This window comes from Bactrocera neohumeralis, unplaced genomic scaffold (genome assembly GCF_024586455.1).
Source record: "Bactrocera neohumeralis isolate Rockhampton unplaced genomic scaffold, APGP_CSIRO_Bneo_wtdbg2-racon-allhic-juicebox.fasta_v2 cluster09, whole genome shotgun sequence".
In the NCBI taxonomy this organism is placed as follows: domain Eukaryota; kingdom Metazoa; phylum Arthropoda; class Insecta; order Diptera; family Tephritidae; genus Bactrocera; species Bactrocera neohumeralis.
The window spans coordinates 15,943,193-16,015,281 of record NW_026089622.1 but is presented as its reverse complement, the minus strand read 5'-3'; the positions used below and the strand labels follow the sequence as shown (position 1 = coordinate 16,015,281).

At 38.1% G+C, this 72,089-nt stretch overlaps 1 pseudogene; it reads right to left on the bottom strand.

Moving 5' to 3' along the window:
- Positions 1-46,509: 46,509 nt before the first annotated feature.
- LOC126764632 (adenosylhomocysteinase-like) lies at positions 46,510-47,407 on the bottom strand (annotated as a pseudogene).
- Positions 47,408-72,089: the final 24,682 nt, after the last annotated feature.

Here is a 72,089-nt window from a genome sequence, read left to right as displayed (position 1 = left end):
ATAAAACACACTGATTTCCACACACCTTATAAAGGTTTATTAATTGTAATTAATATATAAAAAAATGTATGTATATTTTGTTTGGGTTTTCTGCGAAACCCACGGTGGTACACGGTTGGCGAACTCGCTGCGTCACGTCACTCCCGTCACTTGGGGGTTTATTAAAACCCAATTGCGGTGATTATTGCGGTAGCACAAGTGCAAAGATAAAAACGATGATAAAACTGAATTTCGCGGACGACTGTCTTTCTTTACGCATGAAACGGTAAGAGGCCAATCCCGGTCGGATCAATCCCTTTTGATGGTTTGGGTGGTGAATATTAGCTGACATTACGAGTCGTCTCGTTAATAATCGTATGGTTGTTGTGTTGTAGTAATGATCGGTGTTTGATGCGTGTGTGTGTATTGGGGTATGCTGTGAGCTGGTGTGTGATGAGGTGTTGTGCCGTGACGTGATGTGTGGTGATGTGATGTTGCAGAATGCTCATAGCTCATGTGAACATTGGTTAACACGGTTAGTATTCCATATACAAATGTTCAATACATTAATTTTTTACTTAAAAAGTTTGGAACATTTGGTTTTGTGATTTGATTATCTTTTGAATCATATTTTGCATTGTAGACATAAATTGTGTCATACATTGTCATAAGGTTGAAAATCATAGTTTGAACGCTTCCATTTGGTTGGTTTTGGGGCAATTGCATTTGTGCAGTGTTGCCTTTCACCACGTTTGCATAGCTCCCTTGTACAGCATTGTCTTTAAGATTTACCGGTTTTGAAATATGGACGGGGATTTCAAAAATTCACAAAAGCAAAAAAGAAAAAAAAGAGCAGAGCAGAGTAGAGCACATACTTTTACATTGTTGTAAGGCTATGCTGTGGCTCCCGACAAAGTGAGAGCGGTTGCAAGAGTAAAATGAAATGCTACGGGAGTAGCGTAGTATTTCAAACGCTGATTTAAAGAGAATTCCATAGGGAGGCTAGTTTTAAAAATGAACATATAATCAAAATGGAGTAGATATTTAGATTTAATAAAAAGCCTTTACCATACATTGATTAAATTTAAGATATGTTACAAGACTCACTAAAGGACCAAGGTCCGCTAAAGAACAGTTATAAACCCCTTGACTTATTATTGTAATGTTAAAAATTACTTACAGAGAAGATAACATGGATTTGTTCCAGTGTAGAAAGGATACTTAAATAAGCTTAAAATCAGTTTTTAAATAAAAAGAACATTAATATATCAGAAGCTTGAATTTTGCAGAAAACATGATTTTTACACAATTTTTTGAAACGGTCTGGAGGAGATCCTTACGACCTCTCCATATATAAAGATTCTTCTTCTTCTTTATTGGTGTAAACACCGCTTACGCGATTATAGCCAAGTTAACAACAGCACGCCAGTCGTTTATACTTGGATATTCCAAGTGAAGCCAGCTCCTTCTCCACTTGGTCTTTCTAACGGAGTGGAGGTCTTCCTCTTCCTCTACTTCCCCCGGCGGGTACTGCGTCGAATAATTTCAGAGATGGAGTGTTTTCGTTCATTCAGGCAATATGACCTAGCTAGCGTAGCCGCTGTCTTTTAATTCGCTGAACTATATCAATGTCATCGTATATCTCATACAGCTCATCGTTCCATCGAATGCGATATTCGCCGTGGCAAATGAGGAAAGGATCGTAAATCTTTCGCAGAGCTTTTCTCTCGTAAACTCGAAATGTCGACTCATCAGTGGTTGTCATCGTCCAAGCTTCTGCTCCATAAAGAACAGGAATAATAAGTGGCTTATAGAGTTTGGTTATTGTTCTTCGAGAGAGGACTTTACTTCTCACTTGCCTACTCAGTCCGAAGTAGCACCTGTTGGCAAGAGTAGTCCTGCTTTGGATTTCCATGCTGACATTGTTGTTGATGATTATGCTGGTTCCCAAATATACGAAACTATCTACAACTTCAAAGCTATGACTGTCCACAGTGACGTGAAAGCCAAGTTGTGAGTGCAACGCCTGTTTGTTTGATGACAGGAGATATTTCTTCTTACCCTCGTTCACTGCCAGACCCATTTGCTTTGCTACCTTGTCCAGTCTGGGGAAAGTAGAACTAACGCCGCGGGTGTTGAGGCCGATGATATCAATATCATCGGCATACGCCAGCAGCTGCACACTCTTATAAAAGATTGTACCTGCTCAATTAAGTTCTAATGCTCGAATTATCTTCTCCAGCAGCAGATTGAAGAAGTCGCTAAACAGGGAGTCACCTTGTCTGAAACCTCGTTTGGTATCGAACGGCTCGGAGAGGTCCTTCCCGATCCTGACGGAGCTTTTGGTGTTGCTCAACGTCAGTTTACACAGCCGTATCAGTTTTGCGGGGATACCAAATTCAGACATCGGCATAAAGATAGATCCTTTTAGTGCTGTCGAAAGCAGCTTTGAAATCGACAAAGAGGTATTGTATGTCGATTCTCTTTTCACGGGTCTTTTCCAAAACTTGGCGCATGGTGAATATCTGGTCGGTTGTTGATTTGCCAGGTCTAAAGCTACACTGATAAGGTCAAATCAGTTTGATGGCGCTGGGTTTTAATCTCTCACACAATACGCTCGATAGAACCTTATACGCGATGTTGAGGAGGCTAATCCCACGGTAGTTGGCGCAGAGTGTGGGGTCTCCCATTTTGTGGATTGGGCAGAGCACACTTAAATTCCAAACGTTGGGCATGCTTTCGTCCGACCATATTTTACAAAGAAGCTGATGAATGCTCCTTATCAATTCTTCCCCGCCGTGTTTGAATAGTTCGACCGGCAATCCATCGGCCCTCGCCGCTTTGTTATTCCGCAGGCGGGTAATTGCTCCATCATCATCGATTGGGGAATCGGTTTTGCCTTCTCCTGGCGTTTTACGTTCACTGCCATTCAGCAGGCTGGTGAAGTTTCCTCCATAATTTAAGTATGTTCGGGCACTAGGTCACCTTTGGGGGTTCTACAAGGGTATGCTCCGGTCTTGAAACCATCAGTTAGCCGCCACATATTTTTGTAGAATTTTCGAGCATTACCCCTGTCGGCCAGCTTATCAAGCTCTTTAAACTCACGAATTTCGACTTCTTTCATTTTATGTCTGCAAATGCGTCTCGCTTCCCTCTTAAACTCTCAGTATCTATCCCATCCCGCACGTGTTGTGGTCGATCGTAACGTTGCGAAGTAGGCAGTCTGTTTTCTTCCTGTTGCGACACAGAACTCCTCGTCGTACCAGCTGTTCTTTTGCATTTTCCGAAACCAATGGTTTCGGTTGCAGCTGTACGTAAGGAATTTGAGTCCCACGTCGAGCCTTCCTTGTGTTTGTTGACGTGCGTTTTTTGCTGCACAGAGGCGGGTGCGAATCTTGGCTGCAACAAGGTAGTGGTCCGAGTCGATGTTAGGACCTCGGAGCGCACGCACATCTAAAACATTTGAGAGGTGTCTTCCGTCTATCCCAACATGATCGATCTGGTTGGTGGTTTTTCGATCCGGAGACAGCCAAATGGCTTGATGAATTTTTTTATGCTGGAGTCTGGTACTACAGATAATCATATTTCTGGCCCCGGAAAGTCGATCAGCCTCGATCCATTTCAGGATGTTTCGTCGTGGAGGCTGAATTTACCGACCGTTGTGCCAAAGATACCTTCTTTGTTCACTCTGGTGTTAACGTTGCCAGCACGATTTTGATATCGTGGCGAAGGCAGCTCTTATAGGTGCGATCTAAGGGCTCATAGAAGGCATCGTTGATCACATCGTCTTTCTCTTCCGTCTGCGCGTGGGCGCAAATCAGCGATATGTTGAAGAACCTCGCTTTGATGCGGATTGTGGCTAGACGTTCATCCACCGGGGTGAATGACAGTACTCAGCGACGGAGTCTCTCTCCCACCACGAATCCCACATCAAATTTGCGCTCCTTTATATGGCCACTATTGTAACTGCCTCATGGACCTACTCGCCTCAGTCCTTTTCCCGTCAATCGTGTTTCTTGGTCGGCGGTGATGTCAGCCTTATTTTCACGAGGACGTCAACTAGCTGGGCAGCGGCTAATTAAGGAATCGGACATTCCAGGTGCATGCCCTAGTTAATTTTTACATTAAGTAAATATATATATATATATATAAATATAATATATTTTTGAGCTACACCGAAATGTGTAGTCTTTATTAATACTCTTAAGGCTAACTTATTACATGGTTCTTACTTCTATTTATACTAACTAGTATGTTTACTTATTACTAGTTGATATTCAAACTCAAGGTTGTTTGCATTCTGTTTACTGAAACAAAAGATTCTTTGATGTTTGTTACTATTATAAGGAATAAGTTCCTTTACTCCCTCAAATCGTAGTCCTCATTTCGTTTGCCATGCGTCATCAAAAGGAAGGTCGCTCATCAGAGACTGTTTATTGGTAGTATTTTTTACGTGGCGGGTCCCAAACCTAGCGCACAACCCTCTGGAGGGGATGTTTCACCTTCTCACTTTAGCTCGCCTTCAAACGGATGTTCTTAGGCTACCCAGAGAATACTTGATCAAATACCGGAAGTCGTGAGCTGCTTGAGCCAAAAGAATCGTTTCTGCCCACTCCCAAGTGATTGGCGATCAGAAAACTTTCCTCTTTTGCGTGAACTTCTACACATGCCTCCATCCTCCGCACAAAAGATTCGCTCAAATAAAATGTACGAAGAAAGCCTTAAGGATTTTTCATTTAAATATACCAAAATACCGAAAATAGGAATCTCAGTATCGTCAATTTGTGAACTTTTGTAAGTTTTAATATAAAAAATTGATTGAATGGGATCAATACTTCCTCTTTCCCATATTCCTAATGTAATATTTCGGTCAAATAAAATTGAATTTATACATCGTATATGTCATTTGAGTTAGTTAACTTGATTATTTAGGGTATAAAATACAATTGTACCATTTATGATAGTAATAATTTCACAATTTCGTCAATTAATTAATTTTAACTTTTTCATCTTAATGAAACTTTGTGTTGTTTGGTCGAATCGTGCTGGCGGTATTGTAGATGAACTGGTAATCGGACCATTGCGATACACACAAATGAGAAAATCTAAAACGTACTAATCTGCAAATTTAGATATTCAACTGGAATTGGTGGGCTGAAAAGTTGCAAAAAAGGACGACTTGGATAATGAGCGTGATATCGCTCACATTTAAGGGAAATATGATGAAATCACTACGACACTTTAATTTGTTTAATATAAAGTAATGTATGTCAACACCAGCAGGGGTTTCCCAGGCTTAGCCTTGTAAGTTGCGAGAGTTTAAAATGTTCGGTTACACCCAGAGTTAGCTCTGCCTTAAGGGGGTATTCTCATGTAATCACTTCGAAAAATCGATTTTTTTTATATTTGGACTGTAAAACATATTGACAACATGCTGTGAAAAATTCAGACCGAAATTCATAGTATTTGATAAGTTACAGCTCATAGTCGCCGACGTGTCGTAAGCGACTGTCTACCAGGCGCCTTGACAAGTCTGCAGCTGCTACGTTTCTAGACGCATTTTTCTCGAATCATCATTTTCTGAAACTGTCATGGTCTTAAAAAAGTATTCAACCGATTGCTTTAAAATTTACATATGTTTTTCCACTCATTTATAGTTATCGTCCCTACCAGAATTATTTTCGAAAATATTTTCATATTTTTTTTAAACGATTTTTAACAAAAAAAACATGATTTTCGTGACTTTTTTTGAAGTTCGACATTTTTTTTTAATGAAATTGATTATATTTGGTAGGGGCGATTTTTTTATTTCAGACAACATGAACAGTCGCTACAACCAAAAAAAAAATTAAAAATTTGAAAAACGAAAAAAAAAATTTGTTTTACATTTCAAAATACAAATTAAAATATATTAAGAAATTAAAATGATTGAATTTTGTTGTCGCATAAAAAAAATTTTCCTAAAAAGTGTTAAAATGTATGCATTCACATGAGAGTACCCCCTTAATTTTTAACATTTCTTTTGTTTGTATTGTTTAGTTTAATTAAATTATTAAAAGCGGAACTTTTTAATTATTTATGTGTGATACTTATGCTTATGTACAAATGAAAGCTCATGTAAAGTTCAATGTATTTTGATTTTGACTAAATACAAGGCGTATTGCTGGATATGTGTCAATGTGAATTTGGATTATACATAGATACTTACATATGTACAGCTAGCTTTGCTCCGCGGTGTTACCCGTTGTTTATTAAGGAAAATAAATTGTGTATTAACTCTAAAATGATGACTATTTTAACTAATTTAACTAATTTGAGCATCAAAAAAATCAATTAACAAAATTTGACGATTGACAGAACGGGAGAGTTGAATATGCTTGCGTAATTGTTTTTTGTCTCGGGTCAGAGAAAGCTAGAAATCATTTTACTGCAGCTCATTCTGACAAAGAATATTCCAGGACTTATTGCTTTCTACGTAAATAAAAATTTACGCGAGCAACCCGGGTACAACTGCCTCAGGTGAATGCCGGTTACTCTTAGAGTTTGATATTGAATTTTATTTATTGTGATAGAGATCGCTACTACTAAAGAAAATTGTAGGCGTTTGAACTGGAAAGGCAAGTTAGAAGGTTTTTTTTTTATATTTTAGGTATCAATACGTCTCTCCTTTGGTCCCTTCTGTAAGAAGGCCTGAATAGCCTTTGTACAATCTGGAAACGTCCAGATTACGCATAAGTCTGACAGGCATATCAACTTTGAATTTCAACTTCACACGGTACGCCAAACAAGTCTAGGTTATTTAAGAACTTAACAGGGTATATAGTTGCGTCGTCATCACTGTGACTATTGAGATGTAGATCCTCACCTCACCTGGAACTTGCTCTAATATTATTCTTTTTTTATTTTTTCAACGAATTTGTTGTTGGGCGCCATTGTAGTTCATTCCCACAACTACTCTTCATAAGCCAGAAGTCAAGATTCCTGATCAATGAAAAGCTGAGCCCTCTTGTATTCAGCTGTAACCGCTCTACGTTTGTTGACAACGTCGAAGCCTGGAGGCATTCCCCGAATGTCTGTAGGCCCTTTTTGATGGTTGATTTCATCGTTAAAGTAAAGGCTGACATCACCGCCGTCCACGAACTGAAATCGATGGGACAAGGATTGAGACGAGTATGTCTTTGTGGCATTAAATACGAGCTTCCCCTTGACAGTTCCGTCGTTTGGATTTCTTCGGTAAATTTTCTTCGGATATCAGACACATTTGAGGACAAAAACACATGGTTGCAGACACGGTCTCCCGCGTCAACTGGAATTCTGTATCAATCATCAGGCACTACAGAAAGCTTAGCAACGGCGCAGCAAGACGACACAGAATTGCAGCAATTACTTAGCAATCCGTCAACATCATTACTTTCTTCTCCTTCTTTATTGGCTTAGACACCGCTTAACCGATCATAACCGAGTTTACAACAGCGCGCCAGTCGTTCTTCCTTTTCGCTGCCAATTGGAGATTCCAGATGAAGCCAGGTCCTTTCCTATCTGCCGTTTCCATCGGAGTGGGGGACTTCCGTTTCCTCTGCACCCTCCGGCGCATACTGGTTCCCAAATATACAAAACTATCTACAACTTCAAAGTTATGACTATCAACAGTGACGGAGGAACCAAGTCGGGAGTGCGACGACTGTTTGTTTGATGACAGGAGATATTTCGTCTTGCCCTCGGTCATTACTAAACTAATTTGCTTTGCCTTCTTATCCAGTCTTGAGAAAGTAGAACTAACGGCGCGGAAGTTGACGCCAATCACATCAATTTCATTGGCGTACACCAGTCGTTGTACATGGATGGTATTTTCTCTGTTTAGCTCTACAGCTCGAATTATTTTCTCCAAAAGTACATAGATTAAAAAAGTCGCAGGTCGGCTTTGTAAGATGCTTCCCGATCCTGACGGAACTTTTGGCTTATCTCACGGTAGTTGGGGCATATAGAGGGGTCTCCCTTTTGGTGGATTGGGCAAAGTAAACTTAAATTCAATCGTCGAGCATGTTTTCGTCCGACCGTATTTGAATAGCTCGGCCGACAATACATCGGCCCCGCCGCTTTGTTGTTCCTCAGACATGTAATTGCTATTCGAACGTCTTCATGGTCGGGCAATGGAACGTCCGTTCCATCGACACCGATTGGGAATCGGGTTTACCATCTCCTGTGTTAGGCTATCACTCCCGTTCACCAGGCAGGAGAAGCATTCCTTCTGTAATTGTAGTATGTTCTGGGCATCATTCACTAGACCCCCTCAGGGGGTTTTAAAAAAGTATGCTCCGTTTGTCATTCGCCGCATCTGAACGTAGAAATTTTGAACCTTACACCCGTTGGTTAGTGTGTCAATCTCTTTGTACTTACGCATTTCGGCCTCTTTCTTCGTTTGTCTGCAAATGCGTCCCGCTTCCCTCTGTAACTCTCGGTATCTATGGCATCCCGCATGAGGGCGCAAATACGCGATACGTTGAGGGACTTCGATTTGATGCGGATTGTGACTGCGCATCATACACCGGGGAATGCAAGTACTCGACGACGGTGTCTCCCCCCCACAACCAACTTGCGCTGCTTTATATGGCCGCTGTAGTAAATGTCACAAGGATCTACTCGTCTCAATTCTTGTTCCGTCTATCGCACTTCTTGGACGGCGGTGATGTCAGCCTTTATTTTTACGAGGACATCGACCAGCTGGGCAGCGACGCCTTCCTCTAGAATATTGCCCTAAATTTTAAAGTTGATCTGAGTAATAATTTCGGAGATACAGGCTTAAGAACTTGTGCGCTCGAGGCTAGCTGTGCTAAGTGCCCCGTCTTTAAACGTGTTTTTCTCGAAAATTTGATTTTGAAATTGGTGGACACGATTTCTTGAAAAGTTATCGACCGATTTAGTTTGTTTTAAAATAGCATTATCTAGTTATTGAACGAAGAATTTTTCCTTGTTTTATTCTTCTTCTTAATTGGCGTAGACACCGCTTACGCGATTATAGCTGAGTTAACAACAGCGCGCTAGTCGTTTCTTCTTTTCGCTACGTGGCGCCAATTGGATATTCCAAGCGTAGCCAGGTCCTTCTCCACCTGGTCCTTTCAACGAAGTAGAGGTCACCCTTTTCCATTGCATTCCCCGGCTGGTTCAGCGTCGAATACTTTCAGAGCTGGCGTGTTTTCGTCCATTCGGACAACATGACCTAGTCAGCATAGCCGCTGTCTTTTAATTCGCTGAACTATGTCAATGTCGTCATATATCTCATACAGCTCATCGTTTCATCGAATGCGATATTTGCCGTGGCCAACGCGCAAAGGGCCGTAAATCTTTCGCAGAACTTTTCTCTCGAAAACTCGCAATGTCAACTCATCAGTTGTTGTCATCGTCCAAGCCTCTGCACCATTAATCAGAATGGGAATTATGAGAGACTTATAGAGTTTGGTTTTTGTTCGTCGACAGAGGTCTTTACTTCTCAATTGCCTACTCAGTCCGAAGTAGCACCTGTTGGCCAGAGTTATCCTGCGTTGGATTTCCAGGATGACATTGTTGGTAGTGTTTACACTGGTTCCCAAATATACGAAACTATTTACAACTTCAAAGTTATGACTGTCAACAGTGACGTGAGTGCGAAGTCGCGAGTGCGACGACTGTTTGTTTGAAGACAGGAGATATTTCGTCTTGCCCTCGTTCACTGCCAGACCCATATGCTTTGCTTCCTTGTCCAGTCTGGAGAAAGCAGAACTAACGCCGCGGGTGTTGAAGCCGATGATATCAATAACATCGGCATACGCCAGCAGCTGTACACTCTTATAAAAGATTGTACCTGCTCTATTAAGTTCTGCAGCTCGAACTATTTTCTCCAGCAGCAGATTGAAGAAGTCGCACGGTATCGAACGTCTCGGAGAGGTCCTTCCCGATCCTCACGGAGCTTTTGGTGTTGCTTAACGTCAGTTTGTACAGCCGTAATAGTTTTGCGGGAATACCAAATTCAGACATCGGCATAAAGATAGATCCTTTTCGTGCTGTCGAAAGCAGCTTTGAAATCGACGAAGAGGAGATGTGTGTCGATTCTCCTTTCACGGGTCTTTTCCAAGGTTTGGCGCATGGTGAATATCTGGTCGGTGGTTGATTTGTCAGGTCCAATCAGTTTTTTGACGGTGGGCTTAAATCTTTCACACAATACGCTCGATAGAACTTTATACGCGATGTTGAGGAGGCTTATCCCAAGGTAGTTGGCGCAGATTGTGGTTTCTCCCATTTTGTGGATTGGGCAGAGCACACTTAAATTCCAATCGTTGGGCATGCTTTCGTCCGACCATATTTTACAAAGCAGAAGAATTGTTTGAATAGCTCGGCCGGTAATCCATCGGCCCCGCCGCTTTGTTGTTCTTCAGGCGGGCAATTGCTATTCGAACTTCTTCATGGTGGTGCAATGGAACATCTGCTACAACGTCATCGATTGGGGAATCGGGTTCGCCTTCTCCTGGCGTTGTACGTTCACTGCCATTCAGCAGGCTGGAGAAGTTCCCTTCGTAATTTAAGTATGCTCTAGGCATCGGTCACTAGATCACCTTTGGGGGTTCTACAAGAAAATGCTCCGGTACTGAAACCTTCAGTTAGAATTTTCGAGCATTACCCCTGTCGGCCAGCTTATAAAGCTCTTCAAACTCACGCATTTCCACCTCTTTCTTTTTCTGTCTGCAAATGGGTCTCGCTTCCCTCTTCAACTCTCGGTATCTATCCCATCCCGCACATGTTGTGGTCGATCGTAACGTTCCTCGTCGTACCAGCTGTTCTTTTGCATTTTCCGAAAATCAATGGTTTCGGTTGCAGCTGTACGTAAGGAATTTGAGTCCCACGTCGAGCCTTCCTTGTGTTTGTTGACGTGCGTTTTTTGCTGCACAGAGGCGGGTGCGAATCTTGGCTGCAACAAGATAGTGGTCCGAGTCGATGTTAGGACCTCGGAGCGCACGCACATCTAAAACACTGGAGACGTGTCTTCCGTCTATCACAACATAATCGATCTGGTTGGAGGCTTTAAGATCCGGAGATAGTCAGGCAGCTTGATGTATTTTCTTATGCTGGAATCTTGTACCACAGAAAACCATATTTTGGGCTCCGGCGAGGTCGATCAGCCTCAACCCATTTGGGGATGTTTCGTCGCGGAGGCTGAATTTACCGACCGTAGTGCCAAATATACACCCTTTGCCCACCCTGGCGTTAGAGTCGCCAAGCATGAAAATGACATTTTGGCGGGTGCAGCTCTCATAGATGGCATCTTTGGTCACATCGTCCTTCTCTTCCGTCGGGGCGTGGGCGCAGATCAGCGATATGTTGTATAACCTCACTTTGATGCGGATTGTGGCCAGATGTTCTTTCACCGGAGTGAATGATAGTACTCGGCGACGAAGTCTCTCTCCCCCCACGAATCCCACATCAAACTTGCGCTTCTTTATATGGCCACTGTAGTAAATGCCACAAGGACCTACTTGCCTCAGTCCTTGTCCCGTTTATCGCATTTCGTGGACGGCAGTGATTTTAGCCTTCATTTTCACGAAGACATTAACCAGCTGGGCAGCGGCACCTTCCCAATTAAGAGACCGGATGTTCCAGATGCATACCCCCAAATCGAAGTCCTTATTTCGTTCGGCGTGGTCGTCATCAAAAAGGTGGTCTCTCATCCGAAGCAGTTGGTAATCTTTCATTGGGGATGTTGTTTACGTGGCGGGACCCAAACTCAGTGCACAACCCTGTCTTTCGCCTTCTCACTTTAGCCTTCAAACGGATGTTCTTAGGCAATCCAGAGGATACTTGGTCAAAGACCGGAAGTCGTGAGCTGCTTGAGCCATATGTAAAAGAATCGTTTCTGACTACTCCCAATTTAATGGCGATTAGAGAACTTACCTCACGTGGAACTTCTACACGCGACTCCATCCTCCCAACAATACAATAGTGGCAGAAATATCAGGGATAAACCCATTAGCTTATTTTAAAGACTAAAAAAGAAAATTGTCAACCTATGGTTTAATCACATGTCACTAAGTAACTCTTATGTTTGATAACTTGGGTTTTAATTTGGAATTTTAATGAAGGAAAATAAAATATATTCCCCAAAGTAAATAGTAACCCTTTTGAGTGGAATGATGGTAAAATAATTTAAGAAAGAGAAGAGTAAATGAATAGTTTAGGTATCCATGAGCGGGAAGTTAATTTTTTCAATCACAACATGATCGATGATTTTTTATTAATTAAAAAAAAATACAAAAAATATGTATACATTTTTAATATTATATATAACACTGGTCCAACCAATATTATAACCGGGGTTATTTCAAAAACTAACAAGTTAAAGTTTGATTTATAATGAATTATATGTATATTAATAATTTTTTGTCTAATAATACTTCGTTTCCACACATTTATTTTATATTAAATACAGAAAAAATAACGTTATGTCAATATTAAATTTTGTTAAATTTTTTTGATTCCCACAATAGCATCTCTAGTTGCCACTGACTTATGGTTTTTGTGATTTTTGCATTTAAAGTTAAAAAAATCTACTACCATAAGTCAGCGGCAACTAAATGAGAAAAAATAGTAAGAATTTCTTCATAATTTTAAGATTCTTATTAATTTATTCTTCAAAGTTTATGTCGTTCTCTTTCAAGCAATCGCCCTTGACCTAAACATACTTGTGCCACAGTTCTTCAATGGAACGATTACGACTCCTTTGGCGCCGAAATTTGAGGGTATATGTATGCTGATAGAGAAGGTCTTCAGGATTAAAAAGTGTAACGTTAAAAATGACGAAAAACGATGCAGTATGCGACGGTGTTTTATCACGGTTCAATAACCAAGAGTTGTCGGCCGATAATTCAGGCCTCTTTTTACGAATAGCTTCGTGCAAACGCCGCACAACGCTCAAATAGTATTTCTTGTTGACAGTTTGGTCGGTCGGAAGGAGTTCGGAGTTCACCGCATCACGATAATCGAAGAAAACTTTAAAATAAAACTTTACAAGTAAGGAAAGACGAAGTTCGGGTGAAACCGAACATTTTATACTCATACAACTTGCAAGAATCAAAGCGAGGGAAAATTTTAAGGTGTAAAACCAATCATATCGGAGGATGGGGTCATGTGTAGAAGTTCACGCAAGTGAGGAAAGTTCTCTGATCGCCATTCACTTGGGAGTGGCCAGAAACGATTCTTTTACATATGACTCAAGCAGCTCACGACTTCCGGTCTTTGACCAAGTATCCTCTGGGTAGCCTAAGAACATCCGTTCGAAGGTGAGCTAAAGTGAGAAGGCGAAACATCCCCTACATAGGGTTGTGCGCTGGGTTTGGGACCCGCCACGTAAAAAGCCTATCCCAATGAAAAGCGACAAACAGCCTCGGATGAGAAACCCCTCTTTTGATGACGACCATGGCAAACGAAATAAGGACAACGATATCAGGGCATGCACCTGGAATGTCCGGTCCCTTAATTGGGAAGGTGCCGCTGCCCAGCTGGTTGATGTCCTCGTGAAAATAAAGGCTGACATCACCGCCGTCCAAGAAATGCGATGGACGGGACAAGGACAGAGACGAGTAGGTCCTTGTGACATTTACTACAGTGGCCATATAAAGGAGCGCAAGTTTGGTGTGGGATTCGTGGTGGGGGAGAGACTCCATCGCCGAGTACTATCATTCACTCCGGTGAATGAACGTCTAGCCACAATCCGCATCAAAGCGAGGTTCTTCAACATATCGCTGATCTGCGCCCACGCTCCGACGGATGAGAAGGACGATGTGACCAAAGATGACTTCTATGAGTGCTTGAAGCGCGCTTATGAGAGCTGCCCCCGCCACGATGTCAAAATCGTGCTTGGCGACTTTAACGCCAGGGTGGGCAAAGAAGGTATCTTTGGCACTACGGTCGGTAAATTCAGCCTCCACGAGGAAACATCCCCAAATGGGTTGAGGCTGATCGACTTCGCCGGGGCCCGAAATATGGTTATCTGTAGTACTAGATTCCAGCACAAAAAAATTCATCAAGCTACCTGGCTGTCTACGGATCGAAAAACTACCAACCAAATCGATCATGTTGTGATAGACGGAAGACACGTCTCCAGTGTTTTAGATGTGCGTGTGTTCTGAGGTCCTAACATCGACTCGGACCACTATCTTGTTGCAGCTAAGATTCGCACCCGCCTCTGTGCAGCAAAAAACGCACGCCAACAAACACAAGGAAGGTTCGACGTCGACTGACTGCCAAACGTTTTTCTACTCGGCTTGCACTCCTGCTCTCTGAGAGCACTCATCAACAACTCGGTATAAGGGAACTGTGGGACGGCATTTCAAACTCCTTACGTACAGCTGCATCCGAAACCCTTGGTTTTCGGAAAGTGCAAAATAACAACTGGTACGACGAGGAGTGCCGCGCCACAGCGGAGAGAAAACAGGCTGCCTACCTCGCAACGTTACGATCGACCACAACACGTGCGGGATGGGATAGATACCGAGAATTGAAGAGGGAAGCGAGACGCATCTGCAGACAGAAAAAGAAAGAGGCCGAAATGCGTGAGTATGAAGAGCTTGATAAGCTGGCCGACAGGGGTAATGCTCGAAAATTCTACGAAAAAATGCGGCGGCTTACAGAAGGTTTCAAGACCGGAGCATACTCTTGTAGAACCCCCAAAGGTGATCTAGTGACCGATGCTTCTCCACCGAACACTTCTCCAGCTTGCTGGCAGAGAATGCACAACGCCAGGAGAAGGCGAACCCGATTCCCCAATCGATGACGATGGAGCAGACGTCCCATTGCCCGACCATGAAGAAGTTCGAATAGCAATTACCCGCCTGAAGAACAACAAAGCGGCGGGGGCCGATGGATTACCGGCCGAGCTATTCAAACACGGCGGCGAAGAACTGATAAGGAGCATGCATCAGCTGCTTTGTAAAATATGGTCGGACGAAAGCATGACCAACGATTGGAATTTAAGTGTGTTATGCCCAATCCATAAAAAAGGAGACCTCACAATCTGCGCCAACTATCGTGTGACTTTTTCAACCTGCTTCTGGAGAAAATAGTTCGAGCTGCAGAACTTAGTAGAGAAGGTACTATCTTTTATAAGAGTGTACAGCTGCTGGCGTATGCTGATGATATTGATATCATCGGCCTTAACACCCGCGCCGTTAGTTCTGCTTTCTCCAGACTAGACAAGGAAGCAAAACAAATGGGTCTGGCAGTGAACGAGGGCAAGACGAAATATCTCCTGTCATCACACAAACAGTCGTCGCACTCGCGACTTGGCACTAACGTCACTGTTGACAGTCATAACTTTGAAGTTGTAGATAATTTCGTCTATTTAGGAACCAGTATTAACACCACCAACAATGTCAGCCTGGAAATCCAACGCAGGATTGTTCTTGCCAACAGGTGCTACTTCGGACTGAGTAGGCAATTGAAAAGTAAAGTCCTCTCTCGACGAACAAAAGCTAAACTCTATAAGTCGCTCATAATTCCCGTCCTGCTATATGGTGCAGAGGCTTGGACGATGTCAACAACGGATGAGTCGACGTTGCGAGTTTTCGAGAGAAAAGTTCTGCGAAAGATTTATGGTCCTTTGCGCGTTGGCCACGGCGAATATCGCATTCGATGGAACGATGAGCTGTACGAGATATACGACGACATTGACATAGTTCAGCGAATTAAAAGACAGCGGCTACGCTGGCTAGGTCATGTTGTCCGAATGGACGAAAACACTCCAGCTCTGAAAGTATTCGACGCTGTACCCGCCGGGGAAGCAGAGGAAGAGGAAGACCTCCACTCCGTTGGAAGGACCAAGTGGAGGAGGACCTGGCTACGCTTGGAATATCCAATTGGCGCCACGTAGCGAAAAGGAGAAACGACTGGCGCGCTGTTGTTAACTCGGCTATAATCGCGTAAGCGGTGTCTACGCCAATTAAGAAGAAGAAGAAAACCAATCATATAGAGTTAAGTCAGACGGATGTTCGAAAATCCTTATATTGGTTTTATATGGGCTAGGTCAAGTTTTCGCTCAAATCTTTATGTATTTTAGGCACAAAGACACTGTTATGAATAAACCACTCTCTCTTTTTTTCATATTGGCTGATAAATGCGGTACTAAGTCACTCCGAAGTTCGAAAATTTTTATATTAAGGATAAGGGGATATGTAAGAAGAATGCCACGTACTAAATTTTATCAAAATCGGTTGATCAAGTATCGAGATATGGTGGCACACACTAACGACATTATTCGTGCAAACTTTTATTCCATTATATTGATTGCTTCTTGATTTGTGTACTGGAAACTGAACAAATCAAGTGAAATTTAAAATTGTGTTATATGGGAAGTATGTAGGCGTAGTTGTTTTTCGATTTTATCCACTCTGACATAAGAAAGTAAGAAGAATGCCACATACTAAATTTTGTCGAAATTGGTAGTCAAGTTTCGAGATATGGGATCCAACGTGGGCGGTGCCACGCCTGTAGTTCAATTTTCACACCGGCGTCCATAAAGCTCTCTCATACCATCGCGGTGGTAAAATTTAACGCCTCTGGCAAATTTAGTTATTGATTTATCGCGCTTTAAGTAGTTTTTAACAGTACCGTTATATAGGGAGTGAGCAATTTTAATTATTTTCGCACTGTGATAGAAGTTATAATAAGATTTGTATGTATTCAGCAAATTTGATTCATTTAGCTCAAACGACTTAGGATAAATGTGCATTAAATATTTCGAGGGCAGGGCCACGCCCACTTTTTCAAAAAAAATTCCCACTGGTGATCCTTGCTACTGCGATCCCCTGTACCAAATTACAGCTTTATACTTTAATTTAGTGCTTAGTTATGCCACTTTATATGTTTTCGGTTAATGGCAATTTTGTGGGTAGCAGTGGTCCGATTACGCCATCTACGAACTCGAAATTTATTTTGTACTAAAGAACCCGCATACTAAGTTTCATTGAGGTATTTCAATTTTTACTCAAGTTACAGCTTGCACGGACTGATGGACCCTATACTTACTTATTTCGCTTAGTTTTAGGTAATACATACAACCTTAGGTGAACAAAACTATTATACTCCTTCATATTACTACTTAATGTATATATTTTTCAAAATAAATAATGCTATATCACCATAATTTACCATACACAGGACACATTTTTTAACCCTCCTTACATCCACTTCACATATAACGGTTTTCTTAAAAACTACTAAAAGGTGCAATAAATCAATATCTAAATGTGTCAGATACATTAGTAAAATTTGAACGATGGCCGTGGCACCGCCCACATATAGGTGAAAATCCTTATCTCGGGGTTTACTCGACCGATATCAAACAAATTCGGTACTTAACAACCAAATGATTGTGTGATACATACGATTTCAACTAAATGGTCTGATTGATGCTCCTGACATCAAGAGTTTTTTCGAGTTCGGTCTCTCGTTAAGACGCAATCGTCTACTAAAAATTACAAAATCTGACCAGAACTACGTATTCAACGGCCCTCACAACCACATCGCTAAGCTCGTCAACACTCTACACAACGAAGTGGTCTTCTGTAGCGGCTCGCTCAGTGCCTTTGTTTCAGAAATCAATTTGATCCATACTTCAATGAAGTCGGTCGTCTTCAGAAATCAAAAATTAAGACAATGCTGATTTGTTTTTACGATTCCGAGGGTATTGTACACCGAGAGTTCGTTCCACCTGGCCAAACGATTAATGCTGTGTTTTACCTTGAGGTTATGAAGCGTCTTTTGTCACGCATTTGTCGTGCTCGATCACAATACCGTGAGGCAGGGTCCTGGCGCCTGTTGCAGGATAATGCGCCGTGTCATCGGTCGACGCTTGTCACTGATTTTTTGACAAAAAACTCCATATTAACCATTAATCACTCACCCTACTCACCTCATCTGGCACCCTGTGATTTTTACCTATTTGGAAAACTTCATTTGCCCATGAAAGGACACTGGTTTCAGGACATTTCAGCTATCCAAAAGGCGACGACCGATATTCTCAAGAGCATTCCGAAAAATGACCTTAAACACTCATTTGAAATGCTAATTGACCGGGCTAAACGCTGTATCGAAGCACAAGGAAACTACTTTGAATAAAAAAATATAACTTTTGAAAAACATTAATTTTTTGTTGTTTTTTTAACAGTCCTGTTTCTTTTGCGACAGACCTTGTATACTTGTATTAAAATAATGTTGCGAAGGATAACCATTAATTATTAGATATATTAGGTTGTCAAAAAAGTCTTTCGGTACTTTCACTAGTTGGCGCTGAAAGCGCGTAGTTCTAGTTTTATTCGTCGCATCGAGTCATGCTATATACCTTTTTGGAAAGCTCATTTCACGCGCTAACACGTGTTTGATTGATTGTCGTTCGTGAGTTATAGCGTCGAAAACATGGAGCAAAATAATGAGAAAATACGGCATATTTTACAGTACTACTACGATAAAGGCAAATCCATCTCAAGCCGCCAATAAAATTTGTGCAGTTTATGGACCCGATACAGTTTCCATTTCCACCGCACAACGATGGTTTCAACGTTGTCGTTCTTTTGTAGAGGTGGTCGAAGATGCACCACGCTCCTGAAGGCCTGTCATCGAAAATTGCGATAAAATCGCTGAATTGGTCGAAAGAGATCGGCATAGTAGCAGCCGTAGCATAGGTCAAGAGCTGGGCATGAGTCATCCAAAATTCATTTCAATTTCAATAAAAAAAAATTCAATAAAAATACCGCAAGACTTTTTTGACAAACCATTATTATTAATGGCATTATAAACTATAGACTCACTTAGTTTTATTGGTATATTTTACTTCGTGTTAGTTAAAATTATATTAAAATCATCTAAAAATTAGAAATTTGTATGTAAAAATTTAAAAATTTAAATTTAATATATTAAATTGGTGTGGTAAACGTCAACTATAAGATTGGAATTCATTATATTTAAGAAAATTAGGGTTATACGAATGACTACACCGATTATATTTATAGAATTTTTAAGAAAGCTTGTCCATTTAATTTAAATACGTGTAAATTTTGACCAACCTAAACGGTTTAAGGACAGGTAAGAACAAACTTTTCACGTTACTCAGATATACTCGAGAGCATATTTTGAAGTAGTTTTATTTTATTATTCTCTGACATTCATATTTGGAATCAGATTTGTTATAATAACGAAAATCGTTACTTGTAATCAATGGGGGTTCGGATAATTCGTCGACCAATTACACATATTTTCGGCTTTAAACTATAGTATATCCAATGTTATACATTCAGTTAATTTTGATAAGATATCTTACATATTGACCAATATATTTTTGGTATATGGGAGATAGGGGTAATATTTATCCGATTTTGTCTATTTTTGGTATTACTATACTATATAATAAAAATATATTAATAACAGAAAATGATGCTCTTTGAACCACTGCGATAACTTTTTGTAAATAGCTGTTCCCTTCAATGAATTACCATTGTGAAAGCAGTTCCATTGTATGAATTGCGATAACAGTTTCTTCCTGTGAATTGCGTTTGCTATAGCAGTTCACAAAACCTTGTGAAATTGAGATTTTTTAATTGTAATAGGGTTACTTGTGATCGCAATAGAGGTAAATTAACAGTTTTCTTCAAGGTTTGGCAAATACATACATATATGCGATTTTTTGTTAAAGCAGTTTTATCTTTTAAATGTAACGTTTTTATGATTTTTGATAATTTATCAAAGAAAATGAGTTTGGTAGATGTTTGAAGTGGTTCATGAAATATATGCAAATTGTAAGATTTGCAAATCACAAAGGCATATTTTTAAAAATATGTCTTAGTTAGTAATACATACAAGTTTAATCGTTTTAAGAAGTAACCAACTGTTTCAACTGGTTCAGGATTTTTTAATTCAATTTACTTCTAGTTTTAATCTTATTTGTTATTGTAATGAAATTTAAAAGCTTCTGTGATGATTTTAAAAAAATAATATAGGGTACAAATATTCTCATATATTCGTTTTTTTTCAATTGCGGGGGAATAGCAACATAAAATCACAGTGATTTAAAAATATCAACCACTGAAATTACTGATATTAAAAAATCGCAATATCGCCTTTACTTTTCTATCGGTGGTGATAAAATGTTTGGGTTGTTTATTCAGTTTATGCAGAGATAAAGAGACGCCCAACTCTCTTGTCATTGGAAGTGAGGGAGCAATTGCTGAAGGGGGTATACTGGTATAGAAATTTAAAAAAATCGATTTTTTTTTATATTTTCAAAGTTTAACTATTCAAGAATATGTGTACAAGAGGATTTTCCAAAATTCAAATTATTTTTGGAGATATAGGCATTTTTCTGACCCGGCATCCAAACTGGTTCGACTTTACGCGAAACTTTAAACGCGTTTTTCTCAAAACTGGCTTTTTTGGAACGATATCCACGATTTCGCAGGTTATACTAAACCGATTTACTTGAAATTTTTATGGAGTCTTCTTTATAGGCTTGTCTATGGTTGGAACTAGCCCCATCCCCAAATTTTAATTTTTATTATTGTTAAAAAATTCGAAATAGTCAGAAAAAGTTATCCAAAAAAACTTTTTTTTCAGGCAGTCGCCATTTTGTGAAAAAAATGTTTCCCACTTTTCCGTAGTTCCGGCCATTGTGACATTATTCTTTTTAGTCTTTTTTTTTTTTGGTTTCAGATAACTAGGAGGGTTGAAATCATGGGTATGGTCACGTGGAAATTTTTAGAGACCCCCCACTTCGTCAGCTCATATTTTTTGAAATTTTTTACTTTTTTTAGTTTTTAATTTTTTTCTGTACTCTTCTCTGTAAAATTAGCAAATAACTAATAAAAAATGGATAGTAAAAATATTAATTGCCTTTTTTTACGACATTTTAAAAATTACCTGAAATTCATGATTCTAGACCAGAATACCCCCTTAAAATTCTGAACTCTTTCAACTGTGAAAGTTTAGGAGGTTGTAACATTTAGTAATTGGAAACGAAAGACGGTTGACAGACAGATTGCCGTCGTTAAATACTACTAACAAAAAATTTAAAACAATGAAAATTAAAAAATGCGAAATTTAAATGTATTTGATGAAAGACTTTATATTGTGATGCATTACAGTATTAATTTTCGATGGGAAATTTTTAAAAACAATTGATAATTATTAAAAACATTATAAATTGAATGATAAAGCCTTTGTAAGTATTGAAACAGTCAGTTGTTTTATTATACCAAAAAAAAAGTGAGTTGACTGCTGGCAGATGTGAAACATCGAAATTATTTTATACAATAGATTAAAAAGTACAGATTATGACAGGAACTAAATATATGGTACACAATAAAATAATACAATATTATGAATTTTTTCCAGAAAATTATGACAGATAGTTTATTCAATAAACATTTATTTTCTTTATATACAAAATTATATCCAAATATTTGCTTAAAATCACAATCAAGATGCCTCTGACGGTATTACTGTGACAATTGGTCGATGATAACTGAAGTATGTTACAAAAGTATTAGACATCACACTATCAAGGTATCTAATAAATAAAGAATGTATTGTTGTTCCATATCTTGTAGTACATTCTCTCGGATTGTTGTTTATTTCCAACTGAAATTCTTCTTGGAAGAACGATATTAATGGCATATACCCATATATGTATATATGATTTTCGCCGTGGCGATACAGGCCGTGGTCAACAACGGGCAAATGTGTGAACTGTCAAAAGCTAACAAAATGCGATGAGCGTGTTGCACCACAGCTAGCTAAGAAAGAGAAATTTTTAGCAGTGGCGCGTGAACAGAGCTGAGCATTCATTGAAAATTATGCTCAGAAATATACATTGCTATTACATACGTATGTTGGCCTTTTGCTTATATTTTTATACGTTTACATGCCATCATATTAATTGATATGATTATCATTTTGCGAATTTTTATGAATACATGCAAGACTGATAACATTCTAATTAAATTACGGTATTTTCAAAATATATATTTGTAGTAAATGTGTGAGTACAGGTAATTTTTAAATATTTCTTATGTTTGGTTATATACAATAATTTCATAAATGAATATGTTTGTATATATGTTATATACATATATGAGATACTATCATAATATCCTAAAAAACTTAAATATTACTATAATATTGTATGTAAATTACATTTCTTCATTTAAATTTTCATACGCATCTAGATATATCTAATATATATTAGCACATAACTACATACATACATATGTAAGTAGAATTAAAACTCAAATCGTGATATTATCATTTATCAATAAAAAGTGTGCGCGCACTGCTCTATATGTATGTATGTACATACATATGCAAATGTGTACGGCATTGCCCGATGAAAGGGGGTGTCCAAAAAGGGTGCTGGTGTTTGAACCAGTATTGGGGACTGCGTTTTCTTGGGCCTACCAGCGGCCAATAGAGTAACCTGTTCTAGTCAATTGGCTGGGGGTGTGGGCTGTACCACTGCGATAACGCTTTAATTGACAGCTTGGGTGGTCGGTGCTACTGATCCGGTCGGCACTGAAGGCGAGTCCTCCGGCGCGTACAAACGCACGCACCCAAACTTTGGGCGCTCTAGCTAAGCTCTAAGCTACCGGGGGGTCGGCAGGTCGCGGATAGCCAAACGGCCTATAGTAGCAGGTTAGTTGCGAAATAAGTCAAAACGAATAAGCAATCCCCGACGAGGAGCGACACCGCCACACACAAATATGTTTCCCCTCATCATGTTTGGACATGATGACAGAAATCAAAATCCAGGCGCGACGGACCCATAATGGGCGGCTTCCTGGTCAGCGTCTGTTCACCATGTTAGGTGCGGCTGATATTACAACTTGACCGGTACACAGCGCGGCGCACTGGGAGTCCTTGGTTATCCTGACAGCGATGTCTTCCGCTGGTAGGATGAAAAAGGTGATGTGAGCCTGCTCTGCCGAGGTGTCAGCTGCGTGGTGTATCAGTAAACAGCCACTTCGGTCCCTGGTCAGGGAGTGTGCATTGGGCGCAGGGGTAGTAGCCTGCGTTGCCCCGGGCGAGCGCCGGTCCGTCCGTGTTTTCCGGAACTGGTAAAGCGAAGGACAGGCCTCAGGGAACTGGGGTAGGAGCATGGTTTTCCGAGGGTACACCCGTTCCTGTCGATTTCGGCCCACCCCCCTACACACGATGCGCTGTAAAAAAACAAACGAATGGAGAATTTTTTAAACAAAGAAAACAAAAACTAAAGCAGCAGTGTACAAGACTGCTTGATGAGCCCTGTCAGTAACACATCAGAAGCGGAACAATCCAGGAGAACGCCGAGTAGTTTTTGCATCGGAGCTGATCCCTTTAGATGCGCACCAAGATTGATGCAATCACCGAATCAGGGGCTCACCGTGGAATGGCCTGAAAGAGCGAGATCGTCGCCACCAGCGCTGCAAGACAGCACGCTTCGAGCGGAACTAACGCAACCAGAAGGGGACATTATGGCTCAATTGGGAGATATGATCAAAAGGCTAACGGAAGCAATGAAACTGCCTCAGCGATCGATCAACATTCAGATCCGGGATCTGCTAACTTCTGTTACAAAGCTCCATGAACGCGTCCAAAGCGAGTATAACAAAATCAAAGCAACCAGGCGAAATTTTCCTTTGAGGCACACAGAAGTGGATTCAACTCCAAAAAGGCCCCGTGAGGATGAGCAGCAGACACGAAAGATCCCGCCAAAAAGAAAGCCAGTCAAGAGGAAGTCCAAAAGAGGACCACTGCATGGAAGAGGAATGAAGGAAACATTCCTACAAAAGAACGGAAGGCAGAGGAACAAGGAAATGAATGGACACAGGTGAAACCAAAAAAAAACACAAAACAAGAATAAGAAGACGGTTTCTGCTCCACGTCCGAAGCCCGATGCAATTATCATTGCGCGCACTGGTAACATGTCGTACAGCGATATGCTTAGAGCCGTGAAAAAGGAAGATGCTCTGAAACAGCTTGGAGAAAACGTCTCCGGAAGACGCAAAAGGTGAAATACTTCTAGAAATGAAGAAGGCCCAGATGAACACAGGAGCATATGAAAAGGAGAGATGCAAGGTTCTGGGCGACCAGGCGCAAATAAGAGCCCTAACCCACGAAGTATCAGTGGAGATCCGAGACTTGGACGAAATAACCACTAAAGAAGACATAGCAGTGGCAATACGATCACAAATCAAAGAGCTAAATTCCTTTGACGAAAATGCGATCAAAACCATGAGACAGGCGTACGCGGGCACGCAGACGTCAGTCATCAGCCTTCCCGCAGCGGACTCAAAACGCAGAATAAGGGAAAAGCCGAACCTCAGAAAGTGTTTCAGATGTTTGGAATATGGCCATCTGGCGAGGGCATGCACGAGCGAGGATGATCGAAGCAAATGTTGTGCTAAGTGTGTTGAAAAGGGGCATTTCGCAAAAGAATGTGATAAAAGTCCGTCGTGTGCAGCATGCAAAAGCAGAGGGAAAAAGGAGACAGGTCACCGGATAGGAAGTTGGAAGTGTCCTCTATATCAAGCGGCGTGCAAAAAGATAAAATGAAAGTTGTCCAAATTAATCTAAATCATTGTGAAGCTGCTCAAGATCTACTGAAGCAAACAATCTTCGAGGAAAAGGTAGAGGTGGCGATAGTGTGTGAGCAGTACAAAAACATAAACGCTGCCACATGGATCTCCGACAAGGAAAACAAAGCTGCCATATGGGCCTGTGGGGGCAACGCCTTCCAAGATAAGCCGCTCCTGGGCAGATCTTACTCTACGCGAACGAAAATAGGTAGCATTTATTTCTACAGCTGCTATATTCCTCCGAGTGTGCTGCTGGGAGATTACGAAAGAATTGTAGATGAACTTGTCCGAGACGCCCTCACTACTACGCCAAACGTGACAGCAGGCGATTTTAACGCATGCTAGCTACACAAACAGGCGGGGTAATGCTCTACTCAAAGCGTTTTCTATGTTAGACGCAGTGCTACTCAATACTGGCGGTAGAAATACTTTTGAAAATAATGGACGTGGATCGGTAATAGATATTACTTTCGCCAGCAGCACGCTAGTTCGATCAGCAAATTGGAAAGTGTGCGACTTTTATACACATAGCGATCACCTGGCCATCATGCTGGAAATCCGAAAACAATCACAAACCCGATCCAGCGTTAAAAAATTGCAGAAAAAAGGGTGGAAGGTTGAAACGCTAGATGAAGAAATTTTCAAACTAATGTTGGATGGGAACTTAGATGATGCGATCAGTGTAGACCAACAGGCTGAAAAACTGGTGAAGCACATAAGTAAAGCCTGTGATGCTGCTATGGGTAGAAAAAAGCAAAACAGAACCCAAAGGCCCGCATACTGGTGGAACGAGGAGATCAGCACACTAAGAAGCGAATGCCATAAAGCGAGACGCCTGTGCCAAAGAAGCCAAAGTACGCCACACCATGCAAGACTGCGAGAAACTTTCAAAAAAAAAAAAATGCAAGGAACTCAAGAAAGCTATCAAAGGAAGTAAGTCCTCAAGTTTTAAAGAACTATGTGAAAATGTGGACGAGAATCCGTGGGGTGACGCGTATAAAATAGTGATGGAGAAAATCAGAGGGGGTAAAAGTCGAGCACCAACATGTCCGACCCTCCTAGAAAAGGTGGTGAAAACGCTTTTCCCAACGCAAGAACCCCAATCAAGTAGAACAATACCAACCGTGATGGAATCTCCAACCGTCGACGAGAAGGAGGTAATGGATGTGGCGGAGAGATTTGGCAACTCAAAGGCACCAGGACTTGATGGCATCCCGAACAAGGTACTGAAAATTGCCATCAACCACAGCAAGAGGGCCTTCGCCGAACTCTACTCACGAAAAGAAGGAGTTTTCCCAAAAATTTGGAAAAAAACAGCGGTTGGTTCTTCTTCAGAAGCCAAACAAACCAGCGGGAGAGCCGAGTGCGTATCGCCCACTTTGCATGATCGACACGATGGCCAAAATACTGTAAAAGACTGATTTGCATACGTTTAGAACGTCACCTAGAAGAAGAGTCTCCAGATTTATCTCAAAACCAATTTGGATTCAGAAGACATCGGTCCACTCTGGACGCAGTTGGAAAAGTGACGAGCATTGCTGCCAAGGCCATAGAGGGCACCAGATGGATGCATGGAGATAAAAAATACTGCGCTGTGGTCACGATTGACGTGAAGAACGCTTTCAACTCTGCATCCTGGCCACATATACTGAGGGCATTAGGAAAGACTGATTTGCACACGTTTAGAACGTCACCTAGAAGAAGAGTCTCCAGGTTTATCTCAAAACCAATTTGGATTCAGAAGACATCGGTCCACTCTGGACGCAGTTGGAAAAGTGACGAGCATTGCTGCCAAGGCCATAGAGGGCACCAGATGGATGCATGGATTGACGTGAAGAACGCTTTCAACTCTGCATCCTGGCCACATATACTGAGGGCATTAGAGGCAAGAAACACCCCTGGGTGTCTTTTGAGGACAATTAGCAGCTATTTATCTGACAGACTACTGCGGTATGATACCGATTCAGGTCCAAAAACCTACATGGTGACAGGTGGAGTACCACAAGGCTCCGTACTAGGCCCACTATTATGGAATGTGCTTTACGACGGGGTGTTACGATTACCGCTGCCAAAAGAAGCACAGATAATTGGCTATGCGGACGACATTGCCGTAACGATCGCTGCTAAAGAGCTCTTCCGGACACCAAACATATGCAATGAGACCGTGTCGAAAATTAAAAACTGGCTTACGAGTACTAAGCTTCAGCTGGCACGAGAAAAAACAGAGGCAGTGCTCATCACGAGCAGAAAAAGGCTAGAAACAGTCACTCTGAACTTTGATGGATTAACGTTGTAACGCAAAATTCACTGAGGTACCTTGGCGTTATGATCGATACGAGGCTCAATTTCAAGGCGCACATTGAAAAGGCCTATGGAAAGGCGGCTAAAGTGACTGCGGTCCTGTCGAGAATCATGGCAAACATTGGTGGCCCAAGTCAAAGGAGGAGAGCTTTGCTGGCTAAAGTTAGCCAATCAATGCTTATGTACGCAGCTCCGATATGGGGGACAGCCCTTCGTCAAAAAACCTGTGTCAATATGGCCAAATCTGTGTCCAGGCTATGCGCCCTTAGAGTTGCCTGTGCGTTTAGAACGGTGTCGCACCAGGCGAGCGCTATCATATCTGGTCTTATGCCACCGGATATAATGGCCTCTGAGTTAAGTAGAGTCTACTGTAAAACAAAAGCCATGAATAGGCGCCTAACGGCTGACGAGCGCAAAAAGGAGAGGAAGACAAGTCTCGAGGAGTGGCAAAAGCAATGGGACGCGGCAGACAAAGGAAGATGGACATATAGACTTATTAAGAATGTGCCGGCCTGGATTGACAGACAACACGGGGAGACAGATTTCTACTTAACGCAGTTCTTATCGGGCCATGGCTGTTTCAGGGAATACCTGCACAAATTTGGCCATGATGACCAAACACACTGTTCCTTCTGTGGAAATGCCGCAGAAAACGCAGAGCACATTTTTTTCTTCTGCACGAGGTATGCAGTGGAGAGAGAGACCATAGAAAAGCTAACAAATGAGAGGATAACGCCCGACAACATAGTTAGTCACATGCTGCGATCACAACTGGTGTGGGTTAAAATGAAAGAGTGGACTGTAATAGCGCTCCAAGAACTCAGAATAAAAGAAAGGCAGCGCAGAAGCATAAGACCAAATGAATAACCCTGGAGGTAGGTAGTGAAGAGGCAGTTATCGCCCAGCTTGGTCCTGCGAAGTAGTGCTTAATGGCGGTTCCGCAGGTCCGAATACAAGCTACAGCAGCCGGAGTTACAACACATTGTTGTTGTTATTGTTTAGTACGTAGGCATACTGTTTCGCAAGTCCAACATAGTGATTTAACACTGTCTGGGCGAAAGAGGTGTCCTCTAGCGAACAATATGAATCGTGCATGCTACCAGTCTCACAATGGCAGTATCTTACAACAATCATTTCAAATAGCATCATACATACTTACATATATGCGTAAGTTTTAGGTTTGTTCGAGCGGAGGAATAAAAATGCCAATGATGTTGTTTCTATGACATTATATTTTATTCTCTGATGTTTCAAGTTATGTTCTGCTTATATAACTACTAAAGTGATTACAATTTTCTTAATCTATTTCTTTGTTTTGTTTATTTTCTTATGAAATACAATATTTGTAAAATGTAATCTTATTTTCTATTGAATGCAAACAAACATGACTGTGGGGTTTACCCGATAATGTTTGGGTTATCATTATAGTCAAACATAAGGACCAAAACATGTTTGTATGCATTTGCATTATGAATACAATATTTGTAAAATGTAATCTTATTTTCTATTGAATGCAAACAAACATGACTGTGGGGTTTACCCGATAATGTTTGGGTTATCATTATAGTCAAACATAAGGACCAAAACATGTTTGTATACATTTGCATTATGTTCTTTATCTCTACTTGTTATCTTATATTTTTTGTAATGTTTACTTGTTTTTCTTTAATCTTTTATTTTGTCCAATTTATAGTATTTTGTTGTGTGGTGTCTGGTTGGGATGATAGTGTACACATAACTCCTCCCTCCCTTAATGGAAAACTCTCCTGAGTTTGAATAGTATCGTTTTTCATTTTTTTAATTTTACAAGATATTAAAATTATTATTATAATCACAATAATACTTAAAATTGATATTCCAATATGAGAGATATTTTTGTGATATTTTAATTCATTAATTTCTTTTAAATTTTCTTCGTTTTTAAATACAAGGTCGTTAATTGTAATTTTGTTAGTGAAATTGTGAGTATCATAGTTTGGATAATAGAATCTCTGATTGTATGAAATTTTAGTATTTGAGAATGTTTGGTATAGGGTCTTAATAGTGCAGTTATTATAATGAATCAATGTAGTGTTTTTCAACTTAATTTTTCTGTTGTCGCAGTTCTGGTTTAGTTCTATGCCATTTGCATTTTTTATTAAAATAGTTTCTTCATCAATTTGTAAAATTTCTGTAATGCTATTTTTGATAAGTTCACAATTTAATAAGTATATGCAATGTTTAGAAATTTGTAGTTCATTGAGTGTTTTAGCTTCTTCGAATTTATAAGTGACATTTTTGTATTCAAAAACATTTTCGATTTCTGCTGTTATTTCTTTACCTGCTGTGTTTGGTATAGGAATAATAGTTTTTAATTGTACCGATTGAAATTCTTTTGGGATTTTGACTACGAACATTAACAAATTTTCTTTATATTCCAAGGCGCATAATTTTATATATTGAAGTTTGTTGAGGTCTATGTTGTAATTATAAATTTCTTCATTTGTTAAAATGCTTGGGTGAAAAATACCATTTTTTGCTGAAATAATGTTTTCCTGAATCTGGTTTACTGCGTCTTTGAGAATGTTTATCTTTATTGTTTGTTCATGAAGAATCAATATTTTGTCTGTTCTCTCTTGATACACTAAAGAATTATTTCTTTCGTCTTCAATAATTTGTTTTAATTTTGTAAACGTGTTCGAAAAGAAATTATTAATTTTTATTTGGTGGTCGAGAGCTGTAATTGAATTATGTAAATTTTCATCTACTTTCTTAAGGTGATTTTCAATATCTATTCTATCTCCATCATCCATCGTTCCAAATAGAAATTTATGTACAGAACCTATACCGTTAATTAACCCTCTCTTTTTTCTACTAACTTCTTTTCTTGGGATTAATGTTTTGATTTTACCTCTCAAGATTTCAATTTCATTAGATAGGGTGTAGTAATGTAAATGTGAATATGTTTGCGAGATTTTTGTTATATTATTTAGTATGTAAAGAATTTCGCGAGGGTCAATTATGTGAATTACGAGGTCAGATGATGTAACAATCTGTTTAGTGTTGGTGATAATTTCTGCGTATCCCTTGTCGGTATGTATTTCATGTACTTCCAGTTTGGCTGCATTGCTAATTATTACAATTGCTATCATCAATGTTATTTTGAAGATGTATTTGACGTTATAGTTTCGTAGTACAATCGCCTGATTGTAAAGGGTGTGGTACGACTCCTTTACTCCAAAATTCTTTATGAGTTCTTCTCTCATTTGCTGCCATGTTGGTGTAGGTCCCAAAGGCCGGATGACACTTGCTGCTTCTCCTTTAATTTTTGTTTTGACGTGTCGCTGCGTTACAAATTCCAACATTGATGGGTTGGGGTTGAATAAAGGAAGGATCATGTCAACTTCCCTGATGAATGATGATAAATCTCTGCCGTCAAAGTCCATGATTCTTGAAGCTTCCTTCAAAATTTGCGATCCTGTCATCTGAAGTGGTTGCTGCTCGCCTGGATTCATTGCTGATGTATCCTCTTTTATTACAACTGAACTTGTTGTTGTTGCTTTGTATGGTGCACTTCGCTCTTTCTGCGTCTTCTGTGTGTGGGGCATTAATCTTTAATCCCACTCTTCCTGGTAATGTTGATGGGCGGAATGAAGCTATTCTTCGCCTTCACAAATTGTAGTCCTCGGAGTCGCTCTCCGACGTTCCAGATAACTTGTGTAGAAACTTAAATTTCTTAAACTTGGCTATCTGTGCCGACCGACTTATATATTTGTATATATAAGAGATCTTTTTAAAATGGGAGCTAATCTTAAGATTTGCTTCCCGTTGCTAAAGCTTACGAAACTTAAAAACTTCAGTTTTTAGTATCGCTCAACTTTGCAGTTTGATCCTACCGACTGCGCCAGTTTTAGGTTTGTTCGAGCGGAGGAATAAAAATGCCAATGATGTTGTTTCTATGACATTATATTTTATTCTCTGATGTTTCAAGTTATGTTCTGCTTATATAACTACTAAAGTGATTACAATTTTCTTAATCTATTTCTTTGTTTTGTTTATTTTCTTATGAAATACAATATTTGTAAAATGTAATCTTATTTTCTATTGAATGCAAACAAACATGACTGTGGGGTTTACCCGATAATGTTTGGGTTTATAACAATTTATACAATAATAAATTACAGCATAAATTAAAAAGCGACACTAGCTACTGGGCTTTCAGTCGTCCTTTTAGTTCTAAAATGTTAACTTTTAGCTCGGTAATATCGGAAAACAAAAATTTTAATTACATTAGATATATACTGTTATGCTATACTGTTCTAAGGAGGATGCCTAAATAAGCTAAATTTGATTAAGAATATTATTGCGTTTTAAGAAGTTATATACGTGCATAATGTTGTCATGGCTAGGTGTAGATAACGCTCTTGTTAAGTTAATGTTGCCGGTGCGGTCGGACTCCGTGATGTTCGGACATTGGGCAATCATGTGTTGTACTGTGTTGCTTCCACCACACAGAGGGCAGCAGAATGGATTACCTCTAGTTAAAAGATGAGAATGAGTAAATATTGTATGCCCCAGCCTAAGACGAATGTATGGCTTCAGAACATTTGCTGGCAAACTTGCTGGATAAGAAGGTGTAACTCTCTTTGGGTTTAGTTTGCAGTAGTGATGACCTTGGATTGCCCAATCAGTTAAATCGAGTTTAAGTCTTTCGTTTTTTATTGCGTTGTGCAGATCGGATTTGGTCAGACGGTTAAGAGTTAGTGCAGGAGACTTTATCACATTTTTGGCAGCGGTGTCAGCTCGTTCGTTTCCTAAGATTCCGACATGACCAGGGATCCACATTAGCTTAACTTTGTGTGGTGCTGCGATTATTGAGTTCCTAATGAAGGAAATTATTTTATTCGTGTTGGAAGGAGATTTGATTGCAGTGATGCATGATTTGCAGTCCGAGCAAATCATATATTTTCCTTTATTCTTTTTCGCGTACTCGACCGCCAACTCAATTGCTAAAGCTTTCGCAGTAAAAATTGTGCACATGGGATAAAGAAGCCACTGACATATTGCATCTCCATCTTTGTTTGTTACAGCCAAGGAAGTATAGTCTGATGTCCTAGACCCGTCGGTGAATATAAAAGTCCATCCAGTAGCGCTGTAAGTTTCGACTGCCTCTGAGAATAATGCTCTATAGACCGTGTTTGGGGTATGTTGTCTAGGTAAGCTGAGTAATGAATCCTCAAAAGATGTGGAACTGATAAGCCAAGGGGGAAAAGTTTCAACAACTCTTTTCTCTCGGTAAAGAGATATGAAATTCTCCTTGACGAAAACAAGAGATTTCGATAACGCCGATGGGATCCTCAGCTGCCTTTTACGTGAAATTACGTTGTTGAATGCATTTGCTAACGCTGTGTTTGTAGCGTCAAGTAGTTTTCCAAGAACACGATTTGTTGTATCGGACACTCTGTTGGATATGCTCGGTAGGCCAGATTCGGCCAATAGAAATTTCGTTGGTGAAGTTGGAAAAGCCTTGAGACTTCGGCGGATAACTGCATGATAGGGAGCTGAGATTCTGGAGATTGTAGATTTTGCACAGTGTCCATAGATCGGCAGGGCGTAATCAACCTTCGATAGTAGTAGAGCTCTGACAACATTGATAAGCGTAGCAGAATGTATATAGCTATGTTTGCATGAAAGATACTTAATAATATTTAATCTAGATATTAAGGAACTTCTAATATAATTACAATGTTGCTTAAAGCAATATTTAGAGTCTACGATTAATCCTAGTATCTTTAAGCTATCTTTAGTATTAATTGTATGGTTTTCAATATTGAGTATAATGTTACACGGCGTCCTCTTTCGACATATATGTATGTAGCAGGTTGGTTTTTTCTAGTGAGAGGAGTACTCCCGAAGTTGTGGACCATGCTGCAATGTCGTTTGGAACATTTTTAAAAATGTTTTGCACAGCAGAGATATCGTTGTCTTTTGAGAAGATGAGGACGTCATCTGCATAGATTTGATGCTCTATTTTCTTGTGCTTGGATAAAAGGTTGTTTAATTCATCGAATGCGATAACAAAAAGTAGGACGGAAAGGGGTTAACCTTGAAGAGTGCCGTTTGATAAATTGCGCGTTGGTGAGAGGAAACCATTAACTGTCACTGATAGTTTCCTGTTAGTAAGAAAAGATTTAATGAGATTTAAAATCTTGGGGCCAACCTTCCATTTTTGTAGTTGTTTTAATATAACGTGCATTCCTATGCGATCAAATGCCTTTTGGAAATCTAACGACAACAACGATACGTGATTTTTGCTAGACAAAGCAGTGGTCACAAAATTATCGAATAAAAGTAAAGTGTCCATGGTACCATGACCTTTCTTGTAAGCAACTTGACGGGGGCTAATTAAGTTGTTTCTTCTAGCGAACCACGCCAGACGAGTTCCAATGATCTTTTCGAAGACTTTCCCGAGACAACTCAAAAGAGAGATAGGACGATAACTGTTGACATCAGTTGATGATTTTCCGGGTTTTAGTATCGGGATTATGTTTGATGTTTTCCAGAATTGTGGATAAACAGCGGTGTCAAAGATGTTATTATACAGTTCAACTAGACGTATCTTAATTGAAATCGGGAGGTTTTCCATCATTGGGTAAGATATTTTATCTAACCCAGGCGTTTTCTCTTTTACTGAGGAAAGAGCGTATTTAAATTCAGAAAGCGAGATTCTCGATTCTAACATTTTTGCAGTTGAGGAAAGGTCATATGTTGTATCAGTGAAGCTGTCTGGAATTGATGCTTTGCTATTACGAAATTGAAAGCTAAAGTGTTCATCAGAACTCGCGGCAGAGAAGTGGTTTGCAAAGAAATTCGAAATTTGTTCAGACATGATTAGCGGTTCAACAGGAGTGTTGATCCGTGGGATATACGAATTTTTAGTACCACCTGTCAATAAATTTATTTCATTCCAGATTTTTTTGGGGGAGGAAGCAGGATTGATATTCGCTGTGAACTTTTGGAAGCAGAGTCGTTTCGCTTCTTTAGCCATGCGTCGAAAATTAGCGTTCGATCTCTTGTACTCTATTAAGTTTTCAAGCGTTTGACAACGTTTGTATTCGTGCCATGCCTGTTGCTTCTTTGATCTAAGAGACGCTAGATTGGCGTTGCACCATGGTACATTGTGCTCGGATTTTCTACCATTTGTATGTGACAGATTTGCTGCGGAGCGAATAATTTTTTGAATAAGAGCAGCTTCTCTATTATTGTTATTAGAGATGGGAATTTTGTTATTTGCCTCTTCACATAGATCTGAAAATTTACGCCAGTCAGCGAAGTCAGTTTTAAATATGAATTTTGGTTTGAATTTGGAACGATATCGCTGCGTGTTGATTTTGCAGATAATTGGATAGTGATCGCTACCGTGTAAGTCGCTTGACAAACTCCAACTGCAATTTGGGGCAAGGGATGCTGAGCAAAAGGTGAGGTCAAGATGCGAGAATGTGCCATGAGTTGAAAAGTGGGTTGCACTACCATCGTTAAGGCAAATGAGGTCGGAAGTGAGCAAAGCATCTTCAATGTGTTTTCCTCTTGTGTTTTCTTTTGGAGATCCCCATATTGAACTCCAAGCATTAAGATCACCTGCGAGTATAACAGGTGATGAGACTTGTTGCAGCAAGTATAATATGTCTGCGTTTGAAAAGGTTTGTGTCGGCGGTATGTAGGCGCAAATTATATTAAGTTTAAAACCTAAATCAACCTCGATGGCAATAGCAGATATTGAGGATTGAAACATTATTCTTTTAAAAGGCAAGCCTTTTTTAACCAACACTGCGACACCTTGTTTACTTGAGGTTATGTTTGACAAGTTATGGAATATGCCTGAATAGCGCTTCGGGTGAACTGCATTCGCATTGTAAGGTAAATGCGTTTCATTTAGTAGAATTACTGAGGGTGAGTGGGATTGCACCAAGAGCTGAAGCTCATGGTAATTGTTGTAGAAACCATTCATGTTCCATTGTAAAATGGAAAACATGATTGTAAGAAAAGAAATAAAGGTTTAGCTTGGAAATATGATTTGTGTTTTGAGTTATTTTCGTTTGTTGAGTTATTTGTCAAAATGAGACATGGCCTCGTCGTCTTCTGAGGACATAAGAGAATCGCCTCCATGAGAAAGACAGATATTGTTTGAGTTATAAACTGTGTTACTTGTGTTGTTGGTGTTTGAGAGGTAAGTTGAGAAGTTTATAGGTGAGTTTGAGTTTGAGTCAGAAATTGTTTTACTTGTTGGTTGATAGTGAGTGTTTTGTTGTTGCATGAGAGCGTGATAACTTTGCTCAAGTTCTTTATAGTAGTCGGGTGCTGTGAGATCGTGTAAATTGGGATCGGGAAATTGAGAAGAGAGTTCTTTAACTATTGTGGTGGGTGTATTATGTATGTGAGTTTGTATATTGTTTTCTGATAATTGTTGTTCGTTTGAAGCATTTTCGTAAGAAGTTGATTGCGAATTGGTAGGTATGGGAATTGGGGTTGAGTTAAAGTGCTGAGTTTCTTGCTTGCTATTTTGCTGATGAGAGACTGTCGCTGAGAAAGAAGGCGAGTTTTCGGGGAAAGAGACAGTTGAGTTATAAATTTTAATAGCTTCACGCATGGTGCATTTCTTTGTTGTTTTAATTGCTTGTATTTGCTTTGCTTGCATATATTTTGGACACTTGTTTGAAGAAGCTGCGTGATCAGCCTGGCAGTTGGCGCAGAAAGTGCGTGTGCATTTTTGAGGGTTGTGGGGAGGAAGACTACAAATATTACAAGCTGCTTTTCCTTTGCAGTGCTTTATGGTATGTCCAAGCAATTGACAATTTTTGCAACGCATGGGATTTGGTATATATTGTCTGACGTTGACTCTACGCCAGGCAATATCAATTTGTCCAGGTAAGTTGAACAAATCGAAAGTAAGCAACACAACGCCATTTGGAGTAAATTGGTTGTTTTCATCTTTCCTCTGAAATTTGAAAGCGGCAACTACACCTTGTGCACTTAGCTCGCTAACAATTTCGGTTTCACTTACATTGTGTAGGAAGGGGGCGAATACTGTACCTTTAGTGAAGTTCAGGTTGTCGTGATACTTAGCTTTGATGCTACAGATTCCTGGAAGTTGCTTTAAAGCAATGAAGCGATCGGCTACTTTTTTGTTGTTCACCAATAATAACATTTTACCATCACGGAGCTCACTCACTGAATTAATTTCGCTACTCACCGCGCGTATGGCTTTGTGTACAGCAAAGCAAGAAAATTGCGCAATTGATTTCTTTGATTCGGTAGATTCGATTGTAATATATTTAGGGTCATTATTACTTCTACTGATTGAAGGTAGAGTTGGGAAGTCAAATATATCAGTAATATCGATTTTTTGTTTCTTTTTTCTTTTTAATTCTGAACTATCGGCAAGCGGAGTAAACCGATTCGTCCCAAGGGGGTGGGCCCGGGGGCCATTGTTGCACAATGATAAGTTGGAATCGGCTAAGTAATTTATTCGCTGGAAACTGAAATATATTGTGAAACTATAAAATCAAAGCACATGGATTACACCACAAGTAACTAAAGAACGAAATGCACACGGGAATGAGATAACAACAATGTAAACATATACTAATTTTTTTTTATTATGCAGGCTAACTGAGGAACAGCGAGCAAAATATTATAAGAGAACGTTCTGGACCAGCTGGATGCACTGAAATGTTGTCAATAGAGCAAACATTCAAATGTTTCATGAACGTTGAAATGGCTGATATAATTATGCGCCACACAAATAAGTTAGCAAAAGAAACTTATAATGCTTACAACAATGCGCATCCAAACACAACTCCTAAGTCATGGACGCCTGTGTCAATAACAGAGCTGTATGCATTTTTTGGCATACTTATTATGACTGGTGCAAACCATAGCAATGGAGAATATGTTCCAGATTTATGGAGCGTCAAAAACTATCCTTTATATCGCGCCACAATGGGAGTCAACCGTTTCTGTTCGATATTGCGGTTCCTAAGATTTGACGATAAAAACACTCGTGCAACACGCTTACTAACTGATAAAGCAGCACCGATCAGTGAGTTTTGGACGATGATGAACAATAATCTTGCTGCACATTACAAGCCCAGCTCATGCTTGACGATTGATGAACAATTATTTCCTTACCGTGGACGCACACGGTTTACGCAGTACATACCGTCAAAACTTGCTAAATATGGTGTCAAGGTTTGGTGGATTTGCGATGCCACAAATACATATCCACTGCATGGACAAATATATACTGGCCAAGCAGAAACTGGTAGGGAAGCGAACCAAGGCGAACGAGTGGTGAAGGATTTGTCTGCCAAATACCAAGAAAGTGGCCGAAACATTACAATGGACAATTTGTTTACGACCTTGCCAGTTGCAGAACTGCTTCTCAAGAAATGAAGCAGAACAAAAACAGGACAATTGGTTCAACGACATTTGGCTTCAAAAATAATGTGACAAAAAAAATAAAGCAGTAATTTTGCTTTCGACCATGCATAATGATGCTGAAATAGCTGACAGTGGGAAACCTGAAATAATTGAATATTATAATCGTACCAAAGGTGGTGTTGATCGAATGGACCAAATGTTTGCGGAATATCCAACACAAAGACAAACAAAACGATGGCCACTAGCGATGTTCTTCAACATGTTGGACATTACAGCTCTTGCAGAATGCATTAAGTCTCCCTGTCTTTACATTTAATACTAATGGAATTGCCTTAAATAAAAATGCAAAAACTTATTTTTTTCCTTTATTTCATTTCATTGTTCTTAAATTAAATTCCTAATAACGAAATCTTCTAAATTTTTTTGTAAGTTACTCAGAAACGCAAAATAATACCTGCTTCATTTAAATCATTAACCGCACCAAGAAAACTAGAAGAATTGGATTCTGTTGATCCTGATCCGGGTGTTGTGCTTTCTGATGAAAAAGATAAAATTTCAACGCGCTGCAATTTGTTTTGATTAGTTATTTTCATTTCATAATTACCACTCCTTGTTCTATTTGCCACTCCTTCAATCTCTGTTCAAAAATAATTTTGCGTCCCGAAAAGTTCTTTGGGGAATACTTCATTAATGTGGCTGCTCTACATAAACTTTAAACTTTCCTCCGTAATGTTGTGTTCTTAAAAAAACAACAAAAATTAATACAAAGTAAAAAAGTTCGCGGCGCCTTTTTTCTTGTGAAATATATTCAAACATACATACATGCATATGTATAGTTAACAGTTAACTTTGGTAATGCTGCACAAAAATTTAATGTATGTATGTATGTACATCTGCATTTTCAAAAGGCACATGTTTGCACTTGTATCTATTTCACAATATTATTCTCACACTTACCTTTCAGTAAATCGTACAAATCTATTAAATCAAATAATTCCAATATTTTGTACACTTTGTCCACTTCGAAAACAATTTCCATATTTGTATTTGACATATTTTATAGCACATAAAGAAATTCCATCACTCACTTGTCACTGTTCAATAAAATATGATTATCGCTGCTTTATTTTGAGAGAATTCATGTCTGCTTGCATTAGAGTAAAGAGAAACAATCCATGTATGCTTGAACTTAAAATAAGGAAGCATGACCTTATATCAAAGTTTGAGTTAAGTAAATAGTCGGTTCGCATAAGGTTGAGTCATCCTTGAATTGAATAAATTTTTACTTGTTGAAAGTTTAAGTAAATATTGTCCTTAAACCAAGTAAAATTGAACTTCTTTCACTTATAAAGTCTAAAAATGACTTGTTTTCAGTACAATTTTACTAAAATATAGGAAAATGCCATGAACTTAAAATAAGACATCGATTTTCTTATTTTAAGTACGATCGTCCTAAAATTGAAGGGTACGACTTACTCAAATTAAAAGAACTTTACATACTTTGAGTAAATTTTACTATATTTAAGTATATTTTGAGCTTTTTAAAACAAGGGCGCACTTTCCTTAATTCTAATCTGTCCATTATTTTCAGTGAGCGTAAGCAGATCCTGCGCAGCTTGGCTGAAGCATTGTGTATTCCCATTATTGAAGCCAGAGCCATAAATCGTCAAGTGACGCGAAATTTTTCGACTAAAATTGCTATTGAAGCATATTTCAACCGACCGGTGGAATCAATGGTGTCAACAGCAGCATCAACATCTGCCGCAGCGCGCACGCCAAAACCTGTGTCCGGATCTTGCTATTTATGTTACGCACAAGAGGAAAAACGCCGTAGAAAAACCAGAAAGCTGTGCGCCAAATGTAAGCAGCCAATGTGTCTTGAACATTCGGTCACATCAACAAATTGCTCTATTTGCCATGATTTTCCTTAGATATAAGATGCATTTTTATAATTTTTATAATAAAAGTCAATAATATAATGTGTGAAATTAATATTTTTAATTTTTCAAATAAAAAAATAATATAAAAATGTTTTTTTTGATTATTATGAGGATTTTTACTATTGGGGTACAAACGTTTACGTATATAATGTGTTTGGAAGGCTGTAGCTCCTGAACCAATGGTCCGAGCTGATTCAAATTTTGAATTTGAACTCAAATCTAATAAGTAAGTTAGTAATAAGTACCTAATAATAATCCTAGATCCGAGTTAGAGGTATAGCGGTTCAAAAGTTACAACACTTCAAAGTTGAAAGTGGATACATTTGTACCCGGGTGTGTGTTCTAGGGCTAAATACATATGTGCGTATAACATTCCCACACAAATAATTCATACGTAAGATACATACTTATATGCGTGCACATGTAGATATGCTACCCGCAAAAATTACGAATATTGTTCTACAAAAACAACAATGGTTTCAAATAGCATCAGCGGCGTCATAAGCCAATAGGATTGGCAGCCAAATAGTCGATGACCAAATTTGTAGAAAAACTCATAACAACAAGACTTTCATTCATGAACGCAAGCGGACTTTCAACAGGCAAATTTGCTTCATTCATAAAAACAGACACCATCACATATTCCTGAACATGCCTTTGCCTATAAGCGCCTTTTCGCGACGATGCACATAGGAGCATCTACCCTCAAAAACCGGACAAAATTGGAAATTACAAATTTCAGCGATGGTACTTGGATGGTACTCGATTGATTTTTTTTGGTACCTAAATAACCGTTCTACAATGAACCGATTAAATGAATGAACTTCAGGCCGCTATATTGCCACACAAATAGTCGGAACATAGATTTCGTTCAGAACGCACGTGCTTATTCGCGAAACTCTCCATTGTTCTCGAAATTGCAAGTTGTTTTTTTATTGCGTGAACGGAGTTGTTGAAAATATTTTTTATAGATTCAGGACAACATGGTATGCATTTAATATTAATGATATAAAAATTAATTTAGTTAATGTATTATTATGCTTTTTTCGGGAAAACAATGAATCATTAAAAAAACTATTTTTTTTTTAATTTTTTAGAAATTATTGTTTTTGTTATAGTGTTGGGCGAGGTCGAGCTATGAATTATTGTTCCTAGTAAACTACAGGATTTCGACTTAACATATAAGCTTAAACATTTTTCCCGTCCTCTCCCCTTTAAAAAAAGCGCGTTGAAAAAACTTGGTCAGTTGCATAAAATGAGTACTGCTTTATTTATTTTTTTTAATTAAATACTGAAATCCTGCTTAATTATTATATACGGGTGGTATATAGATGGTATAAGGGGGCTCTATCGGAACCGGTTTGAAAATTGGACAATGGGCGTGGTCTCTTCACCTTCTGGTGAAATCCCATATCTCGGGACCCGACTGACCGATTTCGACAAAATTTGGAACGTACTTCCCATATAACACAAATTAAAATTCCATTTGATTCTTTCACTTTCCAGTACACAAATAAAGAATTAATTAATATAACAGAATAAAATTTTGCGGTAATAATTCCTCTAAAGTAAGCCACCTTTTGACCAATAATTATCTAAATCCAACCAAAACTGTTCAAGCTCCTAGGTACCGAATATGTGAACCCGATACCAATAGTTGACTTTTGACCGAAAATATCGTTCCATGTGTTAGATATGAAATTGAAATTCACACAGAATCCTTTTCTGCCAATAGCATTTCATTGTGTCAAAAATAGGTTGAATCGGGTCAATACTTTTCTGAGCCCCCATAAACCTAATATTAAGATTTTAGAACTTCTAGGTTACTTTATGTTGGATATATCCGCCAATATTTGAGTCAAGTCTCAATGAAAATTGCAGAACATATTTTATTCATAACAGTGTATCTTTGCGCCTAAAGTAGAGGCAATTGCGCGAAAACTTGACCCCTCTAACACATCCCCCTATTACTATATTTAATCATGCATTTTTTTTTATTAATTTTCATTCATAAAATCACTTTAAATAATTTTGTTCGGTTTTTGAGACCAAATGCTTCTATGTGCCATGGCAAAAGCTAAAAATCATAAATTGAACAATTTCTGATATTTGTATGAGAAGGAAAAATAGAATAAAATTGACAACATAGTTTATTTGTGGATTTTCAAGTCAAGAAATGTATCGAAGAAAATATTCAATATTACTCTGATTTGTGTGTACAGTGGATCCCGGTTAAGTAGTACTCCGCTTAAATGAAAATCATCCCTCTTGACTGCCTATATCTTGCTGCAGGGAAGCAGTGGAAATTGGCCATCGTTCGTTTGTGTTTTCGGCACAGCTCGGATTTTCTACCAACAACACAATGTTTTGACGCTTTGTCGTCGCGTCAGTCTTTCGACACATTGACTGTTTGACAAAATCTGAGCTTCGGCCATTGGTTGTCCGGGACAACGGTGATCTCGCATGAAAAATATGTGTACATTAGGGTGGTTAAAAGATTTTTTTTTTTTCGTTTGGTACTTTGAAAAATAGGTTCCTAGACACCTCTAAGTAAGCCTCTCCAAAAATCTATTCATAATAATTTTTTTTCATTGAGTTATAAAATTAATAAGAAATAAAGAATTTTTCCAAAAATAGTCAAATTTCAACCGTTAATATCTTTTAATCGGTTGGGTTTACGAAAAAATCATAAGAGACCATATTTTAGAGCATTCAATTTCCTACAAAACCTAATTAACAAGATATTTTTGCAAGTAGTTGGAAGCGAGATATAAATTTTTCTATCTGATAATAAGAAAAAATAGAAATCCGTTAGGCGGAGGACCTTCCCGTTACAATTAAAAACTCATATTTGGAGAGGCAAGTACCATTAGAAATTTTTTTGTTGGTACTGGTTCACTGTGCCATATTAAAAAAAAGCGTGCGTTTAGACTCTGCCATAGTATCTAAAAAAGGAAAAAAGTCAGTAACTTGCAAATACTTGCAGCCAATTTTAGGACAAGACATATTTTAACAAATTATACAAACATTGAATCGAATCCACCAAACTTATTTTCTACGGAACATTGGATTTCACATATAAAAACACTTTGATATAGGACAATTTCCCTTTCCATTGTAAAGATCAAAAACATATATAAACAGACCACAATTACTTTTTTTTTTATTTAACACATACCAAATAATAATAATTAAGTCACAAATCTTATTAAAAAATTTTATATTTAAGTTTTTCAGTTCAACAAAAATTGCACTTAAAAATAGGTAAATAGTAATTATTGCTCTTGCTAAAACATGTGTTAAATTTGAAAGCTCACAGATATGCGAATATTTGGAACAAAACAAAAACGAAAACAGAAAAGACCCCCTTAGGAAATAAATTTTCAATAAAACAAACAAAATTTGGAGAATTCTGAATTTAAAAATTTCGCTAAAGTGCCGCTAGATTGACCATTTCTCCCACTGTGCATCGTGAACCTTCTCTATAAATATACGTTCTCTGTTATTATTATTATGGAATATATGGGCGATACGCAGTCTATATGTAGCAGGCTAACTCGGTCGAGATGAAGGAGTTTCACCACTGCCAGCTCGGCAGGAGAAATTTTAACATTTTCGCGGGAACAGAGCTGAGCGTGGAATAAAAATTATGCTCAAAACTATCCCTGCCAACCACGGCTACCCGCTTGTGACAAATATTCCAATACTACACATTTGTTCTCTATACACTAGCACCAACGCACATTTTCGGGTTATTTTTTGTTTACATAAATGCCACGAAAAAAAGTTTGTTTCATCCCTTGATTTGTTTGAATGAGTTCGAAGGAGAAAACATAATTGTCAATAGTAACAATAGAAAATCCCAAAAAGGGTAATAAAAAAAAACGATTGAAAGACTCATGTCGTTCGTGATCGTACCATCGTAAAGGAGGCTCGTACAACAAGAAGGTAAGTAAATGAATTTTATGTGATTTTTTAACAATATTTTGAAAATAATTACTTCATTTATTTTTACATTGGATTCAGAACTGAATTGGAAGTAGCAGCAGCAGCTATATCATCAGAAGCGGCAAATATCAATTGTTAAGTAAGTATGTGAAAAAAATGTGTGTACTTTGAAATTGGACTGCGCAGTCCAATATAATACGCAAAAATAAATACATACATACATATGTATGTACATAAGTATGTATTTTATGCGTTTAAGGCGGTCTGCACAATCCAATATAATATGTGAAAACAAATGTTTGTTTTATATCTTAAATGATCAAATAATATCTATCTTTTCTTTCAGATGTTATTATTATTTTTATTTAATTATTCTTTATTTTCACATTTTATCACTATTTTTATTTAATTAATCTTTGCTTTCAGAGTAAATTCTATTTGTATTTAATATATTTTATTCTTTCAGATAATATTCATCTTTTTTTCAGATATTATTATCATTTTATACAATTAATCGTTCTTTTTCTTTTAGATATTACAAATTCAAAGTGATTATTATTTATTTTCAGGTATTAATAATTCTTTTCTTTAATTAATCCTTTTTCAGATGAAATTATTTTTTTAAATTAAATATATTTTTATTTATGAAATGTTAGCGTTAATATATTTAATTACAATTTTATGTAAATATTTTTTAAAAATGATAAAATTAATAATTTAAAAATTAAAAAGTTTTCGTTGAAATTTTAATAAATTTTTAAAGTAGGAATCAAAAACTGCAACCCTGCATCAGCCGTCGATTGGGGATATTAGAGCAGGACAGATATACTTTTTTATATGACACTGCTGAATGAGCGCAACAAAGATGTATAATGACATGTATATGTACATATGTGAGTGGGTAAAATATTCGCTCGGCCTATGGCAAAGTACACATGTTTACCCTAAGGATTACCCACAATCTGACCCACTGATTATCTGGTTTTTTACCCGCTCATGGTTGGCAGGGTATATATTGCTCTAAGAGACGCATGTTCGCTCTTTTGCTTATATTTTTATACGTTTATATGCAAACATGTGTATTCGTGGGAATTCTTTTTGTGCATATTAATGAATACATGTGCAATTGAATACTTAAAAAAAAAATTTAAATTAAATTACTTTTTCAAAGCAATATTCGTAGTTTATGTGAAAATAAAGCATATTTTTTAATTATTTTTTGTATTTGGTATATTTATACTTATGTGTATACTTCATTACATATGTATGTACATATATAACAAACTATCATAATATATTAAAAAAATTAAATATATTACAATAGTGAAATATGTAAGTAAATCGTACATTTTATAATTCAAAACTTATATTCACATGTATCAAGACCATAAGTGTTTATGTTCGCTTTCGCGAATTCAAATCATATTATCACTTATCAATAATAACATGTGCGCGTTGCTCATATGTATATACATAATTATGTGCGTATGACATTGGTACACAAATAACGCATACACAAACCTACATACTTGTATGTCTTCAAATGTAGATATGTATGTCACCCGCAAAAATTACAAATATTGTTCTGCAAAAACAACAATGCCTGAAATAGCATCAGCGGCGTCACAAGTCAATATGGCAGCCAAATGTAGTAAATCTTACAGCAAGAACAGTTTCATTCATGAACGCAAGCGTACTTTCAACAAGCAAACTCGCTTCATTTATAAAAGCGAACACCTTCACATCTCCCCGAGCATGCGTTTGCCCACAAGCGGCTTTTCGCGGCGATGGCAAACGCTAAAAATCATAAATTCAACAACTTTCTGATGTTTCTTCACATTGTGTCGATTTATAATCCGTGCTCGCAAAAATCTGCGTCGATATGTATGCACGCTCATACATCTTCATACATATTTACGCAAGTTCGTGGTCATGCCACATATGTATGTAAATATGTACACTCATGTCTATATACCACATTTTTATGTATACATATACACTCAGTGCTTCATGTAAAATCTACGTTGACACGGACAACCAAGTGCCGAAGCTCACGTTTTGTCAAAGAGTCAATGTCGAGGGACCGACGCGACGACAAAGCGTCACAACATTGTGTTGTTGGTAGAAAACCGAGCTGTGCCGAAAAAATAACGAACGATCGCTGATTGTCACCGCTTCCCTTGCCGCTCTAACAGCTTTACCAATAAACTTGCGTAAATATGTAGGAATATGTATGAGTGTGCATAAACGCAGATTTTTGCGAACCATGTAAAAATTTTTTAGAATTGACAAATATTATAAATCGACAACAGTCATGTCTGTTGCCACTTTTGTCACTCCGCGTTTTTTGAGTCTTGCGAGTTTGCATCAGAAAGTTGTATGTTAAATTACAACGCAAAGGTTTCGGGTGTAAATTCGTACTCAGCTCTGGTTGCCCAGAGCTCCTTTATTTATAAAATTCCTTATCCTAATTCATGTATGCACCACATGCAGAGTGCATACACATATCTTAATTCTAATCTACTGTACATACGGAAGTATGTACACATATCTTAAGCATAAATGTTCCCAACGGCATACATAAGTTTTTCTTATCTTTTAATAGTTTAGGATCATTTCCGTTCCTTTACATTGCAAGCATTAATATCAGTCTCTAACATATTGATCAGATAACATATTGACCTAAGATATGCATTTAGGCAATTGAATACAAATGTGCATGTGCACTTGAAAACAACCCCGTACCATGTAGCATTGCAATGGGTATTTGTACATACATATTTATATTTATGACTATATTTTTATATTTTAGCGATAATGCATATAAATATTTGAAATATGATATCTGTTTCTACACAGATTTATAAAAATATTTCATTTACAAATGTAGCCGTTAAGAACTGTTCCGAAATCTGAACATACTGCCCACGTTGAAGTGTTTACACTTCAAAATAATTCAAGTATTAATAAATCTTGCGCATGTTAATTACATTTTTCTTTACAAGATTGGCGGATCGAACTCGTAATAATTTTTCTAATATACATATGCTATTTTTTGTTGTATACATTTTAAATTTTTAATATAATTTTCATTTGCTAATATTAATAATTAATTTCGTAAGATATATCCTCCTAGAGGAAATGAGTGCCTTAGTGCCTTGCTGAATTACAGATGCGTTGTAGGACTAGTGTTACGATGACTGCACCAACAATTAATAGAATTAGGTTGTCAGTATTCATGTCGTAATGCACCATATGATGCCATTCTAAGTCCAAGGGTTTCGAATTTAATCACGGGACTTTTAGGGTCGTATGCCCAATTTCTCCAAGTGTAAACTGGTGATCTCTTCATCGAATATTTTCGGCAACATATGCAAATTTATGTTGTATTTGTCAGCCTTGATCTACAATTCGATTTGTGCCACCACTTGATTTCTGAACGAGTTGAACATCTCAAGCTGAGATGACCGTGCGCGAAGCCCAAATTTACCAGACGTCCTTCGGTCAACAAAACAATATGATTACCATTGGATAGTGTATAACGATGGACTTGGGGTTTGATAATAATTTTCTCTTTGACGTTGCATTCAAAAATGCGACGTCGATTTCACAATCGAAATTACCAATATTACAAACGATCGTATAGTCGGGCATGTGTTCAAAATGTGCGCCAGTAATAATGTCCTTGCAAACAGTTGTTGTTACGAAGATAATAGCTCCTTTGTATGCTTGCTCCTTGGTGGTTACTTCATAGCCGCTTGCAAAGCAATGATATAATCTTTTTCGGTGACAATAACGATTCCGCCGAAACAACGCAGAGGTTATACACAACTTTTGCCAATATCACATAACCAGCATTGCAGCACACTTTGCCAGCAATCATCAAATCGGTGGGCCGTTTTATACCATCAATTAACTACTCGCGACAACCATAAGATTATAGAATGTACTCTTGGCCACCGAGTCGTTGACGTTAATGGCTGACGCACCGAGACGTCTCTCCTTCACCAATTTATATAAATTGTGTACATCGGTTGTAGTTTCTTCGTTCAAATCCTTGACGCCCTTCGGGTATTGTGGGCACTTTTCATACACTGAGTTGGTCAATTCACCACCATTATCGAGAATCAAGTTCACGAGCTGTTCACCATCTGAGAACAGTAAGGTCAGTTCAATACTCCATAAGTATTCTAAATTCATCATCCTTTGAAGGGTAACACTGACCTAGTCTTCCTTTTCATCCTCCTCCTCGTGAACGCGATGATGTCGTGAGGCTGTTCAATGAGTACTTGTTGTGCAGCTGCTGAATCATTGAGTTCACTTGTTGAGTATTTTAAATATTTCAGTGAATTTGCTATTTGCTGCCTTTCAACCAAATATTGAACTAGATCGATGTGGACAATTCTATCCCACGCTGTCCAAGTCAACCCAACCGGCCCTCTTTTCAAAAAAATACTCCAGAAATATTTTTTTTAAATATATTATATCTAAACATTTACAACATAGTAAAACTATAAGTAAATTTAGCAAAATAAATATAAGATTATTCTTTTTCTTCTTTTTTAGCTCGAGTCGACCGCATCTCTTTTTATTAATTATTTGAATATTTTTTCTTCAGTAGGAAAAGGGTAAACAATGTGCATCGCTCTTTACGATGTGCCATGGCTTATCCTTACGTCCACATTTGCAATCTTGGCATAAAATGACGTTTTCATTTCGTCCTCTCTTCCACTGCAATGGTGGAATATTTTGTTCTTTAAAAAATACAAATGTACCACTTTCAATATTTTCAAAAGAAACTTTGCATTTATTTCTTTTTCGTGGTTTATTATTTTTAAATTTTCTATCTTGAGAGATTAATCTTCCTTTTGTTTGTGAAGAAGAATCTCCTAAGTTCATATTTTTCTTTTCAAATAGAAAAGCTGCAGTAAATTTACTATCTGCATTAAATTTTAAATTATTACGAAAGCATTTCTCGTACTGTGTTTCTTTTTTAGTTTTATTAAAACATCTTTCAAGGGATTTTAATTTCCCAAACTTTTTTCGTTGAAAATTTAATTTTTTATCTATATGTGTTACAACACAACAGTGAGCTAATTTGGGGCTTATGTTGGTTGATCCGTATATCAACCACCCAAACATACTGTTCTGGAGTTTGTAATTCATATTTTCAACAGTTATTTTTTTCTTCTTTTTTATCAAATCAAAAATATGTCCGCACCTAAAAGTAAGTCAATCTTACCCGGAACATTAAATGAAGGGTCGGCCAGCTTTATATTTTCTGGAATTGTTTTAACTTTTATGTGTTCCGAGGGCACATTGGACACAATCTTTTGTACAACAACGGTGTGTAAATTTGCTTCAAAATGATCTGTTAATGATTTTAAATGAAGATTAACTCTTTCATTTGCATTTGTTCTGTTTTGACCAACTCCTTCAATGGTCATAGATTCTGTTCTGGAAGGAAGTTTTAATTTATTTTTAGTTCTTCGGTTATAAGGTGAACTTGAGACCCACTATCTAATAAAGCTCGTGCCTTTACTACTCTTCCATCATGACCTTTTATACCAACAATTGCTGTGGTTGGCAGGACATTTTTAGAATCATTTTTTAATTTCGCATTTTTAGTATTTTTAATCACTGTGCTTTTTGCTTTAACGGATTTGTCTTTGTGGAGCCATAAATGATGGTTTCCTTGACATGTGAGGCAACTATCGCCTTTACAATCTTTTATATTGTGCCCTGTTTTAAGACATTTGGTGCATAATTTGTTTTTAATTACTGCATCCAATTTGTCTTGAGTAGACAGAGCTTGAAATATATAACAATAAAATATATTGTGTGAATTATTACATCCCATTATGCATTTAAATTCTGCATTTTGAAATTTTGGTGATGTTTTTGATACTTGTGCTGCTTCTAGTGCATTCCCTTCATGGTTCAGAAACATCTGTAGTGAATTTAAGGTAGGTATTTCCTTAGGATTTTTAAGGGAATTTTCATACCTAAGTCTTAAATTGTTGTCTAATTTTTGCACAAGCGTATAATTTAATAAAGCTTGTAGCAAATTATCTGCAGACAAACTGAGGCTTTCCAAAGCTTGTGTACTTTCAGACATTTTTTCTTGAAATTTTCGTACACTAAAAGCAGTCTCAGTCACTACTGGTGCATCTAAAATCTGTTTAAAATAAGTATTTGCGAGTAACCTTTTATTTGTAAATTTTTCATTAAGAAGGTTCCAAGCAACTGAAAAATTTATTGAGGTTGAAGGCAGATTTGCAATACAACTTGCAGCCGATCCTCTTAATTTGGTTTTTAAAATACACATTTTATACGTGTCTGAAACGTTTTGAGAGACTACGAGTTGCTCAAACAATTCTTTAAAAGTTTGCCATTGAGCGTAATCTCCTGAAAAAATGGGAATGTCTATTTGAGGCAATGTAAAATTGGTAGAATTTTTTTTAATAGATTTTAGTTTGAGTTTGTAAAATCTATTTCTTAATTCATAGAAATTACTTGTTAACTCATTATTTTCGTGCTGGCTAATAAATTCAAGCACAGTATCACGAGTTTTTTCTATAAGCCTCTCTATGCTGTCTAGAGAGAATATTTCGTTTATTTCGCAGTCTTCAATATTCTTTTCTAATTCTGTTAATAAGAATTGAAGCCTGCGAACGAAACCAGGATTTGGAAGGCATTCCAATTTCCTGGGAGCACTATTTTCTCGAATTATAGCGATCAATTCGCTTAACTTGGCGTGCGCTGTCAAATAGAGCGTGCCTACCGACTCTTCTACATCAGTTTTAAAATAATTATCTTTTTTATTTTTGGGATCTTTGGACAATTCTAAATGGTTTCGTTGAAACTCTGACCATTTTTTGTCAAAACTATCTAGGAGTTTTTTCAAATTTCCTAAATCTTCATTTACATCTATACTCATGGACTTAAAATGAAGTTTTTGCAGTTCTTCTGCTAATTTAATTTGGTTCTCCATTTTCCCAAAAATAAAATAAAAAATTGTATATGAATAAAAAAAATGAAAGATGTTCTTACCTTGTTAGAATGTGAATGTGGAATGTGATGCTGTAATTTTGGTTATTTAAAATTTTTTTTTAATATATATATATTAATTTTTTTATTTTTTTAAACACTTTTTCAAACACACTTTCACTTTCACTTTAAGATTTTTAGAACTTTTTTTTTAATTTCACTCGCGTGTTTTAAAAACTACGGGGTCAGCAAAATGTTAAATTAGAACGCGAAGGTTTCGGATATAAATTCGTACTCAGCTCTGGTTGTCCAGAGCTCCTTTATTTATAAAATTCCTTATCCTAATTCATACATGCACCACATGCAGAGTGCATACACATATCTTAATTCTAATCTACTGTACATACGGAAGTATGTACACATATCTTAAGCATAAATGTTCCCAACGGCATACATAAGTTTTTTTATATTTTAGCGATAATGCATATAAATATTTGAAATATGATATCTGTTTCTACACAGATTTACAAAAATATCTCATTTACAAATGTAGCCGTTAAGAACTGTTCAGAAATCTGAACATTGCCATCGTCGCGAAAAGCCGCTTATTGGGAAACGCATGCTCGAGGTGTTCGCTTTTATGAATGAAGGGAGGTTGCTTGCACAGGTCGTACCCCACAGTTGAATGCCATACATCCAAATCGGCTTTATGACCGCATTATATAAAAACACTTTCTTGTCTAGGCTAAGTTTGGAGTTTTTATTTAAAAGCCAATTTACAGCTCTTATCTTAATGCAAGTTATTTTAATAGATTTGTGTTTACTCCATGTAAGTCTTCTATCTAGGTGAATACCAAGATAAGTTACCTCGTTCGCTTGGAGTACTAAAATATTGTTAATTTTTACTGCCGGACACATTTTAGGTCTTAGCGAAAACGTAACATGCTAACACTTTTGTTCATTCACATTTATACGCTAGTTGGCTAGCCATTCTTCGACCGACCTTAAGTGCTCGGCTAATATTCTTGATGCTATTATGTGGCATTTCTTACGGCTCACTAAAGCTGTGTCATCCTCAAAAGTTGAAGTTAATACATTATTAGCTGTTGGAAGATCTGACGTATATATGATGTATAGAGTTGGGCCTAAAACACTGCCCTGTAATACACCAGCCCTTATCTGTTGTTCATCAGATATGAAATCTCCCACTTTTAGCATAAATTGTCTATTTTTAAATAACACTCCAAAATTTTATACAATTCTAAAGGTAGAATGTTATGAAATGCTTGAGCCATGTCTAGAAATATAGCTGAACAGTATTCTCTGTGCTCAAATTCTATTTACATGCTCTATCGTGCTATGTTTTTCATGAAACCCGAATTAGGGTGTTGGTATTATATTATTTTCGTGGAGGAAAAGAGACATCTTTGTTAGTAACACTTTTTCAAATATTTTAGAAAGACAGGGTAGAAGACTGATTGGTGTGTATGAAGACGGCGGTGTTAAGGCTTTTCCAGGCTTATCTATCAGATAATCTGCGACTTTTTCCATGAAATTGGATAGTCTCCATAATTCGCAATTGCATTGAAGAGCAAGGAGAGCACCTCTACAGTAATATTTGGTAACTCAATTAGCATTTTTGGGGTAATATTGTTATATTCTGGTGATTTTTTTGGGTTAAGCTCGTTTATGATTCTAACAATTTCAGAAGGTGAAGTCTTAAGAGACTCGAGTGACTCGTTAACTGTGTTGGGTAAGCTGGACAGCTTAAAGTTGTTCTTTGGGCAATTAGGTTGAAATACCTTTTCTAGGTGATTTGCAAAACAAATCCTCGTCGCTTCGAGTCAAATTTCCACCTCGTATAGGCATGTTGGAGTCAATTGGTGGCTTCATGGACTTTTGGCCTTTCCAAAGGGAATTTCTCTTGCTTGAATTTAGACACTTCTTTATATACATTTCAGTGTTGAATTCTTCCTCGCGTTTAAACGCTTTTTTTTAATTTACGTATAGCAGATTTCAGTTGAAGCCGAGTGAAAGGAGAGCGATTTATCTGCCATTCTCGTCTTGCACGTCTTTTTTCATTTACAAGCTTTTCTATTTCACTATACGTAATTTTTCTGACACCAAGCGGCTTGTAGCTTTTGTTTGGTGTTGCTAAGACAGCTGCATTAGTTATTATATCATTGAGTTCTCTTATGCTTTCGTCAATACCTCAGTATTTATTTTGTACTCAATATTAATGTGGCAACTCACGTATTTTTTATATTTTAGCCAGTTTATTTTATAAGATGTTAGACCCACTTTTGGTTCAGCGAATATGGGTCGTTCACATATCTTTATTAGTACAGAAGAGTGATTAGGAGATAGGTCAGTACACGTCAAAGTTATTGTGCCCGTTTATAATATCGTTCTTTCGGATTAATTAATTGTGAACCCCATTACGTGTGTTTTGCATTGTAATCTCCACCTGCTAGAAATCTATTACCCAATGTTCCAAAAAAGTCTTTAAATTGGATGTCTGTAATTTTAAATCGAGGTGGGCAGTATAGCCCTCAGGTGTAAGTCCCCGCAACTATTTTTTATAGATATTGCTGTAGCTTGTAACTGTGCTGTATCATAAGATTCTAATGCGTGGTGATTAATTCGTTTTTTTTTAACCAACACTGATGTTCCACCATGTGCCTTCCATCTGGGTGGTTTGAAACATAGAGTCAAAAACCCGGTATAGAGAAATTGTTTTTATTCGTAAGGTGAGCTTCTGACAATAGCATTACATCAATATTATTTTCATCCAGAAATCTAGTATTATTCAATTTATGTTTTTTAACATCGTTAGCATTCCATAAACAAATGTTCAATACGCTGATTTTGATAAAAGTTTGTAACATTTGGTTCTGTGTTTTGATTATCTCTTCAATCATATTTTGGATTGTAGACATAAATTGTGTCATGCATTGGGTAAGGTTGAAAATCATAGTTTCAACGCTTCCATTTTGTTGGTTTTGGCGCTATTGCATTTGTCCAGTATTGCCTTTAACCACGTTTGCCTAGCACGCTTTTGTAGTATTGTCTTTAAGATTTACTGGTGTTGAAATGTGGACGGGGATTTCAGTATTTTTTCTGCCGACAGCAAACTTTGCTTACTTTCCATTTCAGCTGATCGCTGCGATGACCCATCATCGCCGTTACATTTTTATTTTGCTAGGCGGTGTGTTTGTTGGCTCAACAAAACTGAACTAGGCACTGTTGATTGTTTATTTTTGCAATATCTGAATACACGAAGCGAATTAAAAAACAATTAATTAATATTCAAAAATAACAATAAGCGATTCGACGTCCACTCGCAATTCAGTGTTTGTATTAAATTTATTCGAGATTTGTGTGTTGTCCTTAGTCAATACGACGGGACATTTATTTGACTCACTTTACTGTACATAGTATGTACATATATGTTCCTTTAAATTCAAATTAATTACACTGTGGAATATTTTTGGGATTATTGTCTAGGGGGTGAGAAATTCCAAGTCAGGGTGATGGTTCTAGGTCAGTATAGCAAAACCCTCAAAGGGTTTGGCGTTCGTATGTGTCAGTTTTTTTATGACCTTTTAAATTTGGAGCAAATGCTGATTTGAAATATAATTTTTGTATTTATAAAAAGTATTCTATGTCCTTACCCTGGTTCTAAGCTATGCTTATGATTTAAAATATAATTTTAGTGTTTATGAATTGTATTGATTTTTAACATAAAGAGATAAAAAAAAAGTATCCTATGTCCTTACAATGGTTTTAAGCTACCTCCCTACCAATTTTCAGCAAAATCGGTTCAGTTGTTTTTAAGTTATAAATGGTGTAACTAACACGACTTTCTTTTATATAGTAATTTTTAATCGTTATAAATGTTGGTTCTGTTAATTTAAATGCCCAACAGTAATCATTTTGTCCGATCTGGCCATAACGAAAATTGTTATAAAAAACGCTAATTTTAAGGCGCTCTCACACTGGAATAAGTTGAGCAATCCTTTATCCCTGCAAAGCTATTGTTTTATGGTAGGTGTAAATAATTGTTTTTTTAATGTACTTAAAGTGCGCAGTGAAAAAGTTATTTATTTAACTAATCTTCTCTTTTAAATTATAATAATATTTTCTTCCAGATATTACTAATTCTATTTAAGAAATCATTATTGCTGAAGATATTCGTTTACCTAAAACTACACTGAAAAAAAAACCGCAGTTAAATCAAATACTTTCTGCAGTTAAAGTACAGTAAAACAAAAGTATTTGTTTCAACAGCAAAACTCTTGACGGAAGTACTTTGCTCTTGATTCAAATACTTTTTTTAAATGCGGCACTTTTGAATCAAAAGCGGCTGTGCTTTTAAAAATCATCTTATTACAATCTAATATAAAAATAGTTGTTTTAAAGGTTTCGTATTTAATTTTCTTATGATTACAGTTTTTTAAATGTAAAAGTATTTGTAACTACCATTTCGCATTTAATTTTACTGTTTCTCCATACGATGACAGGGAAGTTGACGCTTACATTTTTCCATCGATCTTTCTAACAGAAACACATCGTCCGCTGCTTACGGAGGCTGTTTAAAAGGGACTTCCCCAGTGATTTTTTTTATATAAAAGACGGCATTTGCGAAAAGCCTACTCTGCAGGTATGTCATGGTTTATATACACATTTATTTCAAAAAAAATATGTGTTTAAAAACAATTTTTGTGCATTTTAGCTTACACTATGAGTGAGGAGTTGACACCATCAACTGAGCTGTCGTTATTTGCCGAGCAATGTCCTTTGGGAGATGAGTCTCTTACAACGAAAAATGTCGACAATGAGTCCGTAGTAATTTTGGATAGTGATGAACAGTTAATTAATTTATTGTGTTCGTGGGATTTGTCGTCAAATGCATTGATACAGTTCAACAGGTGTGGTTTAAAGAGTGTAGCAATTTTGCAGATGATCCATTCCCACGACATTGACGAAATTTTTAATGCCAGAGAACTAATTGCGGACAAAATTAAGTTCCGGTACAACTTGCAAAAATTGCGTTTAGAAAATAATGTAAGCAAATCATTTTAAAAATTCAGCGTAACTTCCGTTTAAATTTTCACATTAAGGGTTTCGCACACATTTATAATACGCTTATAAATTATTTATATTAATGTCTTTCTAGTTCGATATGCTCACGTGCTGTAGTTGGGATAGAACTATAACAAACCTTTCATCCATTCGAAGCTGGCTGAGCTCTGCAAGCACACCTTCAACATCCCCAAACAACGAACCCAACGTCGAAGAGGTTTTAAAAGAAACAGTAGCAGGTAACGACATAATAAAGTAGTACGAAAACTGTGGTTACCTCCAAGAAAGTGACCAATCTGCAATAGTTCGCATTATTGTAGATAATTACTTAATACGTGATATTAAAATGACCCCGATCACCATGAAAACTGTTGCCGAACAGATTGTCAAACTGTTTTCTAAAGAACAAGAATCGGTGTATTACGTACCCAGGACAAACAAAAAAAACGCAACTGGGAAATTATATGATAGATACTTTAACAGCTTGCATAAGCGAAAAGCTCAGATGAAAAATGAAGCTCCATCAAAAATTTTCAAAGTTGCCGGTGTAAATGATGAGAGCCACGCTAAACTTAATGAAATAAAACAGTGGTTACTAGGGTGTGTCGATTCCGGACTTTTTTCGATTCGGGATTTCTAATAGTGCGGAAAAGTTGCCTTAGTACTTTCTGATTCCAATGCAACTTTTAGTTTTGAGATCGGACTGCATCTTCAACCCCAAATCCGGCCTTGAAATTTCGGAAATTTGCCTAAAATCGTGAAATTGTCTACCTAGCGCCTGAAATACGCATCTCATGGCAAAATGTATAAAACAAAAGTTATTTGTCACGTCATTTGCTACCGAAATGGTATATGTTCGTTCCCGAGATACAAGCGAAAAGACGGCGCGCCACAGCGCAAGGTGAAAATCGGCTTGCGGCCACACTTCTTGACGTTGATTTCGCCGAGTGCTATCACTCACATTCATTCTCCTACGCCAAAGGACACGTTCGGATAGGTCTCCACACAAATATTTTTTCATCGAGTTCCTTCACTTTTGTCGGTGATTTCGCCGAGTTCTATCACTTACATTCATTTCCCTGCGCCATACGACACGTTCGGACTGGTCTCCACATAAATATTTTTTCATCGAGTTCCTTAACTCTTGTCGTTGATTTCGCCGAGTGCTATCACTTATATTCTCTCAACAGAACACAGAACTCAAAATGTCTATATCTAAATTTAAATTTAGACAGAAATGTCCTGTGCTTGGCATATATCCGTACAATCTCTCTGAGCCCGGTTTTGGTTCCAGTGGGACCAGGCTTTTCAGCTGAGCTCCAAGCTACCGGGGGGTCGGCAGGTCGCGGATAGCCGGACGGCCTGTAGTAGCAGGTTAGTTGCGAAATAAGTTATAACGAATAAGCAACCCCCGACGAGGAGCGGCAGGAGTGGAGGATGCGGTATAAAAGCCAGCTAAGCCGATGAAACCCCTGCGACAGAGGCGAGTCGATACCGCCTCTCAAAAATAGGTGTCCCCCCCATCATGCATGGGCATGATGGGTAATACAAAAATCCAGGCGCGACGGACTCACAATGAGCGGCTTCCTGGTCAGCGTCTGTTCACCATGTTAGGTGCGGCTGCAAACATGACCGGTCCATACCGGGGCGCACTGGGAGTCCCACGAAGCACCATCAGGTGTTTCCCACTGATGGTGTGGAGAGGGTGATGTGAGCTTGCTCTTCCGAAGTGTTAGCCACGATGTGAATCAGTAACCAGCCCCTTCGGGCCTTGGTCAGGAAGTGTCCATTGGGCGCAGAACTAGTAGACTGCGTTGCTCCGGGCGAGCGCCGGTTCGTCCGCGTATTCCGGAACCGGTAAAGCGAAGGACAGGCCTCAGGGAACTGGGGTAGGGGCATCGTCCCCGAGGGTACACCCGTTCCTGTCTATTTCGGCCCGCCCCCCTGCACACGATGCGCTGGTAAAACTGATTAATGGAGAAAACAATGGAAAAAAACAACAACGACAACAACAATAGCAGCAACAAAAATATGGAGTACCCAGAGATGGATCCCTTTAAGAAGGTTTCGCGATTGGCCAGATCACCTGTAAATGTGCTATCGCTGGATAGACCTGCGCGAGCCAAATCTTCACCCCCGGCGTTGCAGGAAAATACGCCGACATTAATGGGAAGACTAGGCAAGCAAGACCACATGACGAAGCTAGGAGAAATGATACAGAAGCTAGTTGATATGATGCGCCCACCACATCGATCCATCAATAACCCCATGCGGGAGCTACTTAGCTCAATCGCGAAGCTTCACGCAAGTGCCAAGGAGGAGCACGCCCGACTGGGCGACTTAAACCGTAATGTGTCAAGCCAGACAAAGGTTGTTGAAATAACACCTAAAAGGCCACGTGACAGCAAGCAAATGGGGAGAAGAACACCCCCAAAAAAAACGAAAACCGCTCATGAAACGCTATCGATGAGAACGGTAGTCGATCTGACAAACGAGGACAAAGGTAGCTATCCTAAAGAAGCTAAAGCGAAACCAGCTACAGACGAAGAATGGGTCACGGTCCAGCGTAAGCCCCAAAAAAAAAAAGGACTCAGAAGATTGCAAACACGACACAACGTCTTCGACCTGATGCTATCGTGATTGCAAAAGTTGGAGAAATGACGTACGCAGACATTCTGCGAACAGTTAAATCAAATGGGAAACTGCAAGAACTTGGCAAAAATGTCACGAGAGTAAAAAAGACAGCCAAAGGAGAGATTCTGCTTGAACTGAAGAAGGAGCAAACAGGAAGCACTGAAGGATATAAAGAAGAGATAAGCAAAATATTGGGCGACCAGGCACAAATCAAAACTCTGAAGCAAGAAACCACAGTGGAGTTGCGGGACCTGGACGATATCACCACAAAAGAAGACATAGCGGAAGCAATCCGATCAGAAATTAAAGAACTTTGCCTCTTTAATGTATCAGCAATTAAAACCATCAGAGCGGCTTACGCGGGCACCCAGATAGCAGTGATAAGTCTTCCTGCACAAGAAGCAAAATATTTGCTACAGGCCCAGAAGATTAAGATCGGCTGGACAATCTGCAGGATAAGGGAGAAAGCTCAACTGAGGAAGTGCTTTAGGTGTCTCGAATATGGACATGTGGCGAAGGCGTGCAGCAACTTGGAAGACAGGAGCAAGTGCTGTATTAAGTGCGGAGAAGAGGGTCACTTTGCGAAATCCTGTACTAATAAACCCCTTTGCATTGCGTGCAAAAAGAGTGGAAAAGCGAACTCCGAACACCAAATAGGAAGCCGAAAATGTCCCATTTACATAGCAGCGTGCAGTAAAAACGTAAGGTGAAGATCCTGCAAATAAACCTGAACCACTGCGAGGCGGCTCAGGAGCTACTAACGCAAACGGCTTATGAATATAGTATTGACGTAGCAATAATTTGTGAACAATACAAAAACAAAACGACTGACAAGTGGATCTCAGATACCACAAAAAAGGTAGCAATATGGGCATGTGGAGACAAAACGTTCCAGCACAAACCATTAACCGAAAGGGCCTATTACGCAAGAGCGAAAATACATGGGATCAACTTCTACAGCTGTTACATACCGCCAAGTATCCCACTTGACGCATATGAAAAAATACTTGACGAACTTGTGAAAGACGCGAAGGCAACTACGCCAAACATAATTGCGGGGGACTTCAATGCCTGGGCGATAGAATGGGGAAGCAAAGCAACTAACCCGAGAGGAAGAGCACTGCTTAAAGCCTTCGCGGTGCTAGACGTTGTCCTGCTGAATACAGGGACAAAGTACACATTTGAAAAGAATGGACGTGGCTCTATTATTGACGTATCCTTTGCTAGCAGAACCTTAATTCGATCAACTGACTGGCACGTAAGCGATATATATACCCAGAGTGATCACCTGGCTATATTAATAAATATAAGGAAACCCTCGCAAGGACTACGCAGAACCACTTGTCGCCAAAGGGTGCAGTCCAAAGGGTGGAGGATCGAAACACTTGACGAGGAACTTTTCCAATTTATGCTGGACGATACCCTGAAGGAAGATACCGATGTAGAACTCCAAGCCAAACTGCTGGTAGAACATATATCCAAAGCATGCGATGCGGCCATGTCCAGAAGGAAGCAAACACCCCATAGAAAGCCGGTATATTGGTGGAACAATGAAATCGCTTTACTGAGAAGCGAGTGCCACAAAGCGAGGCGCCGATTTCAACGTTGCATAGGCAGCAACGACTGTACGAGGTTGAGAGAAATTTTCAGAGGAAAGCGCAGGGACCTCAAAAAAGCGATAAAGGCGAGCAAAAACTCTTGCTTCAAGATGTTATGCGAGAAAGTAGATGAAAACCCATGGGGAGAGGCGTACAAGATAGTAATGGGAAGGATAGCAGGAGGCAAAGGGCAAGCACCGACCTGTCCCGCTCTGCTAAGAAATGTAGTAGAAACGCTATTTCCTAAGCAAAGCCAAGAAGGTGGAAGTTTACCTCGCGAAAAAGCAGAGCCCACAGATGCAGAACCAGTAAATGACCTTGAAGTGCTACAAGCTGCTGAACGGTTCGGCAATTCCAAAGCACCAGGCCTGGATGGAATCCCGAACAAGGCCCTGAAGCTCGCAGTGAAACATAAAGCAAAACCATTTGTGGAGCTTTTTACACGATGCCTACAAGACGGAATTTTCCCCAAGATATGGAAAATTCAACGTCTAGTTCTGTTGCAGAAGGCAAATAAACCAGCAGGGGAACCGAGCTCTTACCGCCCATTATGCATGATCGACACAATGGGAAAAATGCTGGAGTGGATTATCTGTGTCCGACTGGAAAGTCACCTAGAAGGAGAGGCATCAAATACCCTATCAAATAACCAATACGGCTTCCGCAAAAAACGATCAACTGTCGACGCAATTAAGAAGCTCACAGGTATTGCAGAAAAGGCTATAGAAGGAGAAAGATGGATGTACGGCAAAAAAGAGTACTGCGCGGTTATAACGCTGGATGTGAAAAACGCATTTAACTCGGCGTACTGGCCCCACATATTGCGTGCACTACAGGCGAAAAAAATACCAACCTACTTGCTGAGCATCATACAGAGCTATTTGTCCGAAAGACTGCTGCTCTATGACACAGACGAAGGTCCAAAAGAGTATACGGTAACTGGTGGTGTGCCACAAGGTTCCGTACTGGGTCCACTCTTATGGAATGTCCTGTATGATGGAATATTGCGCCTCCCGCTGCCTAAGGAAGTACAGATTATCGGATACGCCGATGATATAGCGGTAACCATAGTGGCCAAAGAACTCCACCAAATTCAGAGGATATGTAGTGAGACGATACCAAAAATAAAACTCTGGCTAAATAGTTCAAAACTACAACTCGCGGAACAAAAAACGGAAGCAGTGCTTATCACAAGCAGAAAAAAACTAGAGAATATCACCCTCAACATTGACGGACACAGCATTACAACACAAGCAGCACTAAAGTACCTTGGTGTAATGATTGACGCAAGACTGAGCTACAAAACTCACATTGAGAAAGCCTGCGAAAAAGCTGCCCGTGTAAATGCGGCCCTAACCAGAATCATGGCCAATATAGGAGGTCCAAAACAAAGCAGCAGAGCACTCTTGGCCAAGGTTAGCCAGTCAATCGTAATGTACGCCGCGCCTGTATGGGGACCAGCGCTTATGCAAAAAACATATGCAGGAATGGCACAATCAGTGTTCCGGCTAAGCGCAATTAGAACTATTAGCGCATTCCGCACGGTATCCCATGAAGCCGCTAGCATTATATCTGGGATAATGCCGCCAGACATAATGGCACGGGAACTGAAGCGGATCTATGACAAAAGCAAAAGTATTGGCAGAAAGCTGACATTGGCAGAGCGAAAAGTGGAAAGACAAGAAAGCATGGAGGAATGGCAAAATCGTTGGGATACAACAACAAAGGGAAGATGGACGCACCGATTAATCGGGAAAGTACAAGAATGGGTGGAACGAAAGCATGGCGAGACAGACTTTTACATGACGCAGTTTCTGACAGGACACGGATGTTTCCGAGAGTACCTACATAGGTATGGTCATGACAATGGCGTTACTTGCTCTTTCTGTGGTAACAGTAGTGAAAATACGGAGCACATATTTTTCTACTGCCCGAGATTTAAGTCAGAGCGCCAGGCCCTGGAGATAGAAGTGGCAGGCCGGGTAACACCTGATAACATAGTGAATCATATGCTGCAAAAAAGACGAGTATGGTATGCCATGGAGAGGACGACAGCTCTGATACTGCAAGAGCTGAGAAGAGCCGAACACCAAAGAAGCAGTGAAGCTAGAGCCGCAAATAGCGAACTAATGACGTGAGCCAATAGGCTAAGCTGGCCCTGCGATGTAATGCCTAGCGGCGGTCCCGCAGGACCTTTCCAAAAAGCTTCAGATGACGGAGTTAAGGGTTTAGTACGTAGGCGTACTGTTCCGCAAGTCCAATATAGTAAGATGTTACTTATTAGGCGTGGTCCCGAATGAGGTGCACCTTTAGCGAGCAGTACGAATCGTGCATGCTGTATACCACTAAGTATCAGTATCTATGAAAGATTCCCCCTTCGAAAACAAAAAAAAAAAAAAAAAAAAAAAAAAAAAAAAAAACGACAACAATGCGTCGCACATGGATTCTTCCAAAAACGATTCTGATGATGAATTTTCTCTTCCATCCTTTAAACCCAAACAAAACACACTAGTATTAGAACACACTGCTTTAGCTGCCCAAAGATTTGGAGTAAGTGATAGAGCAGCGGCCTTGAATGTTTCATCTGCTTTTCTGGATGCCAAAAAAGCAGGTTTGATAACAGAGGATCAGGCTAGCTTTGTCACTGACAAATGCAAGATTAGTCGGGCAAAAAAAAGTGTTGGAGTTAAGCTCCAAAACACCGAAAGTATTGACTCTGTATATGGGCTGTATTTTGATGGCCGCAAAGACAATACACTTACACAAGTCAGCGAAGGTGAAAAGTACTACCGCGACACTGTCAAAGTGGAACATATTTCTCTTATAGCGGAACCTGGTTGTCATTACTTTGGCCACGTCACCTCTCCTTCCGGGTCAGCTGAGGATGAGACGCAAGCTATATGGCAACATTTACAAGACAATTCAGTTGATGTGGAACATCTAGAAGTTGTCGGTGCTGATGGCACCAACACGAACATAGGTTGGAAAGGAGGAATATTCGGAAACTAGAAGAAAGAATAGGTAGGCCATTACAGTGGGTAGTTAGTTTGTCTTCTACATTTCAACGAACTTCCATTTCGTGCTCTTTTCGAACACATAGATGGTGTCACAAAGAGTCCAAATACATTCTCTGGCGACATAGGTAAACTGCTCCCTGATTGTGAGAAGTTGCCTGTTGTCAAATTTGAAAGTTTTCCATCCTGCCAATTACCTTCTGAGGTTATTAATCCCACCCAACTTAGCACAGACCAAGCTTATCTCTATAAAATATCAGAAGCTGTTATTTCCGGTCAATGTTCCTCAGATTTAGCGTCGATGCATCCAGGTAACATGTGCAAATCTCGCTGGCTCATCTGTGCAAATAGAATTCTGAGATTATACATTTCTACTGACAAACCAACAAAGGAAATCAAGATTTTGGTCAAGTACATACTTACAGTTTACTCACCTTTGTGGTTCTCAATAAGATTCAACAGTTCAATCAAAGATGGCTCGCCTCATCTCTATGCTGCAATTCAAAGGTCGAGATACTTACCTGCTAAACTGTGCAAGGTTGTCGATTCATCCATTCAACAGAATGCTTTATTTGCTCTTCCAGAAAACACTCTCCTTAGTATGATGACTGACGAACGGATAGAAGTCAGAAAGTTGGCCTTTGACCGTCTTCTGGCAGCCAGAGAAGCAGAGTCTGACACTGTAAATGGAAGGGTTAGATGTAATAAAGTGCCAAAGCTGAATTTCAAAGCTAATAATTTTTACGATATGATTAACTGGAATACTATTACCTTGACTGTTCCACCAGTTCTTTGTTCAGTTTCTAACGAAGAACTCATAAAAGGGCTGTCGGGAGACACTGCAGAGGTATGGAAATTTAGTGAATTCCCCTCTCACACCGTGGCAGTCGAGAGAACCGTCAAACTAGTGACAGAGGGATCTTCTAAAGTTATTGGCCCCCAATCTCGTGATCGTTTTTTACGCTCTACACTGAAATCTAGGCAACAAGTGCCAAAGTTTAGTACAAAATCTATCAATAAATTTGACACAGATTCAGACTAAAACAAGCCTGACATATGGTTGGTTGGTTGGGTTGGGCTTGGGAGGAACCTGAAGAGCAGCCACCTCCACGCGGTGGGTTCTGAGTGACCAATACAGGTTAGCTGAGAGCTGCAACAATTTTCACCTTGCGCTGTGGCGCGCCGCCTTTTCGCTCGTATCTCGGCAACGGTTCGTCCTACGGCCATGATCACAATACCATTTCGGTAGCAAATGACGTGACAAATAACTTTTGTTTTATACATTTTGCCATGAGATGCGTATTTCAGGCGCTAGGTAGACAATTTCACGATTTTAGGCGAATTTCCGAAATTTCAAGGCCGGAGTTGGGGTTGAAGATGCAATCCGATCTCAAAACAAAAAGTTGCATTGGAATCAGGAAGTACTTAGGCAACTTTTCCGCACTATTAGAAATCCCGAATCGAAAAAAGTCCGGAATCGACCCACCCTAGTGGTTACAGCACAATATTCCTGAAGATATATGCGTGTCGTGGAAAGAAACTTCAGAAGATAGAATTAAAGAACTTGCTAAATTTGGTATTCAAGATATTTTTAAGGAATGGCCACGATATTTCGATTCCAATGGGTACCAGTTGATTGATATTGATTTTGACACTATGTTTCCTGGAAAATCAGATCTAATGTTTACCAAAATTGAAAGCGTTGAGGAAGCAATAACAAAAGAGCTTTTCCATTCATTAATAAAAGATAAACTGAACCTCACGTATTACGACGCCATGCTTGGAGCACCTGATGCAAGTAATGTCGATTTCTTCTATTGTGTGATTTTTGTTATTAATTTCAGGTTTTTTATTTAGATTGCAGGCATTATTATCTTATAAACTTACTACATGCAGTAATAACATCGCCGAGAGTAAATAAAAAACATAAAGCCCTCCATTACAGATGCACAAATGGATATGATGGTGCATCTTATAGATATTAATAACTTCCAGCAAAAACTTGACGAGCTAAATGAAAGCGCTTACAACGAGGGATTAACACTGCAACCTAGAGTTTTTGTTGCTGGTGAGAGTCCTCAAAACTTGAAGGAATTCTATGTCTGTGTTGACAACATTAAATATAAAGTAGGTAGCTTAATTAGGGCTATAGATTTAGTTGTAAAAATGTCTTTTGTATTCAACATTGAATATTCCGTAAAGAGCAAATATGTGTGGGTTTTCCTCCAAAGATATATTTATGATATTTCCTCTAAGGCAAAATTTCTCAAAATTGAAAATATTTTAAACAAGCTAATTAATGTTCAATACAAATGCACTTGAAGAAAGACCCACACATACTTGCTCTATATGCGGAAATGAATTTTTATTATTTGAAAATCTTTTTAACCATCTTAAGATTTTACATCGAACTCCAATTACTTTTAAGTATTTATGCCTTTATCAGAAATGCAATAGATATTTTCAAAACTTGTATAAGTTTCGAAATCACGCAAGCAAGCATGATTTTAATTGTAATCTTAATGAAAGCAAAAATGGTTCACAAACCAAAGTACCAAAAACTAATACAAAGTTCCCTCAAAATGTAAATGAACTGACTCCAAGCCAAGAGTACTTAGAGGTTCAAGCAGAATCGCCAAGTCAAGACTGGGTTGAAAAAAGATATGAAGTAAATATTTCACATGTTAAAAAATTAATAGATTATAATGTAACAAGTCATGCTTTACAACTTCACTGCAAACCGAATACTTTTAGGAAAGATATACCAGTCGCTCAGAAATCTATTACTGAATTGATAATTGCTCCAATTGTAAAGTCTTTTGAAAAATTCACAGAGTTCGTTGATCCTGAGAAGAAAAACGATTTTAAAAAATTAATTGCCTATGCAAAGCAACTTTTTGAAAATATTTCCTCAGAATATAAACTACTTCAAAAACTCGAACAGATTGGTCTTCATAAGCCACCACAGTTATTTACAATATCCAGGCAGCTGGATGAAGTGTTTGCTTCCGGTTACCCAACTTTAAAAGAAAATATAATTGAAGGCTGCCTCTGTGACATAAAACATCAATTAAAGAAATTTTTTGAAGAGCCAAACATTTTACACCAAACTGTTGAAAATATTAATAAAATAAAGTCTTCAGATACTCTTAACCATTTTATAATGGGCAATCTTTGGAAGAAGAAAACAGGTAGTTTCGGTAATAAAATAATTTTTCCCATTTTTTTGTACTTTGATGCATTTCAAATTAATAACCCCTTGGGACCACATCAGCATTCTGTTTGTGGCATATATTTTACAATACCTGTCCTACCGCAACACCAAATATCTCATTTGAGAAATATTTTTGTAGCAGGGTTTATTAACGCAAAAGATATGAACTATTTTGGCAATGAATTAACACTAAACAGACTTGTTGAGGTTTTTCAAGATCTGTCTATAAATGGCATACATGTTGTCGTTGAGAATACCAAATATATTATTTATTTTAATCTTGACCAGATATTGGGTGATAACTTGGGCCTAAATGAAGTCTTAGGCTATCGCACTAGTTTCAACAGCAAATATTTTTGTCGACTTTGTTTGTTTTCCAAAGAAGAGTGTCAATCGGCATTACTCGAAGATTCGCAAAGTGTACGTAATAAAGATAGTTATTCAAAGGAATTGAAATGTTGTAGCAAAGAACTAAATTCGGTCGAAGAAAATTCTATTTGGAACAGCCTATCTTTTTTTCATGTCACAGACAATAGGGCTGGTGATTTAATACACGACATATTTTTAGGAGTCGCTCGATATAATATTCCAAAAGTTCTAGATTATTTCATATATCAGAAGTAATATTTTTCTTTGGAAGCGTTTAACTATAGAAAATAATTATTTGCTTATGATCCATCTCACGTCAAAAGTTTAAGTAATCCTTTAACGAAGGCTCAAATTAAGACTAATAATAATAAAATGAACGCTTCTGAAATGAAACTTTTTGAAGTGAAACCTTCTTATGGGAGGGTTTTGAAATCTCGATCGGCAACCTTTTTGGTGACGCTCGCTCTAACGTAGTAAGTAAGAGTGAGAGGCCTCCGGGAATCGAGCGAGAGTGAGACGGACTACCTTACGTCTCGTCTATCGGGCGAGAGTGAGAGGCCTTCGTGTATCGTGCGAGAATGAGACGGAAGACTTTCTGTCTTTCATGTCATTCTCTGCGTTCAGGCAGAGAACTTAAAAGTATAGAGAAGGTGCAAATCGAAATCTGTATGATGGTTCGATTGCGCGGCTAACAGAGCTGATAGAATTTGTCTAAGGAATTCGCCGTGCTCTGGCCATTTAGCAGAATTGAGCACTTTCAGTGGCAGAAATATATGTAAAATGACTGAGAATAAATAAAGAGAATTGCTTTGTAGAAAAATATACAAAATATATAAAGTCACACAGAGAATGTAAAAAAGCATTCTCTGATTGACATATGCGTGCTTATATTGAATTATATGAACCATTGTCACAGGCGAGATTACTTTGTGTTATAAGAACCATTGTTTTCCGAAAAATGGTAAAAATTTTATGTTATAAAATTAAATAAAAAATAATTTTCAATAAATTATTATTTCAAAAATTATATTAATTTCGACTATTATAAAATGAACCTAAATGTGCTCATATAAACACTTCATTCATCCTTTTATTTCTTCAAAAAAATTAATGACCTTCATGAAATATGCATTTTCGCATTATTTCGTTATCATTTCCATATTTGTACCAATAGAATTTCTATGGCATATACATACATACATATGTATATTATTTCTTTCTTCTCTTCTTCTCTTTTCAATTGTCACCGCTTCCCTTGCCGCTGTACAGCTCCGCCTACAAACCAGCATATGTGAAGCTGATTGAGATTTAATTCATCATATTCATACTAATATTATTGTATTTTGAAAAAAGTATAATTATTATGATGAATAAATTAATATTTACTATCAAGAAGTGTTTGACACGTGATTAAAATGATTCCTCTCCCTCTAAACATAGAAATTTAAATAATCCTTGTCGATCCAATCATTCAGTTTCACTTCTATCGCGTGTCTTCATGACACGCCTATTTTTTTTTTGTTTTTGAATACTATTTTGTTAATGATTGGGGACTCAATAGATGAATTTGATTCAATATATAAATTTTTAATAACGTTTATTAAAATTGTTGATATTGTCATGGATGAGGAGTTTAGTGACAATATTTTGAATGAGCTACGTGCTTTAATTGTCGATCACCATACATTTTATACAACAGGCTTTAAAGAAAAAGTGAGTGTGCTTATGACCGCACGACTGAAGTGAAACTTCTTTCGCTCTATCTATATGTATATACATATATGAATGTGTGTGTGCAATATATATATGTATGCACATATACATATATTAATTTCCTACAAATATTTAAATTTATTTTATGTTTTTATTAGTAAATTAATATTTTTGCATAGATCTTTTATTTTTTTCATTGTTTTATTCGTTATTTTCAATATTGGGTGCATCAGTAATTACTGTGGTTGATTGTAAAACCGAGACAATAGGCTTATGATATGAGAAATACGATACATATATTTTAGAATTAAAATTAGACAGAAATCTAGAAAAAAACTGCATCGATTGTTGCTCCATGTCTTGTAGTTGGCTCATTACGGTCATTATTCATTTGTAATTCTAAATTATCTCGTAGAAAGTTTATCAAGAGTTGTCCATCTTCGGATGCGAAATTGATATTGAAATCTCCTGCTAAGATAAGTGGCAACGTATGATAGTTTTCTCCTAGTTCTTCAGAACCTACTCGACTATAAATCATAAGTCTTCCGTATATAAATTTTATGATATTATTAACTGTGTTATTGGGCGAAATGTAAACAACTACCATTATTATCTATAGTGAGATTTCCATCATTAACTTCCATTTGATTATTGTCATGTTCAATCACGATGTCACCAATTATTTGTAATGGTAAACCTCTACAATTAATAAGTATTTTATAATTTACGGATTAGTTAAATTTTATGTTATTCTATTTTAAAACTTTGCTGAAGTAAATTGTAGAAACGTGAGGCTAAAATACGGAAGAGTAACAAGGAAAAAGCGAGAGAAAAAGAGAAAGAGAGGCAAGAAAAAGACAGAGAATCAAACGCGTCCCAATGTCGAGAGTAGAATGCCGCATATTAGTAGAGGGAGAAAATAGTCAAGGACAAAGCAACAATGCATATACGCTACGATGCTAGTAACTGGTTTGAGATGCGTACTCACCTTCGTGATTCATTATCAATTGATTGGGTCTCACTAGGTTTAAAATCTTGTCTTGAATCTGTTGTCACACACTTTTTATGCACAATTTCCGTACGTAATTTCTTGTTAGTTGGTGGTCCTAAAGCACCGCTTTGATACTCGGAGTCTGTGTCACTTTTTTCCATAATTTGTTATTATTTACCCGAAAATTCACATAACATAAACTTTATTCACTTTAAACGTAAAATATTGAATGTATTGAACAATACTAATTCATAAAATTGTTCAAAACGCAATAAAATTACAGTAAATTACAATAAAATAACCAAACTATCACTGTTCGCGTAACGCTAGTAAACTCGCAAACGAACTACTGACTGAAGTATACACATATTTCATTTCCCAGCTGTAAGAGAAAGAAAGAAAAATGTGCGCGCGCACTGCTGACGCTTGCCTATATCCCTCACCAATTACCGTTCGCCTCGCCTGATCACACTTTTCGTAACGCGTTCGTCAGCTTAGTCCCCAAGCCAAGCGCGCGTAAAGAAGTTTCACTACAAAAATAAAACCAAAACACCACTTTAAGGTCCATTATGTCAATTGTGTCAAAGAACTGGGTCCACTTAAATTTTTATGGTGTTTTAGATTCGAAGGAAAACACGCTGAATTCAAAAAATACGCAAATAATATCGGGTGATTTTTTAAGAGCTTGATAACTTTTTTTAAAAAAAAAACGCATAAAATTTGCAAAATCTCATCGGTTCTTTATTTGAAACGTTAGATTGGTTCATGACATTTACTTTTTGAAGATAATTTCATTTAAATGTTGACCGCGGCTGCGTCTTAGGTGGTCCATTCGGAAAGTCCAATTTTGGGCAACTTTTTCGAGCATTTCGGCCGGAATAGCCCGAATTTCTTCGGAAATGTTGTCTTCCAAAGCTGGAATAGTTGCTGGCTTATTTCTGTAGACTTTAGACTTGACGTAGCCCCACAAAAAATAGTCTAAAGGCGTTAAATCGCATGATCTTGGTGGCCAACTTACGGGTCCATTTCTTGAGATGAATTGTTCTCCGAAGTTTTCCCTCAAAATGGCCATAGAATCGCGAGCTGTGTGGCATGTAGCGCCATCTTGTTGAAACCACATGAGTCAACATTTAAATGAAATTATCTTCAAAAAGTAAATGTCATGAACCAATCTAACGTTTCAAATAAAGAACCGATGAGATTTTGCAAATTTTATGCGTTTTTTTTTTTTAAAAAAGTTATCAAGCTCTTAAAAAATCACCCGATATAACATCCCGAAAAAATATTCCCCTTACTTTAGCTACTAAGTACTGTTTCCAATTCTGTTCTTATTTATTTGAAAATAGTTTTTTCCAAAATGATCTTGTGGATTGCAAAAATTTTTCACCAATAGATTTTTCAAAACTGGTGTTAAACACAACAATAAAACAAATACGGTTACATTTGAATCAAGATTAATTACTGTTAATATCAAATACTTCTACTGTTAACATAAATGTATAAGTATTTGCTACAACAGTGCCCCGTATTTCGATCAAAAGTGTTCCACTGTTAATTTAAATACTTGACGCATTTACTTCAACAGTGCTCGCACTTTTAAAACAAATGCTCAAAGTATTTGGGCACGTTTCTAATGCAAAAAGTATTTGTGGCAAATGCAGAATACTTTGGTTTTACTAGTTTTTTTTTCAGTGTATGCATGTCATTACATTATTTACGTCATTACATTCTTTACATACTGTCATTATCACATTTACATGTATAAGTATTAGTTATTACTTTGTTCTTTAATTCTTCTTGTGATATAACATTTTCTTCTGGATTAAAACCTCGTGGATTGAACATCGACTTTTAGTTTGTCTCTAAATATATACTTAATTATCTCTGCAATCCTATCAGGTTATGGGCCCAGGATCGCAAATTTGTTTAAATTTTGAGAGTTTGTAAGACTAATGAGTGATGTTGAGAATTCAGAAGCGTTTTTGCCAAAAATTGAAATCAGTAAAGCTAGCAGGTGCTTTGATACGGCTGAAGTAATGGCTACGATTACTTCGTCAACATCTTCTCGGATCGAGTTGGTTTCCAAGGACAATTTCGACACTTGGAGCATGCAAGTGGAAGCATTGCTGACTAAAAATGATTTGTGGGAGTACGTAAATGGTTCTAATTTGATGCCGGCAGAGACTGACACTACAGCAAGAAGCGCTTGGTTAAAAGCTGACAAGAAAGCTAAAGCAGATTGGGTTTTGTCAATTCAGCCATCCGAACTAAAGCAAGTCAGGCGTTGTGAGACTTCGCGGGAAGTTTGGCTGAAACTAGAATCGATTTATGCGTCACAAGGACCGGCACGTAAAGCAACATTATTGAAGTAGTTGATGTTGCAAAATTTAGATGAAAGCGATGACGTGAAAGAGCACATGGCGAAATTTTTCGATGCGGTAGATAAATTGGAGAGCATGAATGTACAGATAAACGGTGACTTGTTATGTATCATGCTATTGTATAGTTTACCGTCTACTTATGAAAACTTTCGGTGCGCAATAGAATCACGCTATGTGCTTCTATCAGCTGAGGTACTGAAAATAAAAATAATAGAGGAAAGCGAAGCACGTAAGCAATCTGCAGGTAATACAGTAATGACTATGGCCGCGAAATTACATATGCAAGATAAGCTGAGTAGGAAAAAGTTCATAAAGAATAAAAGAGAATTCCGATGCTTTAAGTGCGGCGCATTAGCTGGCGCTTAGATGTCAAGAAGGTGTGTTTGTTGGGTATCCCAGAGAAACAAAGGGTTATCGTGTGTGGATACCGAAAGCGCATAAAGTCATATGTGCACGTGATGTCCGGTTTGTTAGCGAACATCAACTGATTTCGAATCCAATAAATGAAGCTAGTGATCTGCTGCTACCATTTAAAATTCCTGAAGAGAATTACAGTAATTGTCGTAAAATTGTAGATTTTTCTCATTCTCAAACTGATGAAAACGGAATTAGCGAACCAACAGCAATTGCGGATTGTGAATTAGAAGAAATTCGGAGAGCGCCAGGTAGGCCAAAACTGATACGAATGGGAAATAGAGGAAAACCGCGAAAAGTGTTTTGTAGTCGTGTTAATTCCAAGCCATCACAGAAAACGGCACATCCAGAGAGCGACAACGATAGTGCAGGAGACGATGTTGTGTTTGCTGGTATGGCTGAGGTTAGCTTACAAGATGCTTTAAATGGGCCTGAGAGTGATGAATGGCGCGACGGATTGGAATGTGAAGTAATTAATA